Source organism: Miniopterus natalensis, chromosome 14, assembly GCF_054644295.1.
Source record: "Miniopterus natalensis isolate mMinNat1 chromosome 14, mMinNat1.hap1, whole genome shotgun sequence".
NCBI lineage: Eukaryota > Metazoa > Chordata > Mammalia > Chiroptera > Miniopteridae > Miniopterus > Miniopterus natalensis.
The window spans coordinates 28,184,081-28,256,169 of NC_142094.1; the positions used below are offsets into that span (position 1 = coordinate 28,184,081).

Here is a 72,089-nt window from a genome sequence, read left to right on the forward strand (position 1 = left end):
GTAAGACAGGAAGACAAATGCCAGGTGATTTCACTTAATATGTGGAAACTAAAAAACAAAATAAACAAACAAGCAGAAACAGATACAGCCTCATAAATACAGAGAACATTTTGATGATTGCCAGATGGGAGGGGTGTTGGGAAACTGGGTGAAAAAGATGAAGGGATTAAGAAGTACAAATAGGTAGTTATAGAGCAGTTATGGGGATGTAAAGTACAGCATAAGGAATATACTCAGTGATATTGTAATAACTACGTATGGTGTCAGATAAGTACTAGATTTATCTGGGTGATCACTTAGTTAGTTATATAATGTCTAATCACTGGGTTGTACACCTGAAACTAATATAATATTGGATGTCAACTGTAATTAAAAAATTAAAAAAGTATTTTAAGTCAAGAAAAATGCCAGGTGATTTTTTTTAAAAGGATAAAAACCATACTATCATCTCAAAAGATGCAGAAAAGCATTTGACAAAATTCAACACCCCTTTATGACAAAAACTCTAAAAGAAGTGGTTATAGAAAAAAACATGTCTCGACATAATAAAGGCTGTATATGATAAACCCACAGCAAATATCATAGCCAATGGTGAAAAGCTAAGCTAAAAGCCTTTCCTCTAGGATCAGAAACAAGACAAGGATGCCCACTGACTACTTTTATTCAACATACTCTTAGAATCCTAGCCATAGCAATCAGACAAGAAAAAGAAATAAAGGCATCCAAATCAAAAAGAAAGAGTAAAACTCTCATTATTTGCCAATGACATGATACTATTTATAGAAACCCTAGAGAGACCACCCCAAAAACTACTGAAACTAATAAATGAATTCAGTAAAGTTGCAGAATACAGAATCAAATACAAGAATCTGTTCCATTTCTATACACCAGTAACACATGATCAGAAGCATAAATTAGGAAAACAATTCCATTTACAATTGAATCTAAAAGCATAAAATACCTAGGAATAAATTTAACCAAAGAAGTGAAATATCTGTACTCTGAAAACTATAAGACATTAAAGATAAAAATATTAAAAGATACAATTAAATAGAGTATAAATATTATTAAAATGTACTTACTACCCAAAGAAATACTCAGATTCAATGCAATCCCTATTAAAATATCAATAGCATTCTTCTCATAATTAGAACTAATCCTAAAATTTATAAGGGACCACAAAAGACCCCAAATAGCCAAAGAAATTTTGAGAAAGAACAAAGTGGGAGGTATCACACTCTCTGATATCAAACTATACTGCAAAGCTACAATAATCAACGCAGTATGGTGCCAGCATACAAACAGATGTATAGATCAATGGAATAGAATGCAGAGCCCAGAAGTAAAACCTCCCTTATATGGTCAACTAATCTATGACAAAAGAGGCAAGGATATACAACGGAGTAAAGACAGTTTGTTTAATAAGTAGTGTTAGAAAAACTGACATACATGCAAAAAATAAAATTAGACAACTTTCTTACACCATGTACAAAAATAAACTCAAAATAAATTAAAGGCTTAAATATAAGACCTGAAACCATAAAACTCTTAAAAGAAAACAGTAAACTCTTTGACATCACCCTTAGCACTATCTTTTTGGATATGTCTCCAAGGGCAAGGGAAACTAAAGAAAAAATAAATAAATGAGACTACATCAAACTAAAAAGCTTTTGCACCACAAAGAAAGTCATTAACAAAACAAAAAGACAACCTACCAAATGGGAGAACATATTTGCAAATGATAGATCTGATACAGAGTTAATATCCAAAATATATAAAGAACTCACACAACTTAACATAGAAAACCCCAGACAATCCAATTAAAAAATGGGCAAAGGGCCTGAATAGACATTTCTCCCAAGAGAACATACAGATGGCTAACAGAGATATGAAAATATGGTCAGCATCACTAATCATCAGGCAAATGTCAATTAAAACCACACTGAGATATCACCTCATAACTGTCAGAATGCCTATCATTAATAAACCCACAAATGCCAAATGCCTGTGAAGATTTAAAGAAAAGGGAACTCTCATACATTGTTGGTGGGATTGTAAATTAGTGCAGTAACATGGAAATTGCTCAAAAAATTAAAATATAGAGCTGCTACACAATCTAGCAATTCCACTTGTGGGTATTTATCTGAAGAAAACAAAACACGAATTCAAAAAGATATGCGAACTCTATGTTCTTTGCAGCATTACTAGTAATAGCCAAGATATGGAAGCAATCCAGATGTTCTTCAGTAAATGAATATATATGTGTATATGTACATATATGTGTATATATACACACAATGGAATATTATTGGGTAATAAAAAGAATGAAATCTTGCCATTTGCAACAACGTGAATGGGCCTAAGTTTTATGCTAAGTGAAAGAAGACAGAGAAAGATAAGTGCTATATGATTTCACTTATATGAGGAATCTAAAAGAACAAATAAATAAACAATACAAAACAGAAACAGTGCGATATAGAGAGAGAACAAGTTGATGATTGCCAAAGGAGGTGAGTGGAGGAATAAGAATAAAAAGGGAAAAAATAAATTTAAATAAAGACTACAGGCTTGAAGGAGTGACAAAGTACTAGCTGGTCTGAAACGATCACAAGTGTTGCTTCAGCCATGAGTGAAAGAAGAGAGATTTAATGCAACCAACAAGAATAGAAGATCTGGAGTGGGGAGGGAGTGGAAGGGGGTGCTGGGGACCATGGGCAGATGAAAGATTGTTCCTCACTCTGTGAGCCAGGTGGGTTGGGCATGTGGCAGAGAGAAGCCATGATCGTGTGGAAGAAATCACTGCTTTCTGGAAAATCAGGCGACAGGAGCCTGAGAAACCACATCTTTGGACATGGGTGCACGCACACACACTAAAAACAAACAAACAAAAGCTAAAACCAACAATTGCCTACCTTAACTGAGCTGAATATGTTTCCTTAACACTCTATACAAAAATTCTACCAGACTAATAGTTGCACTAAAAAGACCATTGTATGCTTTTACATCTCAATTCTATTAAAAAAAGATTATATATAATGCATTATATAATTTACATTATGTGTGTATGTACATTCATACACACACATTCATATTTTGTCTAGTATTTTATGTGCAGTAAATATATATTTTGTTTCATATTCTTAACACTACCAAAAACTAAATAAGTTGTGACTTTGGACAAGTCACCTGTCCATTCTGGGCCTCAGGTTGCAAAGCAAGGAGGTAAACTTTGTGGACCCATCAGCACTGAAACAGTTTTATTAATGACAATAATAATAGGCTCCATTCATGGGATACAGCAAAAAGATAATTGGCTCTACTATTCTAAAAGTATTCTCAAAATATCACATAATATTCCTTTATCTGATATTTCTAAGTGAGTTTTTGAATTTAGGAGGTGCTTTCAGATAAAATAACCCAATACAATCATATTTTAATGTCAATTTTATTTTTAAATAATTTTTAAATTTTATAATAGTTTTCAATTTCCATAAAATTTGCAAAGGTAATGCAAAGAGTTCTGTATACCCCTCATTCAGTCTCCCACTTATTAACATCTTATGTCACCATGTTACATTGGTCACAACTGTAGAACCAACAATGGTATATTGCTATCAACCAAACTCTACCCCTAAGTTGGATTTCACTAGTTTTTCCATTAATGCCCTTTTTGTGTTCCTGGATCCCATCCAAGACACCACATTACATTTAGTCTTAGTGTCTCCTTCATTTCCTCTGGTCTGTGAAACTTTCTCAGTCTTTGCTTAGGTTTCCTGACTGACAATTTTGAGAAGTACTGGTAGGGCATTATGCACATGTTCCTCAATTTGAGTTTGTCTGATATTTTTCTCATGGTTGGCCTGTGGTTATTGGTTTTGGGGAGGAAGACCACAGAGATAAAGTGCCATTCTCATATATATCAAAGGTATGTACTATCAACATGATTTATCACTCAAATGTTAACCTTGATCTAAATGTAGTTTTACAGGGCATTTTCATATTCATTACCTCATGTTACTCTTTTATGGACCATGATATACAAGGCTGGCACTGCCAGCTCCATTTTATGAAGGCAGACCTGAGGCGGGGGCTGGAACTAAGGCATTAGGACTGCCACCCCATTAATCTTTTCCTGGTACCCTGACCAGCCGTTCTAAATCATACCTAAAAGTAGCATTTATAAGGAGCAACATCTCACAATATTTTCCAGTGCAATTCATTTTATTGTTCCTGTGGTTAAAAATAGTTCATGATTAAATGATAAATTATATTTTCATCTATAACTATAACCCTAGGCTTGTTTGAACAAATTCAGAATGGATTAAAATGTCCAATCAAGCAATCAAGGAACAACCAACATCTAGATACATCGAAATGATAAATATTCCAAGGATAACAAAAAATATTTAAAAATTACAGAGATTAAAAGACTTATCTACAAAGGAAAGACAATGGAATGAACTTCAGGCTTCTTATCAGTATTACTGGGTTCTAGAAAAGAATGGTTGTTTTAAAAGTTTAGAGGAAACATACATGATATCTAAAAATATATTGAATAATAATTACAGATCTTAGATATTGTTTGCTTTCAATTTTTTGGATTAAGCAATTGACAAGACAGTAGATTTAATTCCAGGTAGAGAACAGGATATTGTTGTTATGAATACAAATTGTGTAGTAGAGGTGGAGTGAGGAAGAAAGAAGGTATTATAGGAGCATTGGACACCCCAACTTTCAAACTGAGAATTTAACATTTTTGTAAGTTGGTTAATCAAGAAAGGGAGAAATATAGATTGTTTTTTAAGGATATAATTGTAACTACCAGAAAAAATAAAAATAGAAGGTACTGTGAATAATTCCTCTGGGGACTGGGATGTGCTCTATTATAGTGTATGATTTTCTTCCCATGAGTTACATTATGTACCTACACACACACATACATACATGTACATGTGTATGTATAAGAGTGATGTCTGAATAGGATCAAAATGGAGCTAAGGTAAGAGTGAACTTCAGTGAATTCAAAAGGCAGTGGCTTTTGAGACCAACTGGCAGCTTTAGTGGCCTCCGGATGCAGATGTGACTTTGGGTTGCATCACTTGGGAGCCATGGGTGGGCCATGGCGTCTCTGGCATTATAGGATGTGTGCATGTCACCCCAGGGCTAAATGCTACTAGATGTGTCAGTCAATGCGCCTGCCATAGCCCCTTCCTCCCCCTGCCCAACCTGCCCTGCCCAGAACCCCATGTTGAAGAATGAAGACAGTAACACTAAATTGGTCTTTACTTGGGAATGGCCAATGACCATTCTGCTGTCAGTGGTCCATGATGTCACCTGGTACCTAGAGTTGAAGAGATTCAATTGAATACCTTTCCTCGGGAATTTGAACTTGAGATTATGAAAAGGTTTGGCTGAAAGCTGACAGTGGCAGAGTTGCTGTGAAAGGTCCTCAAACTGCAACCAGGAGTCCCCAGCTGTCCTCTAGCTCCAGTTATCCACAGCCCCGCCCTGTTACACCTCCTGTGGTTGATTTCCACAGGATTCCACCTCCCTTGTTGGGCCAGGTGCACACTTTCAATAACCACTCCTTTCACTTGAGCTAGCTTGAGAAAGACTTTTTGTGCAACCAAAGTTGTTCTAATTGAAGAGAATCCTGAAAACTGTGTTCCGGTTGCATTCAGAATGGAAGAGGGGCCTGGTGATTGCTGTCCCCTTGGACAATGGGATGAGCTAGTTCTGCTTTAGTGTAATCCCAGCCTTTACCACAGGAACCTGGTGCATGAGGCTGAGATTGCTTCTTCGAATAAAAAAGTAAAAAATAATTCCTTAAATAATTCTTTATTTTTAAAGAGTAGATTTTTAAAAATTGCTTGATTCCTTTTCTCTTTACTTTTCTTATCTTTTTTCTTTTCTTTTTTAAAAAAAGATTATTGGCCTATTTGATTGGAGGTTCCAAGATATGTTTCAAAGCCTTCAATCTTCTAAAATGGGCTTAGAAGAAAATTAATAAATAACCTTAACGTTCTCTTTAATGACAGTTTTGTTTTTCAGATCCAGAGACAACAGAACCTATACTGAATCTAAACCTTCAAAATAAGGAAGAGCAAAGATGTGTGGAAGATGTCAGACTGACCCTTCTCCTGGAGGCCCCTCCTGAGACTGAGAAAGAGAAAAGCTACCCCTGACAGCAGGCAACTGGTCTGGTACCACCAACCTGGCATTGGTATCCTCCTGTTGAACAAAAAAATTTTCAGAACAGCAACAGCAAACAAGGCCACTCCGTGAGTGTGATGGGTCAAGACAAGAAGAGGACCACTCTCCAATATGTCTAAACACAGACAAAACATGACTATCATCTAAATCACAAACATGAAGAAACATTCCTCTACCTAATAAACTTTATTAAGACACCCAATCATAGAATTAGCAGTTTCTGATATCCAGTTAGAATAAAGCCCCACTTCTTTAAGCCCACCCCCAAACCACCTAACACCAGCCCAAATCCTTTCTAATAAGTCCTTGCTAAGCTTTCCAGCACCTTCTTACTGAGATGCCCCACGGTTCTCCAAGGAGTGTGTTCTTCAATGAAAGAGTAATAACCCAACTTGTTCAGCCACAGATGTGTTCCTAGTGGTGCTCAGCTGGAGGGTTTTGACTGGCTTTAGGAAAGCCATGTTTCTCTGCTCCATTCCTATTATTCTCTCACGTAATCAAAGAGCAGCTCCCCTGGGCTAGTTTTTTGGTCCAGGCAATCATCACCATTTACCAAGGACTTATCACCTGCCACATGCTTTATATGGACTAACTCATTTAATCCCCACAATGGCCCTATGAATCCAAAGGCTTAGTACCCCATTTACAGATGAGGAAATTGAGGCGCACAGGTTATAACACTACTAAGTGGCTGAGCCAAGAGTCCAAGGCAGCCAGTTGGCGGGGTGTTACGGCTCTGAAGTCCACACCATGAGGCCTCCTGCTGAGCTGGTGGTCTACAGCCTGTGGTCACAGGTCACTGTGCCGTCAGCCTACATTGAAGGGCAGTTTAATAAGCAGCCCCAGGAAATCACTGCTGGGTTTCCTGTAAGATATGAGAGAATGAAGATGCACAGAAAAAAAAATTTCTCCCTACTCACAATACCTGAAATAAATGGCTTCTTTTAGGCAGCTGGATTTTTTTCCCCATTAGAAGACATTAATCATCTAATTCAGAGTTTTCAAACTAATTCTAAGAAAGGTGTGGTATGACTTTAAGTTGCATAAGCCTAACCAAGAGAGGTTTTCCTTTGCATTTTTCTTTCAATTTTACCAATGTGGTCCAAAAAGCATTGGGACTTGGTAGTAATATGAGTAGCTTTCCTTTGTCTCTCCAGAAAGAGGGATACTGAGGCACAGAGCCTTGGAAAGCAATAATTAATAGCCAGGGAGATTTCACTAACTTAGTTTCACCTTATTTGTTTTTGTAATTACCTTCCATCTATAGCCTATACATTGATTTTCCATATACACGTGGTGCAAAGTTTCCTTTTAAAAAGGCTTCAGTAAAAATTCGAGTTTGTTTAAAGGAAAATGTTATATAAATAGTGGTACAGGTGGTAGGAGACCAAACAGAGACAAGGAAATCATTAAAGTATTTCAGGAAACCCTGACTTCAGTTTCCTCTTTGCCCTGGATGCTGGACAGACCAGAGTTTGATTTATAGGTCACTGACCTCAAGGTACAGCTCCCAGCTCCAGGGACTTCTCCTCCAGCTCTAACTCCCAGCTCTACCTTCTATCTCCTTCCTCAATTTCCCCTCTGCCTTCTTGTCTTGCTACTTCCATGTGCTTTCAGGAAAAAAAAGGTGGGGGTGGGGGTGGGGGTGACTATTTCGTTTCCCTTAGTAACACTGTGTCCAAAGAGCAGAAGTGGCCCGGGTTACCCATTTAGCAGCCACAAAGAGCTCTTGGAAAGCCTGGTGCATCCGGTTTCCTCTCGTCCTTGAAAGTTTCAGTTCTTCACACTGGGCAGAAACCGCGTTTCTAAAACTGCTGGGACAGCAGATTCTTCTGCTCTCTAGTCCCGGCTGAGAGTCACCGCGACAGCCTGTTCCTGTTGGGAGCCGCGAGTGAATTCAAGGCCATCGGCCAGAAAAGCAAGGAGGAGACGACCCAGATGCGCCCCCCTCCCCTTTCCTGGCTCTGCAGCACCTTGACCTCCAGCCCACCTCCTCCCTCTTTCCAATCGCTCGAAGTAAGGAAGCTCTTGGGGACCCCAAGGAGGCCTGAGGGGTTGGGGGGGCAGGGGAGGGGGTGGGGTAGAGGGCAGGGATGGAGACTAGCTCCCCGGGCCCGGAGGGGGATGGGCAGTTCTGGAGGCGAACGCCCACGAGCCAGGGCGTCGAGCCCCGGGCTTGCTGGAAAGCCCAGCGGTGCCGAGGAGCTGGGCTTGGAGTCGCCCCTCTTTGCAGAGTTCTCGGGAAGTTTGGGGGAGGGGCGAGCCGCTCTCCTGCGCAGCGCGCGCGGCGGGGTGAGCGGGGACCACAGTGGCAGCGGGTCTCGGAGCTGTCACGTTCCTGCCCACGGGCGGGGGCGGGGCGGGAGCTCGCGGCGGGGTCTGCGGGGCGCGGAGCCGGGCGAGGGCAGAGCGCGCCTCGGGCATGGAGGGGCTGGTCCTGTTCAACGCCCTGGTCACCCGGCTGCTGTTCTTCCTGCACTCGCTGGTTGGGGTCTGGCGGGTGGCCGAGGTCAAGAAGGAGCCGAGGTACTGGCTGCTCGCGCTGCTCAACCTCCTGCTCTTTCTGGAGACGGCGCTCACCCTCAAGTTCAAGCGCGGCAGAGGCTACAAATGGTGAGCGCGCCCCGGGGAAGGGAGGGAGCGGGGTCCCCCGGCGCTGTCCCCTGCGATAGCCGCAGGCAGCCCCAGAGCCCTTCCAACCGAAGCCCACCGACTCTCGGCGTCGGACCCCCTTTGTCCTCGCTGGGAGCTTCGAAGGAGCGCGAGATGCCTGCGCATCTCTTGGGCACGTCGGGGGACCTCAGGGTCCCAGGGCAACGCTGCCAAGGCTCGAGCCTCAGCCACGCGCCTCCTAGTCCCAGGTTTGCAACTTGGACCCTGAGGAAAAGGAAAGGAAGCGCTTGCTTTTGCTGCAGAAAGTGCTCCAAAGAGGAGAGTCTTGAAGCAAGGGGGTGTCGTGTGCCTGGATTCCTGAATTTGGGGCGCGCGGGGTTACTCTGCGCCCACGCTAGCATGGGAATGCCCTTCGCTGGGCGTCGGGGACTTGGGCAAGGGCTTGTGTGCATGGGGCAGCGATGACCTGGCCGCGCCGCAGCCCTGCTTTCAGCCGCTTCCTTTCCTCCAGCCCTGGATCCGGGCATGGCACCATCTTCAGGTGTCTGGGCTTGGTTGCTTTGGAGCTTGGTTAATGGTCAGCCCATCTTGCCCAAGACAGGTTGCCTGGCTGGTAGAGGGACCAGCAGGGGGTGGCTCAGACTTAACCTCAAAGTGCAAGAATTACAGGCTCAGCACGATGCTTTATTTCCTCCCCCAGACTTGAATGGCAATAGAAGAAATGAGGAAAAGATTCTCTTGCCATTTACAAAGAACCTCCACCTCCATCCCTCCACTCCCAGTAGATTTCCATCCCCAAACTTCTCCAAGGTTGGCCTCTTCCTGCATTAGTTTTGAAAAATAGTGAGGCTGTGTTTTCATACATATCAATACTTTTAAAACTACTTAATTCTATGAGAAAGAAAAAAAAGAGTATTAGCCATTTCAATTACACAGAGCATGGAATTATAGTTAGCTACCATATTAAGAGAGAAAATAAAAACCCTCCCTACAATTCTACATATCAAACTACAAAAGACTGTATTTCGTGATAGTGCGGGTGTGTGTGTGTGAATGTTTTGCCTCTTAAAATGATGCAGAACTTGCTTAAATTTTTCAGTGTTGAAAATGTTTTAAAATTACCAATGGAAAAAAATATTCAAGTAGAATCTTAATTTAATACAAGGATTGGAATGTTACTGCCCCCTCACCCTATGAGCAGTTTATAAGCAGGAGATAGTTAAGGTACTTTCCAGTGTGACTTTTGGATATCTCAAAGAAAAATGGTGTTAGCTTCTCGACGGTATTAGTGTTAAAGAAACAAAAGGGGAGAAAAGTGCACCCACCAAGCAGGTCATGTGAAATTGATTTAGTTTTACTGAGTAGCTCTAATATGCTAGTGTAGAAAATATCTTCAGTTATAGGAAGATGCAGTCTGAGGCCGAAAAATGTTCTACCATCAACCATCAGAGCTCTGGGAGAAATGTCAACCTCAGAAGAGGGATTAGTTTAGCAGGCCCTGAAATATCCCCCCCTCCCAGAGTAGACCAGAGTCCTTAGTTCACATTAAATCAAAATTCCCCTCCAGTTGTATAGAAATACTATATCCAAAGGAACTTTACCTTCATGTCTATATCATCATGGATGGCTGATTCAGACTAACATGTAACTTACAACCAAGAGAGGGAAAAAAAAGTTGAGGCAAAAATAAGTGACGGTCAATATGTCAAGTTAAATAAGGAACTGAGGACATATTCAGACAGATAATGGAGTAAAATCTGGGATTTCCTACTTGCTTGCTGTGAGGCATCAAGCAAGTTACTTAACCTCTCTGAGCCTCAGTTTTCTCATCTATAAATACTTATCTCATAAGTTGTTATGAATTAAATTAAGTAACATGTTGGTGATCAATGACTAAAAAAAGATTCTAGGGTTTCTCTTGTTTTTTTCTTATTAAAAAGCATTTTGTGTCAATATGACACATTTTCTGTCTGTACATCTTTATTTGAGGGACTGGTCAATAAACCATTGGTTCAGAGCAAAAAAGTAGAAAAAAAATTCTCACCTTTATTTTAGAATAGGCCTATGATGTATATTGTATATTATAGCAGTAATTCAAAAAATCTTGCTGGCTCAATATCTAGACTAATATTTCAAAATAAGAAAAAATTGATAGATTTGGTTTATTATAAAATTTCAGGGACAAATGAGTGTTTGTAAATGGTCCATATAGAAACGTGACTTAGTAATGCTTTGTTCTACTGATATTACTACTAAATCTGCATATAAGGTCATTTTTGTGGTGGACAAAGTGTTCAGGCTATTCCATCATAAATCTGAGAAAAGAAATCAGGAGACGGAATGATAAAATATATCAAAAATTGTCCCTGGTGTAACATGGTAATAATTAAAAGGGGTTTGTTTTGTGACATATTTAATTACCGGGCTGAAGTTTTCTAGGCATAACTTTTGGGGTTTTTTTCTGAGTGTTAAAAAAGTTTCCATCAGAAAATCATGGCTGATGGAATAAAAAAAATTAAGTAAATATTATGGCAATACCTATTCTTCTATATAGGAAAATGTTAATGGAGATCTATATTAATATATATATATATATATATATATATATATATATATATATATATATATATATATTTTTACCCATTTGTCTTATACTTTGCAATCTACCCTACAGAACCAAAAGTACTTATATGTGGATACATATGTACAAAAAATATTAATTTTCCATTTTGTTACAGGGAAATTAACCTGAAAACAACCCGATTATCCATCAATGGGCTGGTTGAAAATTGTAACATACCCATGCTATAGAATATTTTGCTAACATTAAAAAGAATGAGCTAAATTTTAGCTATTAACATAGAGAAATGTCCTTCATATGTTGCCAGGAAAATAAAGTTACAGAGTTATGTATATAAGGTCTCATTTCTTTTTTTAAAAAGGACTTGTCAAAGAACAACCCTGTGTATCAATTGAATACATTATCTATTTACAAGTCAAGGAGAGGAAGGAGAAACCCTCCCATCCTGAATATCAATCAGTCAGTCAAATCCTGCCTGAATGGTGGGCTAAAGGTCGTACACCCATAAAGTGAACATTTCTTTTCTAGAACATTGGATCCAGAAACCTCCTTTAGCTTACCCTGGGCTAGTCTGAACATTGTTCTTTTTACTATATTTGGCACCTGGCCCCAAATAAATCAAATCTACAGAAACCATGGAACAATAAACAGAGCTATAGAGGAAAATGTGAACGAAATTTCTTGAAATGTAGCAAACATATTACACTTGTCCAAAGAATGTTTCTTTAGCTATCCTTTGGAAAGGAAAATGGAACGAGAGCTGCTGAGCTCAGCTGTCCAGGGACAGGCTGCATTACATCAACACTGATAACTTGCCAGTTGGAGAAATTTAACTTGTTGGAATTCTATAGGAGAGGGTAAGCCAACAGCACGCCCCTTGTTCAGTGCAATAAATGTGTGCTAGTGGAGCCTGTTCCATTTCGACCAGTGTTTATTAATTTCACCTGCCAATTTACTTACGTTCCTATAAGATAGAAATTAGTATCACTTTGCTTTATTTTATTTTCTATTGTCTGGGCAACAGTCCAGTGGACCTGTGAATTACCATTTAGGCAAAATCAAACAGAAGACAGGCAGTATTTCACTTGTTTTCTAGCCAATAATGATAAAATGTTCTTTGGGGAATAGAAAAATCACCGAGACTGTGACACATCTGAAGCCTTTTCCCTTGAAATTAGACAGTATCTGAGAATAAGTAGAAATCTAAGCTGAAATTATTGGCAGAAGCACAGAATTTTAAGCACTGAGCTTTCTTCATTGGAATTTCAAAAATACAAGGTAAATATAATTCAGTTGATAAAATACTTCACCTATTTGGACACCTTTATCCAGGATCTTTCCCTCTTTCTTTATGAAGTGCAATCAACTACGTATTGAGCTGTCTAATTAGTAAGCATGATACTATGCTAGACACTGCATGAGCAGGCAGAGGAAACAGAAAACAAACACACTCGAGATTTTAAAATAAAAGGTAGCATTTTGATTAAGTGCTCAAATGTGTGGGAATAAGAATGATTATGAATATTTAGCATTTATTAATGTTCAGGCTCTTTCAAGGTTTTATACAAATTATCCCATTTGATACTGATAGAAACAGTTACTTTGTTTCTCTGTTTTCACCCATTTTTTAGATGAGAAAACAGAGGCATGGGGCTGTTAAGTTGTTACTTAGGATCACTTAGTTGGTAACTGGGAGAGGAAGGATATTAAGACTCCAACAATTTAGAAGAGAAAGGACATGATGGAGTGCTGTGGTGGAGAGGGGAGCAGGGGCAAGATCGGGCTTCACAGCATTTGATCTGTAGCAGGAAAAATGGACAAGAGAGAGGAATGCAAAGGCTGAGTAGGTAAAGGACACCCTGAGGTTGGTGAGTATCGGGGGACATGAGCAGATTTCTCTGGAACAAGTACTGAGCTGTATCATTCTTCATTCAACAAAAATATATGGAACATCTAATGTGTGTTGGACATTGCTTGAGTGCCAAGAACACACAGGTGAAATATACGGGTAAAATCCTGCCTTGAAGGAACTCACATCTTAGGGGGCCCAGGAAATACAGAAGTAAATAAACAAGTGGTTGAATGAGTAACAATCAGCAAGTAAACAAATGATTAGAACTGTGAAGGCCTAAGTGGTATGGCTTGTAGAGGGAAGGAGTGCCAGGGGGAAGGTTCCACTGGGTGGTCAGAGAGTCTTCTCTGGGGAGAAGACATTTGAGCCGAGTCTGTTAAAGAAGAGAAGGCGCTAGACATGGGGAGAGCCAAGGAGATGAAAACTCGAGAGAGGGAGGAGCTGTGTCCTGAGACACTTCTGACATGCTCCCAGAAGACCGATAAACACTGACCTTCTTTTCTACTGGCCCTTATCTCTTCTCCTCCCCATGTATCCTGCCTCCAAGTGCAAAATTTCTTCAAAATGTATCTTTACCATATCTCATTTGAAACATCATGTGTTAGAAAATGTCTGGGTATATCTCCCAACCAAAAACAAAAAAAAAAAAGAGAGATTAGGAATCAAAAGAGATTGTCCTAAACTGATTTCAAATTCTGACAAATTTTGTAAAAAATACTCAGTGAAATCTGTTTTGATTACTCCACTGTATGTAGATGGTACAACAGCAGAAATGAAAAAACTAGACTTTACAGAAAAACATATGAAGTTTGATCTTGAACAACTTCTGAGTAGTGTAGGAGAACCCTATGATGTAATTCTGTAGCATTTGACACATGTGTCTTCCTCCACCAACACGATTTATAAAAAAGGCAGAGAGGAAGTTGGGAAGTAAAAGCACCCTTCTCTTGATCTTTTTGGGTATCAGGGAGGGTGGGACGGAGGGATTGGGAAGAGAGATCTGTGATTTCCTTATGGCCACCTTGGGCAATGGAAATTCTCTCCTTGTTCACACTTGTTGTCCACACTTCCTGAAATCTCTCCTTAGCACTTCAGGTATTCTAGTAACACTCTCATTTTGCATTGGATTTACCCACACCACCTACACAGTGTATCCAGAGTTTTACAATACTCATGATCTTCACAGGTGTTTGTGTGTGTCCATTTTACCTCCTGAGCCTTGAGCTCAATGCAAGAGGGTGACTTAACTTCATATCCTTTTGGGAAATGGCTTTGAATGTTACCGGCAAATGGCTTTGTTTTCAGTGACCTCAGTGATGGTTTTAGGAAGAAGAGTCTTATGCTACCTTGCATGAGTACTATGCTTCACTCCCAAGAAAAAGTCATATTTGTCTTTATTTCACCATGGAGTTGGGATCAAAATAATAATTATGACTGCATAATGGGACCCCTAGGAAACTGAACCTTTGAATGGTGTCCTTGCTTTCTCCATGAGTATGTTCAACTGAGACAATTAGAAATGAAAATTAAGGTTACAATATTTTGTAACTTGTACTTGACTGGAAGAAAAACAAACTGGGTGTTAGTGTGGGCAACTCCCATGAGCCAGTGACAATCTACCCCTACTGCTAAATTTCAAGCACTTCTCTTTCTCATGGCAGAAGCACTATTATGCATACAGAATTGGGACAAATCCGAATAGTTTAACTCCTTTTCTGACGATGGAAAATTCATCTTTACATTAAGGATTATTCTCCCCCTGTGCATGTCCCTCACTACTCTGGAACTACTGGTATCAGGAGAGTTAAATCTGGATGTACAAGTCATTTTTGTTAAAGAAAGCCAGTTTTTAAAAAAAATAGTTTTTTACATACAGGTATCAAAAATGTACTTTCTTTGAAACTCACACTGAAATAATATTAAGTACATATAGGTTGTTAATATAAAAGGCCGGAGTGGAGACAAATTTTGTTTCTTTTCTGTGAATATAAGCCTCCTATCCATAGTTGTTTAGGAAAGGGGGGGACTTATATTTTATCTTCATTTTGTCTTACTGACCTCAAAGAGGTAGCTGGTGCACAGTTGCTTTAATGTTGTTTGCTTATTAGAATAAATATCAGTAATCCTAAGGGGGGGGGGGGAGTCCCCTCTGCCCTCAGCCCTGCTGTGAGCCCTGGCTGTGCTTTGCATTCCTTTGCTTTTTTATTTCCCTGATTGAGCCACCTGTCCCACACACTATTTGATCCACCTGGAATAGCTTATTAATAAATTGGCTGTGCCATTTTCTGACAGCCTGTTAATAGTAGATATGAGAGTGATGATGAAGATGATGGTGATAATGGAGGTGGTAACAGGTATCAATTATTAAGGACTGACAATGCTCCCAGCCTGCTTTTCATTTGTTTTCTCCCATAATCCTCACAGTGCCCCTTTGAGTTGGTTTGCACCTCTCATCATTTTGTGATGAGGACATTGTTGCACGGCAAGGCTAGATTATTTATCTAAGGTCACAACTAGTAAGAATAAATCACAAAAACAATTCCTGGCTTCCTGCGAGCACTCATATTTATTGAACCAGGCAATAAATAGTGCTTGGTGGTACTAGTCCTGCTCTTACTGACAAGTGAGAAAACCAAGGCATAGAGAAGGATTCCCCAATACAGAATTAAATTCCATCAGCCTATTTATTATGTTCTGCTTCATAGACAAATTAGGTTTTCCCCTGGACAGAAAGCGACATACATTTTTAGGGTCAAGAATTCCTATAGTGGAAAAAGGGTCATAATATTTTTTTTCTTTTTCAAAATGAGGTAGGTAAATCCCAGGTGACCTGTCAAGGAGCACTGGGATAATTTTTCTTAGAACAAAATGTAGAAAAGTTCAGACTATATAGGGAGATGACTCAAAGATACTCTTGCATAAGCAGACATCCTTTTAAACCAAAACAGAATGTAAAAGAAAACAGAAGGGGGGGAGCAATTCTGGATTGTCTTTATTCTTGGCCCTAAAGTGTAAAACCAATCTCTTCTACAGAACAGAAATAAATACCATTATCTTTTATAGAATGAAATAAATTAAATTCTTACATAAATTATACTCATAATGCATTTTGTGTCCTCTACAGACCATTAAAATTCCTGCAGTCATTAGTGCTTATGCTCACTTATTTATCAAACAATCATTTATTGTACTAGGTGCTATGATGGTGGTCTTGAAGGTATATAAAATTATGCAGTTATATGAGAACAGGACAATATATGCAGTTATATGAAGACAACACTTTGAGAACCAAATAATTTTCCACAAATTTAAAATTCAGGAGTGCAGAAAGGATGCAGAATAAAGATACCATCAGTACAGTAGGGCTTGTTAGACATGGAAAATTTCTTGTGATTCATTTACTGGTGGTTTTACAAGAGTGGAGAAGAGAGAGAAGGGCTTTTCCAGTTGAGGGAACATCATGATGACAGTACTTAGGGCTTCAGTTGGAACCAATTCATTTAGGAAGATGTCATGATTTGCTTTGCCTCAGAAATTTTATGAGAAAAATAGTACAGGCATCCTAAAATTTATGCATATTTTGTTCCTATAACTAGTTTAGTCATAGTGAAGCATACTGCTGAGGTTTGAATGTGGGCAACTACAACTTTAATAAAGCTTGTTCTTGTTTCAGATATCCTCTTGGGAAATTTTAAGTGAAGTGAAGTCTATAGTGCCACTGCTACCAGTTTATATCATAATTTGGGATTATTATTTTTTTTTTAAATGGGCAACAACAAACAATGCAATTTATAATTAACAGCCTTAATATTCACCTTCAGAAGTAGTTTCCCCTTAACAAACCCTAAATATCGTCATTCTTTAAGGGTTTTGGCAGTATAAAGAATGATTTCATTGCAATGAGTATTTCCAACCCATTTGAAATTCCTCCCTCTCTCTCTCTCTTTTTTTTTTTAATTTAAGATTTTTAAATTGATTTTTAGAGAGAGAAGAAGGGAGAGGGAGAGAGAGAAACATCGCTGTGAGAGTGAGACATCAGTCAGCTGCCTCTTGTATGTCCCACCCTGGGGATCGAGCCCACAACCCAGGCATGTGCCCTAACGGAATATCGAACCGGCAACCTTTCGGTGCACAGGTTGGCACTCATCCAACTGAGTCACCCCAGCCAGGGCTCTTCTGTTCTTATTAGTCTGCTCCCCCATAAGACCATGGACAAAACAACCCTATCATCTGATGTCAGCACCTGTTAAAACATACACACTCCATATTTAATTCTCCATTTGGGGGTGGTTCTCACGAGCTTGTGGGCATTTAGTTGTGGCCTCCCTCTTTTTTTAGTGGGCAGATACAGACAGGGCTCTGAGAGGGAGGTGGTTGTGAGGGGTGTTCTAATTAAGAAGACAAGTGGGCGGTGGCTAGAGTCAGATTTGTGACTTTACAGGTGTTCAAGGGTTGCGTGGTCTGCAAGAGCACGGAGTGTGTTTTGGGGGGCTGCAGAGAGATAGATGATGTGTTGAGGCTGTTACATTGGCCACTCTTTGCCCCTGTACTAATAGAAAGCTCTTGTTGAGCAGCCCATGGGGAGATCGTGGATGTTAAGGCCCACTTACAAAAAGCACTCTATAGTATATGTAAGGAGAACCGACCATTCTCAAATTGTTAGACAGTGTTTAGGGGCCCACGAAAGGGTATCTTGACCTACTTTTTTGATTTCCATGAAAGTAGGCCTATTATCATAAAGTGCTCCAGAAATTTTATTAAGGACACTCAAGGCAGTTTAATGTGAGATTTTGAAAGATAGGTCTAGTATTCTTACAAGTCCACTCCTATTTGTGGAGGAGGAAATACTGAGAAATTAAAATCGCAATTCACATCAAAATCATTTTGGAACATTATTTTTGCTTCACTTAAATCTTATCTATTTTCAGGTTTATGCATATGATTAGAAGACTAGAATCCTCATTGTTTGCAGAGAACAAAGCTAAACAGGCTAGTCAGTGATATGGTTAATTTTTCTCCTATTTGCTTTTTTACATTGTCATATGTTTCTAAAATGAACAAATGTTACTTTTTCAATGAGAAAACAATAATTGTCATTTTTAAAAGGATGAAAATGGAATCCTAATTCCAGACTAATTGTGAGTTGAAGTAAATATAATTCATTGCAGGGCTGAATTGCTAAATGTCATGACATAATCATTTTGTGAAAAACATTATAATTTGCTGAAATGACAACTTTGTAGGATAAAGAATATTTTATTTTTGCATGAAATGAACTGAAAATAAATACAATGAATATAGCTCTTTAAGAGCTCAGAGCAGTATCTAGCATGTAGAAAGACCTATAAATATATTTTATTAGTAAATTAGTCCATAAACCAATAAAGAAAAAAACCCTTTAAGATGGTGCTCCTGCTGGGTACTTTATAGAGAATTGGTATTCTTGCTAAGGGCTGTGAAATAAAAGACAAACAAGAATTTATGTGTAGAGAAAGAATATGTTAAGGAAGGTTTTAGTTTAGAAAAAATGTCTGAGCAGAGCAAAGTAATTGGTCATTAAAGTATTAATGTTGGGCACCGTCTGTATTCGGATAAGATACTGATAATTGGCATTGTAATAAATCTGAGTTTCTAAGGGCAGAAAGCTTATTAGTAATAGGGTACTCTCAATTTTGTAAATATTTTCCACTTGGTTGTGTCTTATTCATTCACACACACTTATCAGTTTTTGTTAGTCTATGAATAGTATGTCTTATTTTCATAAACTAGTATCCAGAAACCTAATTTATTTTCAAGTTAGCTAGATTCATCTGCGGTATTAGTCTCCATACAAAATGCGTGGCATCTATTTACTTCTGATGCCATTAAGACAGGGAGATTGAGTAAAATGACTTGATAGCTTCTGAGAAAGGGCTTCTGGTTTCATTAGTTACACAGAACAAGGTAGAATTGGGCCTAGTTTTTAATTTTTAGACCTCATATTTCTCTCTGGTTCCAGAAATGAATTGCACTGACAACGCACAATCAAAAATACAGCAAACCTTCAAAATAATAAGTAACGGCTAAAATGTCACTTTGAAATATTACATTTTTCAGAGCAGTGAAACAATATTAAATCCACACAAGAACAGAATAATTAGTTTCCTTCCATAACACTTCTGATAATATCGATTTATGATGATATTTCAAGAAGAGGCTTCTCGTGAAACCAGCAGCAGAGTGGTGAGAAAGTAGGACCTGTGAATCAGCATGGCCTTGTCAACCCCCCGCATGTCTGTGGGGAGCCACCATGTGCCACGCGTGGTGCTGGGGGGGGGAGCACAGACCCGGTCCTTGTGCTCGAGTTACGTGGAATTGCTGGGAGGCACATATAATTTTAAATTTTGAAAATATGTGGGGTAACAGTGAAGAGTGCGATGGGACAAGCATAACACGGAGGTCCAACTTAGGCTTCAGGGGCGAGGAAAGCTTTTCTGTAGAGTCCCATAGAGCTGACATGAACCATGAGACGGGGCATGGGGCTAATCAGGTTAAAGGGGGGGGAGGTATTTCAAGGGAGAGGGATTATGAGCGAAGGCCTGAGTTAGGAAGCACTTAGCTTTATCCAGAACTGAAAGAAAAGCACTGCTAGAGGAGCACCGTGAGGACGAGTGGCGAGCAACGGCCCAAGAGGCAGGCAGAGGATGGCACAGCCCTTTTAGGTCCTGGTGGGCAAACGGCCCGTGCAGACCGCGGCCACGGGGCAGGCTGTAATTGCCTTAACTGCGAGTGTGAATTAGGCATAATGATGTTCTCAGGAGTACACACAACTTCCCCTGATTCGAGGAGCCTTAAATAGGGTTAGTTTTGAAAATCATAGTTTAAAAATAGAATCGGTTATGTTATTGGAAGACAGCCGTCTTCTAAAGGGGTATCCTCCGGGTCCTCTTTTAGCCGCCCCGACGTGCAGAGCTGAGCCTGTATAAGGCAGCAGCCCCTGCGTCCTGAGCATGTACAATATCAGGCCCTAACTCACAGTCTCATTTAATCCGCACACACCCCGTGAGGCGGATGTTATTACCCCTATTTTATAGGCAAGGGCATTGAGTCTCCGGGAAGTTAGTGATTCTCCAAAGATGAATGAATGGAAGAGGCAAGGTTCAAATTTGGGCCTCTACCGCAGTGTGACAATTCCTCAAGGGACAAAGTAAGGAGCACACTTGGCACTGGACCTCCTGAGATGGGAATAAAAGGTCCTGGTAGGTTCCAGTAGCCTCCATTCACTTCATTCGTTCAGTCCTCCCTTATTCATAAATTCGGGCATTTAAGCAAATACGTATTTGCTTAATAAGCATTAATTAAAGATTTAGTAAGACACCTGATACCACTGAGGAGAGGAAAAGATGAAGGAAAGGGAAGAGGGAAGGGAAATAAAGATAAGAGATTCAGGATCTGCCTCCAAGGAACTTAGGAAAACTAAGTTTCATTTACCCATAACTATCAAACAGTGGAGCATGCGTTGGGTCCCAGGAGAGATACAAGTTAAGGCTAATTCCTGGTATGCCTTTGAAATACAGGTAGGATGTTGATGGGTTTAGATGTGAAAGGAGGGCATTCCGAAACAGGTAATTATAATTTGGAGGGCCACTTGCTCTAAAGCCATTTCAGAACTCAGATTTTCCAAGCTGAAGGAGCACAGAGCACTTCGTTCTTAACCCATGGTCAAACATTTATATATGGCTGAAATCTATCTTCATAGCCAAAATAAAATACTTTAATACTTCTCTAGATAATAGAGACTTTTATTTTCTCCATAAGTTTTTTTGAGAATTTGAGTGGTACAAGTGCCACAGCCCGTTACTGGGAAATTAGAGGGAGAGGAGGGAGAGAGGGGAGCTCCTGATTCTGATTTGCTATTGATCATTATGTGGCACTACTACGTATTTCATTAGTAACTCTACTTGGAAGCGTTTTGGAATTCCAGGAAATCCTCTAGGGTGTTGGGCTAAGAGGAAGGGAAATATGAGAAAGACTATGGACTCAGGCTCTCATGATTTGAATATGATTAATTCTCGGGCCCTCCATGTGATTCCTTCTTTCTACCCCCTTTTCACTTATGTCAGATAAGTCTAGTGAAGAGGAACTGAAGTAAGAGGAACTTTCCAAAACATTTTGTTTTGTTTTGCTTGAAATACACAGCAGGTTGGAACTACACAGCAGGTTTCAAGTAGCTCAGCTTGATAGGATGTGGCAAGGGAAGAGGAAGGGGCAGTGGAGACAAGGCGGGATAATGGAAGCTGGGAATATCAGATTATGGAATTTAGATTTTTGGGATCTTGACTTTTTTAATTTTTTTAATACAACTAGATTCCTAGTTAGGGGAAATACATTAAAACAGGATAGTATTTTTTCCAGTTGTAGAAAATCTGATGCATAGAAATGTTATTACTGTTTGTTTTATTTTTAACCTCTTTAGAGAGCTATTATATTTTCAGTCTATGGTTTCCCTAGACTATTATTGTAACACTATTGTTAGGGGAGTTAATCCTAAAATCAATCCTAAGGGAGTCAACAAAATTGCAGTCCAGCCAACATTTGAAGGATCCAAACAAACATTTACATATTCCACATCCCTCCAACTAGAATTAATTTCCTTTCTTAATCTCACATAGGAAATACTCTCTCCTGATGTTTCCCTTGATATGTAAGGTCAAAAAATTAATTGTTTCTTTTCTTTTTAAGAGTATGTTCAAATTGGGAGCTTTTGATATCTCTCTGTAGCTCAACCATCTTCCAAGTCACATTTTAATAATGTGATCCATAACCTTTTGTTTCAGAATTGGTTTTTGTAAGAAATCAAAGGTGGAGGAGTATCTATATTAACTATTGATTTTTTTTTTAAAAAGAGCTCTTTCTCTTACTTTTCTCCCTTCCTCTCCCCAGAAGTTAAAAGGAGATGTTAGTGAAAGGGTTGAAAGCCTTTAAAAAGTTCATTCTAAATTATCTCTTCCATTTAGGATTGTTCACTTTTCTCTCCTTAATTATAATAGTACAGTTTTGGTAGCACTAAATCTCAAATAATTCTGCTTGTTGAGCAATTAACATTTCTATCTTTCAGATCATTTTAACCATCACCTGTGCGAACTGCAAGTGTTTTAATAAAATTACATTTACTTACAATTTTGACTTTGAGATGGTCTATAAGAGTACAATCTAAAATAAAATGCAATTTGGTGGCTATCTACAAACTAGGAAGAGAGCTCTCACCAAACCTCAACCATACTGGAACCCTGATCTTGGACTACCAACGTCCAAAACTGAGAGACAGTGAATTCCTGTTGCTCAAGCAACCCAGTCTATGTGTTATGGCGGCACAAGCTGACTAATACAGTTACTATCCTCATTTGGGGGATTAGAGCGTAAACTGAGAGGTCACAGCAAAACTGGCATTTGAACCTGAGTGTGTCTGACTTGAGCCAGAAAATAATGAATATAGTCTTTGGAAAGAAAAACAACAAAAACCCAAACCCTTCCTCTGTTTTTGTTTGTGTGTATTTTCATTTTTAGTAGGTTTGGCAGACACAGATAAAGCCAGTTGATTTAGCTCATTCCTATTCATTATCATCTGATTTTTGTGTTCTAGCAGGATGTTATTATTTGAGCTCTCAGAATTACAGGTTAATGTTGAAAAATGTAGCCAATCTTCCTGAAATTGTAATGCTGAAAAATCCAAGAAGATTTACTATTTCTGTATTTGCTTTTTTAAAAACAAAATTAAATACAAAATAACCAGTTTTGTGCCTAAAATTAATTGGCAGTGCCTCATTAAACCATATTAAAATTAACATCTATTAATTGGATTAGAAATTCAGTGAGAATGACAGCTGCTAGTGCCTTTTACAGTTACTCTGTTTCTCTATAATCCATATGGCAGAAATCACATAGTGTTTTTTTTTCCCCCCATTGAAATAAACACTTGAGATAAAAAGATTTGACTCACTGTGGTCAGGGTATGTGCATTTATTTTTCTTTCTTTTTAATATATATATTTTTAAAAACAATCCTTTGTTCAGGAAAAGCTGAACTGTCCTTTCCCCCCGTCTTTCACAGGTTTTCACCAGCTATATTTGTATATCTGATTAACATCGTTCCATCACTATGGATCCTTGAAGTGCAACATGGCAACCAGGTACATCCTTTTGGGAAGCAGAAAAGTAGAATATTCAGCAATAAATTACCTTCATATTGTAATCCAATTTATGTCAGAAATACACTTTTCTAAGGAACTGGAGTTATCAAGAATTGAATAAATAAGAGGTCATCAGCAAAAGGAAGCAAATTCATGATCTGTCGAAACCAATTAAAATATTACATTCATTTAAGATTTAAGGTTATATAATTCAGTAACAATTTGTGTTAGAGATTTTGTTCCTAAGACCTCCCCCCAATATGCTAGAATTTACATGGGGGTGTAAAAAGTTGTTTTTAACCCTCGCAGCATCAATGAGTTTCTGTATGGGGCTAAGAATGGACAGGGCTCGATAATCTAGCACCCTACACAATGACATTTTTAGGATCAGCAAGAGCCAAACCAAACCCCTTCATCTGTACTGTGCTATGCAAATACAGTCAAGCTTGGAGGGACTATTTGAGATTGTCGCTCTTAAAATACAGGCTTTGCAGATTACAAGAGATTCACTTTCGAGGGTCCCATGAGCTGTTTTAGTGGAATAGGAATTCTACACTAGAGCCCCCAAATAAGGGCACAGGAGAGGAGTCATGAGATCCACCATCAGGAAATGTGGACTACTCTACATGTATTAGAGCCGCATTGGCTTGGAAAATAAACAATGGCTTTCAATAAGAGACCCCGATCTCTATATAGGGAGAGGTTTTGGTTTTTAAGTGAGTTGCTTCTTACCTGAGCAACCCGAGGTAGCAGGTTGTAGGCTGGATTCAGCCATTTCTTGTTGTTACTGCACCTGCACAGCAGCAGGGAGGTTGGTTCGTAACTTCCATCAGACACCAGCCTGGACTTCACACCTTCAGGGGTCAGGTTACAAGACTATGTCTTAAGGATAAACCATAGTTATGATATAATATTGTATTACCTTTACTGATAAAATATTTTGGTAAGATCTGTGAGAATCTGCCCCTATGCAGACTTCTTTGCTGCAGTTGGTCATTTTATAGCTAAGTCCCCTATATATGATTCAGATATTCAAACCTATAGATAAAATATTTGCTCCAAATTTTAGGCACACACATGGGAATGTAGCTCTGTGGATTGTTTGTGAAGAATTTCGCAAGCATGTCGCAATAATACAGGCATGAAGAAAACATTTATCTGCCCTAAATCTCCTATTTAAAAAATCTTGAAGTGATAGGATATCTCTGTCTCTGTAGCAAAACACATTTCTGTCACAGTAGATTGGTTGATTCAAGTTATCATGGCTTTTAAAAACTGTACCATAGGGAGTTAGAGGATTGTTTCAATTTCCTTACTGCTTACTACTTTTAGGGGTATGGAAATAGGCTCTAGTGATTTGAATCACTTTTTTCCCCCTTCACAGCCAATTCTATGACACAGCTGTCATCCACGATAACAATGTAGTTCCCCAAATGCTTTTATAACGTAAGTGTGTGGCACAGTTAATTGATATACAGGTCAAATTCCATTACAACAAATAGCCTGCAACCAAAAGCTCTCCTTTTAATAAAAAAATAATTTTTGAGCCATAGGCAGTACCTCTCTAATTTTCCTACTACAGAAGAAATTGGACCTTTATTAGTAATAAATTTGACTCGTTTTGACACAAAAGAATTAAAATGAATAACCAAAGATTGAATTGGGCAGGGTGGGGACAATTATCTTTATCCATTCATTTAGGAAATTTTGGTTTTAATAATAATGTTTCCTGTTTATTTCAAAGTATTTTCAGATATGTTTTCTCACTTATAAACCCAGCAACTACATGAGTTTGGCATGGTATATACATTTCTGTTTTACAGAAGAGGACCCCAGGACTCAAAATAATTAAGTAATTTTCTCAAGGCCACACAGTTAATCAACAACTTTTGGGGGCCTAGAACCTGTGACTTGACCCCCGACTCGGTTAACCAAGCTGCCTTTCTCACTTACGTGTTCTACGTTTTAGAGGAGTTAGCATCAAAATCATCTAAATTTTTCATGACGGGAAAGAGTAATTTAATTTCCTTTCACTTTTTCCATTTACTCTGAATCCTAAATGTTCTAACCTATGACTTGGCCTTAGGAAAACATCCTGACCTATTTCATGCAGACATTTCTCCTAGATGATCAATTATGTACTTTCATTCCCAAATCCGGCAAGGTCTGCATTCACGGAAACAAAGTAGTTATGACAACAATTACGACCTTAGCTCTTAGGTTTATTTATGAAGTGGTACAGTCAAAGCAATGGAAACCTGCTGGGCTCGATGGTGTCAGTCTGGGCTGACCCAAAGGAATATTTTTGAAGCTAATAAGAGTTTTTAAGACATAGCGCATAAAAAAGTGGCTTGTTGGCACCCAGGTCATCTACATGAACTCACCTACAGGATGTTGAATGCAAACAATATTACCATTAAACCATTGAGGTCAGATTAGGTTTAAAGAGTCAAAAACCAGTTGCTCTTTGCAGTCCTAAGGCAGCTGCCACTTAAGGGAAAGTATCATCGATGTATTATTGACAGAATTACAAGAGTGGAGAGGGTCACAGGTAGGTTGTGTCATCGTAATATGGGTGACAGAGCTATTTGCTACCAAGTTATACTGCAGTGCAGGTGAATTTTCTTTACAATAAGAGGAGGTCTATGGGTTTTTAATGATAAGGCTATAAGAAAACATATCAAAATCACAACTTTTAATACACAATCTGCTTTAGTGCCTACAAACAAAATGGTGAACATTTGTTCCCTTTTGACCATTTGCTTCTTAGCTAGAATCACAAAACTACTCTGCAATGAGAATTTGTTACTTGGTTCAGAGATTTGATTTTTTATCTTTATCTTTTCTAGGAGCCTCAGGTATACAAAAAAAGTGTGCAAGAATCTGTATTTTGCTCTTAGAGATATGGCACATGGCCATTTTTCTTAATTATTCTTGTCATTTCACCCATAACACTAGTAGTTTTGATGGAGGATGGGAAAAAAATAGCTACTTGACAGGGTTTCTTTTCTACTTTTTAAAATAGCTCATAGAATGATCAATGAAGTATCCAGAATAATTAAAAAAAATACACTTCTTATAGTTTTAGCATTAAAAAAAAAAAAGTTTCTCTCAGAATCCAAATGTATGATCATGGATGGATGGTGGTGGTGGTGGTATGTGTTTCAAAAGTATGTTAGCCCTGCAGCTGTTTAAAGAAATCTTAAACCTTATTATTATTTTTTTACCCATTTCTGAAATAATCATTGATACAATGATTTTTTGCACCAAGTTCCACCCCTTTCTTCTCTCACTTTCTTTCTGTACCTTGGATTCCCAGCGTTTGGCTCGATTAAAATCATACACCGCTCACTTGCAGAGATTTCCATGCAAAATGAAGTGAAAAATCATTTATTTTAGGTCTGTTATCAGATTTTCTATAAACCTAAACTGACTTCTAAACTGGCACTAATTATATATTTTTGTGGACAAACATGTTAAGTTTTTTGGTTGTTACAGTACTTAACAGGCAAGATTGAAAATAATTGAATCATCTATTTAAGCAAAATAGTATTTTAGATAAAGGGACATCTGGACAAGAAACAAGCTCTCAGAGCGAATGCTTTGACCTGGATCATACATATTTTAATGCCACAATTGGTTGTTGGCTTGTTTGACAATTGTCCCAGAGTTCAAGTACCGAACCCCAATGATCAATCTATATAAATTCTACAGCTCTCTACAGTGAACTCACTCAGCATCCTCATAGACTTGTGGAACAACATGTATGTAGTAGACTATTCTCAAATCAGTTAAAAAGTGGTATTCTATCTCAAGCATATAATCTGAGCTTTGGAAATGTTTATGTATATTGTACATTAAACTCCATATATGTTTATTACGGAGTTAACATCACATATCTGCTCATTTCTTAGATACATTGAAGCCATTTTCAATTCTACCTTTTGTGGTATTTTTTTGATGTATTTCCTTTTTACAAAATTCTTAGTATTGTAGTAGCCAATCTGAAGGCATGTCACAGAACACCAGCAGCAGCAAAGAAGACTTCAATCAAACTCTGATGTCAAGTGAACAAACCCGTGGAGGGGATAATCTCATTGAGACGGTGAGAGCTTTTCCCACAGGATCTAGCCAAGCTTTTCCCTCCGTGAGGAAAATGTGCTCCACACCTTTCAGCTCATTCTTTTTTAAGGAAATTGGCCCATTGTTTGTTTGACTTAGGAATTTGCAAAATAATTGTATTTTTATATTTACTAAACACAATTAACATGCATAATAAACATATATATATGGATGGATATATATATATATACACACACACATATATAATCTCAGTATATATATTTAACTTAGAGCATTAAGGAACCTTTAATACTTAGGTCAGACAATATATGTATAAAGAGAGATACGTATATTTGTTAAGGAATGTTGTAAGATTGGGATCTGCCTTATATAATTTTGTGTGTTCATATTAATAAAATAAGGAAGATTTACAGCCAAAATCAAATCACTTCTTTGTTCTTCATATGCCTAATATTTGGCAAACCATGGCCTATTAAAAAATAATATATGGGGGAAACTCAAGGCAAAGGCCCCTACCCTTAAAACATGTTTTCAACAATAGGATAGGCTATTGATTCTATGAGGTTTAATAGAACTAGCCTTGGGTTCTAATATAACCTCTAATCACAGTTTACCAATATCACTTTCAACAAATCACTTACGTCATGCAGCTCAGTTTTTCATCTGATAATTGAAAATAATATATCCCCTGCTAGTATTCTCTCTGTAAGAATTAAATAAGGTGCATGTGAATTCTCATAGAAGAAATATAAAAAAGCACGCAAATGAAAGATTGTTGATCTTCATGCTTGGCTTTGATCAGGTTAGCATATCAGCAAGTGATCTAAAGAGATAAGTGGATTTGCACAAATATAGTTACTTGCATAAATCAGTCGGAGTCACTACACAATCCACTTGAGACCTATGCCCTGTAGTCTCTAAAAGATCATAACCTATAAGGTCAATGATATACTTTAAAACTTATTTAGAAGTTAAGTGGGCAGGAAATGTCCTCCAGAATACATAAACGGGGTGTAAATTTTTCTTACAGCCCAACAATAAGGGCAGTATAAAATGCGGTTCCTAGCTTATGAACTTTTGAATACTATGGCAAATATTCAGAATAAAAATAACTTTACAGTTATTCTCTTTAGTTATATTTAGGTAACGAATAAACATTATTATATATTTTCTCACTTGATATAGTACTGTTTTAGAGCAATAAAATTAGGAGAAGATTTGTACAATGCTAAGATATTCCCAGATTTGTTAATTTAGACAAAATTGTTGAAAGAAAAATATAGGACTTTTTTATTTTATTTTAACATAGGATTTTAAAAACTTTGCTATGTGTTATACTTTGTTACAGAGAATAGTAAAATGAAGAATGAGCTTTAAAATGTTGTAAAATTGGCCCTTTAAATATCATACAGGAGAATCTCATTAGTGAGTGTAAGGTTTAAATTACTTCTAGTTATAAGACTGCTTGTTTTAAGGGCCTTTCTTATCTTTTCAGAGTATTCGGTTGAGAGGAGTTTACTTCCGTTAGTAAGTGAAGAATCATCCTCTGAAAATAACCATCCACAAAAGCTAACCCTTGACTGCAAACCCTGGTGAAGGTATCTCTCTCCAAGTTGGTAACCCATCATCTTTTTTCTGTCTGTGTGACATTTCTGTTAAACAGGCCAAAGTTTTTGTAAATAACTTATCTACAGTATGTGAGAAAAACTGGACTTTGGGACTCCATCAGACATTCTTGTTAATGCTGATAATTGGAAGATGGCTTCTACCTATTGGAGGCACGATCACTCGGGACCAACTCTCTGAACTTCTCCTTATGTTTGTGGGGACAGCTGCTGACATACTGGAATTCACAAGTGAGACCTTGGCAGAAAATAGTGTGAGGTAAGCAGTGAAAGGCTCTGCAATGAGAAAACCTCCTTTTCAAGGCCAGAACCCACACACCTGTCTATTTGTTCTATCATTTATATTCTGCATGAATAAGGATTTTTAGTATATTGTATGTCCAATGGTAGAATCATAGAATTTGTTGCTGTTCAGATACATATTGGGAACCAGCCCAGTGGAGATTATAGATATAGATATAAATATAGATTGAGATAGATAGATAGATAGATAGATAGATAGATAGATAGATAGATAGATAGATAGATGATAGATAGATAGATATAGATAATAGAGAGACTTAGATACAAAAAGGAGGTTTCTGCCAGAGAAAGGGAGCAAATAATATTACCTCTGGGTGAGAACAGAAAAGCTCTGCATATCTGCAGGCCCACAGGTAAGGCTGGGCCGTGGTTACCGAAAACCCTGGCGATGGATGGCCACCTAGCTCCTCCCTCACACCCTCAAGTGTCCAGGAATGTAGCCGGTAATAAGATTCTCTTCTAGAGCATGGCAGAGCTACAATTCTAAGAAGCGACTTAGAAAACTCTCTCCCCTACCCAGCTGGGAAATTTATATTTCTTGGTATGAATGGAGAATGGGGAATATTAGGTTTTATTTTACTAAATTTTATTTTTAGTCAGTTTTGTTCAAAGTGCCCAAGGCTTTCTGGAGTAGATGCCTATAAATTAGAACTTATTGAGTTGGTACTTTATTTTTGCCACAAGCAAACAAACTCAGAATCCATGATCACATCTGTTTATGGAACTCCTTTCTTACCATAAGGGATTTTAATCTCAGTGCCTGAATGTACTTTCAGCTTGGGTTGTTTTGCACTATGCTATAAAAATAAATTGCAATGAGGCTGGCTTTCAATGCTACAATTTACTTTATGCTGTGTTTCTCAAACAACAAAACATAAAGCCGAGCAAAATACACTAACTGAGTAAACTTAATATCCCAATTATAGCACAAAGTACATCTGTAGCCATAGGTTACCTTGACATGATCATTTCTTGTCTCACTTATACTTATTTTTCTTATACCTCATTAAGTGGACATAGAGTTTTAAAAAGAATCCAATCTTAGTTGTTTCGATATCCTCAAAATGTTGATTTTAGTTTTGTAGCTTTAATACCTTCCATTTGGTCAGTGACTTACATCGTATGACAAATTTTCAGATACTTTAGGACACTTATAATACAATGGAGTTACAAGAAAAACATAAAGAAATCCTTACCAAGCACATAAAAACAATAAATAACTACAGGTACAATGACAGGGACCAGCGAATGAGCATATAAAGACAATTAACTATATCTATATAGAAATAAACACATAAATGCTATATATTTAGGGATATGGGAGGAATATTAGGTAGTAAATGGGATATTCAGGAGGGATACGAATGTCACAGGACATTTATTTTCACGAGACATTGATTATCTAGTATGTGCCAGGCAATGTACTGGTCAGAGATTGGGGAGCAAATGGTGAGCAAGCGATGAGCGAAAGGACACACATAGTCCTATCCCAACAGAGGCTATTTCAATTCAACAATTTCTTCTGCCACCTACAAATTAATCTGAATGTTTCATAAATCTCTTTTTTTAAATTTTAAACTTGTATCATGTCCTGAGAATAAGATCAAATAAATTATGCTAGGGTTTTGGTTTTTAAATTTCTTTTCAGGTTTCATGGTCTCAGATCAAAGTCATTTTATTTTTAGTATAACTGCATTGTGTCCGTGACCTTCTATAGTCTCTACTCTTGCATGTTTCCATCACTACTCAAAGACTCCAAAATCAAGGCCCAGAAAGAACCTAGATCTTTTTCCCTCTCCTAAAACTCGTCTCTCAAATTCTGATTTTTGCCTCAGGGCCCATCCATATTACAGGAATTGACATTGCAAATATCCCTTTCTTCAAAGGAGAGATTTAACACCCACCCACTGTGGCATAGCTTTCCCCTTTGGTCTCAAAAAGACAATCACAAATAATAAATTTAATACATACAGAAATGATGTTTACATGTAATATTGAAGGAAGTGATTTCATTATAACCTACTTAGTGTTACCTAGATTAGTACAATATTTTAATTTCTATTTCATTTTATTCCATAGTTTGGACTGATTAGGAAAAAGCTTGCAATGATGTGTACATTCCAATAATATCTACTCTTTCCTGCATCCTGGCTAACACCTCAAGTCCATCTTTTTTTTTAACCTAAATCAATTTCTTTCATTATGCCCACATGAAGTTAATCTGCCTAATTCTTATAAATTTATATACTGCAAATGTTTCTTAATAATTTGACTTTATATACCATAAAATTCAACTGTTATAATTCTATGGTTCAATGATAGTTATTAAATTTGTAGATTATTATAAGCATCACCAGAATCTGTATTCTTTATGGCTGTTTGCAATCAATTCTCATTCCCACTACCAAACCCTAGGCAACCATTGATATGCTTTCTGTCTTTTTCTAAAAATTTCATGTAAAAGGAATCATGAAATATGTAGTGTTTTGTGTCTGGCTTTCTCACAGCATAACGTTTTAGGGTTCATTCACGTTGTTGCATCTATCTGTAGTTAGCTCCTTTGAAATCGCTGAATGGTACTACATGCATGTACCACATTTTATTTAGCCAGTTCATAGTTGATACACACATGTGTTGCTCTTTTCTTGCTAGGATATTTTCTTGCATTATATTGCTATGAATATTCACTTACAAGCCTTTGGATGGATCTGTTTTCACTTCTATTGGGTAGATAACTAGAAGTGGAGTGACTGGGTTTTATGTTAAGTACATGATTAATGTTTAAGAAACTGCCAGACTTTCCCAAAGTGGCTGTACCTTTCTATATTCCCACCAACAATGAGAGTTCCTTTTTTTTCCACATCCTAACCAACACTTTTTTGAGTCTTTGATGATCACCGTTCTAGTGGGTTCATAGTAGGATCATATTGTGGTTTTGATTTGCATTTTCCTAATGACTAATACTGTTGAGCATCTTTCCATGGACGGATTAGCTATTCACGTATTTTCCATTTTTCATTGGATTGATTTTTTTATTATTGAGTTGTAAGAGTTCTTTATATATTCTGGATATAAATCCTTGCATGTAGTACTTTGAGTATCATATCTAAGAAATATTTTCCTCAGCTAAAATTAGAAATATTCTCTTCTGTAATATTTAGACTTAATTTTTTTTGCATGTAGTGTGAGGTAAAGGTCTAAGTTGATTTTTGTCTTGTTTTGTTCTGAACATTGTTCTGGTACTATTTTTGTCCCAGCTGGGTCCAGTCGTCTTGGCACCATTTGTACCTATTAAATTGCTCTGGCATCTTTGTCAACTGACCACATATGTAAGAGTGTGTGTGTGTTCCGGACATTCTATTGGCTTCTATTGCTCTATATGTCTATTTTTATGCCATAGCACATTATTGTGATTACTGGAGTTTTATGGTAAATTTTGAAACTGGAAACTGTAAGTCCTCTAACAATGTTCTTTTTTAAAAAGAAGTTTGGCTATTCTAGGTCCTTTGTATTTCCATAAAAGTTTTATAATAAGTTTGTCAAATTCTACAAAAATATCTGTGGGAGTTTTGATAAGAATTGTATTAAATCTAGGCATCAATTTGTGAAGAAATGACATCTTAATATTGTCTTCCAATCTGTGAACATGAGCAATCTCATATTTTATTCAAATGACCCTCACTTCTTCTCAGCAGTGCTTTGTAATTTTTATGTATAGGTCTTACACTGCTTTTCCTTCTCTGATGTCCTTTAGAACTTTGCCACTAGCTCACCCAGTGCTTAAAAGCTCTCCTGCCTTTTGTTTCAGTAGGGGTGAGTTTGGTCTCTCTCCACTATTGCAATAGTCTTAAATATCAAGCCTTCCTTGCCTAATTAAGTCTGTCTGTGCAAATTTTCTTTCACACAGCCAAGCTGGAGGGACATGGGAACATCCCATGGGCAAGAGTGCCTTCGACTTTCACTGCTCTTAACTGAAGTTCTACCAGATTTTCACAAATAAATGTTACTCAATTTGTTATTTGCCTTTGGTTGATTTCCAGAGATGTGAAGTGGGGTGTTTTGTTTTGTGTGTATGTGTGTGTGTGTTTATGACAATTTGTCCAGTGTTAGATATGCTTGCTGGGGAGAGGATTTGCTGACTTTCTCATTCTGCTACAGCCAACTTCCAATATTTTAACAAGTCTGAATTTCAGTATCATTGCAGGGAAGAATTAAGTGGTTGTTTACATCTTTGGTGATCATTTTGCTCAGTCTCTTTTGAGCACGGATCATTTATTGAAAAGAAAAAAAAAATTTCCCATATGTTACTGTTACTTCACTGTGAGTACTTAACCATGCAAGGGAGGATTTTCTTACGTTTACACTGTGTTTTCTTTTTATTCAGCTCTTTTTCGCTTGGTGAAACGTTTCTTCCAGGCTAAATTAATATTTCATTTTCTTTTTTTAATCTTCACCTAAGGATATTTTTTCCATTGCTTTTCAGAGAGTGGAAGGGGGAGAGAGAGAAAGAGAGAGAGAGAGACAGAGAAATGTGGATGTGAGCGAGGTAGACACTCGATTGGTTGCCTCCTGCACGTGCCCTGACCAGGGCTGGGGACCGAGCCTGCAACTGAGGTGCGTGCCCTTGACAGGAATAGAACCCAAGACCCTTCAGTCCAGAGGCTGACCCTCTAACCACTGAGCCAAACCGGCCAGGCCTTTCATTCTCTATCTTTTTTCTCTCTCTCCTTCATTTCCCCCCTCTCTAAACAGGTTTGTTTGATGCTTTTGTAAAAGCAAGATGAATTCCATTCACTGATTATCTCTTATCTATAGGGATATTTCAACTTCCAGAAAGAAATAGTTAAGCAAATGAGCAATGCATGACTTCAGTTTTCTTTTTCACTTAATCGATTTGGCGCACTGACCTACCAAGTTCCAGTCTTTCATCGTCTCAGTGTTCCAAGTATGGAAGCGACACTCACGACTACAATTATACTTCTCCAAATCTTTTGTCTCTTTCTGAATAGAGTCCACTGTCTGCTTACATGCTTCCCAGTTGACATTTATGGAGACAAATTATACATGAGAAAATGAGGCAAGACAGTTGAGGGAGACAGTTACACAATGCAGACAATGTTGGACAAATTCACTCCAAAATTCCTTTACAATTTTTGAGTGTTTGCCATTTAAATTCAGTGATTTACTTACATTCCAACCTTTAACCTTCCTGAGTAACTTTTACTGTCTGACTTAATACAGATTCGTCTACTTCAAAAATTTTTCTGGCCATCGCATCCAAAGTTATTTTAATAACTCTACTAATAAGTTTCTCAATACACATTCTCCCATATTTTGTGTGTGTCAGATACTTGCATATGCAAAAGTTGTCCATTCATTATTGTAGGGTTAGAATTTGGCTTACTTAGGGCTAAGGTCAGTCTATTTTTTTATCCCTGTTTTGTATAATGATGAAACTAAAACACAACTCCTATGACTAGATAATATTTATTTATCACTTGCTGTGTTCTAAGCGCTGTTCTAAAGATTTTAGTTGTGATATATTATTTAGTCTTTATAATAACACTCTGAGGGAGATACTATAATTACCATAATTTTTTACGCTGAACAGTGACAGGCAAGAGATGTTGAGAAAGTCTCAAGCACAAATGGAAATAAAAGTAGTAACTAACTTGCAGTGATCTGCCATAGTCTGTACGGAGTGCCTTTCTAAGAGCTTCATATGTTTAATGTATTTAAACAACATACTTAATAAAATTACCATATGAAATACAATAGCTATTACTGTTATTGAAGATGGGTATACTAAAGTAGATAGATATTAAATTATCTGTTCAAATCCGTGTAGCTAGCTAATGATCAGGCTGGGACTGGAGGCCCAGATCTCTCTGGTGAGGATTGGAGCTAGCATTTGAACTTGAGCAACCTAGTGCCAAAGCTTGTGCTTTACCACCACTTTCTGCGGCCTTGAAGACAAATCGTACGCGAGTTTTGGGTAGAATTATTGAAGTTTCAGATGAGAAGAAACTTCAAAAGTGACCACCTATTGAAAAATCTATTTTACATCTATTGTAAAACCCTCTCCAAAATTTTCTCAATAAGTTTTTGTCCAGCCTTTCTTTGAAATTTTTCACTAATAGAGAAGATACTACCCCAGGGGCAGGTTATTCTATTTTAAGTTAATATTATTAGAAAGGATTTTCCTCTATTGTGATGAAATTTGGATTCTTATAGGTGCAACTAAAATCCTTTGAACCTGAATTGGCTCCCTGAAGTCACAAGAAATAAGTTTAATTCCTTTTCCACACGATAACCTTTTAAATGTATGAAATAAAGTTTTAAAGGAACCTTCTCTAGTCTTCAGTTCCTTGAACTGCTCCTCATATAACACGGCTCTGAGTTCTCTTACCACACTACTGTCTCTCCTTTGAACCAAAAAACTTTTAAAATGTTCCTCCTAAAACAAAGCACAACACATAGTATTTCAGATATATTCTGAACACTGTAGAATTGAGCAGGGCTGAAACTTTCCCTTTCTTTCAGGGAAATAGTATAGAAAAATGATTAAAAGGGTGGGTGCTGACATCAGCTATTTAGTTTCAATTTCTGCTCCCAACACTTTATAACCACATGATGTTGAACAAGTCTCTATGTCTTTTCTTCAATTCTCTATGCCTCAGTTTCCCCACTGGTCAAGTAAGGATAATAAGGGTACGTACGATGTAGAGTTGGTATGAGGATGAAGTGTGACCATAGAGTTAAACACTTAGAAAACTGCCTGAACATGGTTCAGACACTCGAAGTAAAATTATTTAAAAATTCAGGCACTTGTTGAAGGTCTACTATATAGATAGACACTGACATTGCAAAGAGGGAAACATTATAGGCTGTGCTCCGTAGGCATTTCCACCTGAAATGCTAGACTTTATACTTCCTGTGAAGTGACTTATGATTGCATTTGATTTTGGAAAATCATAAATCATGTAGCACCGTAGACTCATAATTAGGTAATAGTAAGGAAATATCTTTGAGTCTTTTTATAACTGTTGCTATGAAATTCTACCTCTTCTATCCTATTCTAGATCATCCAGTTACAGCCTGTCAAAATCTTTTGGGATCCTGATTGTGTCTTCTGGGGTTTGGGTTTCCCATCCAGCCTCCATGTCATATGTGCATGTGAGAAGCCTCCCATCAATGCCGGCAACCAAGTCACTGATGAAATACGAAGTGGAGCAGGATCAAAGGCAGAGCCTGCAGCAGCCCATTAGAGAGCTCCCTTTGGGGAGTCATTGCCACAGTTAGGAATCCACCTCAGTGTACTCACACCCAGAACATTCTTAACCTTGTGAACAAAACACTATGAGAGGCTTTTTCATAAGCTTTGTTAAAAATCCCAATGTCTATTATTAATTTATATATCATTACCTGCCTGGTAATCCTACTGCTATTTAAAAGAGGGAGAGAGAGAAAATAATCATAGTTGAGTGCAATTGTTTTCAGGGAACCTGGGCTGATTCCTAGTAATTACTCTTGTCCGTGAGGGCTCTCAGACATCTTTTAAGTAGTCACATATAATCTAACTAGGGATTAATAGTAAATGTGCCTTTCGTAGTTTAAGATATACTTCTGTTTCATTTTGAAAATTAGGACTTCATTCCCCCCCCCCCCCATCACCAACCTTGTCTCCACCATTAACTGCCAAGACGGAGAATGCAGGCTTAGAAATCTCATTTACAAACTCTCTCAGAGTTTTGAGATCTAATTTTTGGGCCCCTCAATACTTGAAGCGTTTAAAGATATTCCTTACAATCACCTCATGCAGTTTGGTTTCAATTACTCTTCCCTAATGCTTTTCTATCTCTCTCCAATCTGAAAATCCCTCTTGACAGGGGAGTTGGCAGCAAAATCTGTTATTACACCCACTAACCTGAAATTGATGACTTCATTTGTATTTTTGCTAAAAAAAAAAGTGACTTTGATATTTTTGAAATATGTTTTGTACTTTTGTAACCTCTGTACTTTATGAGTTTAGTCTTCATGACCGTTCTTCTAGGTCTAGGATATTTGTATATTTGCCAAGTATGGGTCCTTCTTTTGTACATTCAACAATTCCTTCCACAGATACTTGGTGAGTGTCTGTTATTGGCCAGGCACTGTTCTAGGCACCAGGGATACAGAGGTGAATAAAACAGTCACGTTCCTTGACTTACATCTTAAAATCTGGCATAAATCTTCGATGACTGGATTTGTGTTCCCACTTGTTTTTCAACCATAGCTTTCTTTTACAGGTTGAGCTTTTAATTGTATTTAATTGTATTTAATTGAGCCCTTTTGAGATGTATTTTCAAGTTAGAATCTTGGGATCTTAGAAGAATTTTCCCTTTTTCTCCTTGAAATTTCTTGAAATCAGCCCTCTGAATTTCCAGGTCAATGCCTAACATTTTTCCTAGTATTTCTCTCCTTTAATGTTGGCATGCTTTTGCAAAACTAAAGACAGCAATATGGGAGCAAGAGTCTTTGCCATAATTCACATAGACGTTGGCACATGTGGTTGGTTGAACTCAGCTTCTCTGATTTTTTGTTGTTTCCCACCCACCCCCTGTTTTATCATTATTCCATTATAATTATGCATGGATTTCTCATGGATTTCTTATATCACCACTGTGGCTCAGTAATTGAATGTCGGCCCAGGAAACAAGAGGTCACCGGTTCAATTCCTGATTGGGGCACATGCCTGGGTTGCAGGTTTGATCCCCAGTAGGGGGCATGCAGGAGGCAGTTTCTTATTGATGTTTCTATCTCTCTATCCCTCTCCCTTCCTCTTTCTCTAAATTTCAATAAAAATATATTTTTTAAAAAAGACGTAAATATATATCTTTCTTATATAATAAGACATAACATATAATAAGATAAATTGGGGTAGACTCAAATATGAGAGGAAAGAGAAGAGAGTTCTCTTTTCTTCATGGGATCATATTTTTATTGCTAATTTAAAATTTTGTCTGCTTTCTAGGAATAACCCTTCCCTAGTCTATGCCATCCTTTGTATATGGACCTGGAGCATGCTGCAGTTTCCACTTGACCTAGCAGGTAAGTGTCTTAATGTTTTTTCAAAGAAACAGAAAACGACAACTTTTGATTATAAATTATAATAAAGCTAAGGAGGCATTTGAGAGAAAGATCATATTTGTCTTTTGATAGTTCAATGTTAGTTCCAGTTCTGTTTAGATGAAAAGCAGATTAAAACTTAGGAAAGCCATCTGCAAATTTACTCTGGTACATGGTGAGTCTGAGAAAGTTGAGTGGATGAGGGCACAGCTTTACATTCACTTCACAGAGTGGTTCCATCATTTAAGATTTGTAAAAGCTCCTGTAAATTAGTTAACACGTCTGTGTGTCAGTTCTTCCTCCATGAAATGGAAATGAAAATCATAGTAGGTAGGGTTGAGGGTTCTTGTGATGACTCAATAAAATATAGTTCATAAAGTGCTTTGCGCAGTTGCTGGAATATAAATATTACCTCTTGGTATTTTAAGCGGTTATTTTCATGCCTCTGTCAGACCTATCCACTGGAACATCACAGAGAGTAAGAGCAGTTTCAGGGCCATATGCAAAATTAAAATTTTCCTCAGTGGTGGCTCTAGAAATCCCATTGGTCTTCTTTTAATAAAGACATAAACCCCTAAGACTTTGCAAGAAGTAAATTGTTTTCAAGGTACTTCATACCAGTGATCATCAAGAGCTACATTGTCTAATATGGTATCCACTAGTCGCATGTGGCTACTTAAAAATTGAAATTCATTAAAATTAAATAAAATTAAACATGCAGTTCCTCAGTCACATCAGCCACATTTCAGGTGCTCGATTGCCACACGTGCCTATTGTATTAGACGCAGACACAGAACGTTTTTACCATCACAAAGGTTTTAGGAAAGCATTGATCTGGAGTTTTCCCATAATTCCTAGGACCCTAAAATCTCAATTTGGGAATTCCCCTGGATGCCACTTTACTTTGAAAAAATTCTAGGATTTAATAATTACATTTTCCTTAAGTCTGACTTCTTTTTTTACGGCACCCTACCTGATGGCCTCAGATTAGAAGTAACAGTAGCCAAGATTTGGAAGCACCCAACTGCCGATCAGTAGATCAGTGGATAAAAAAGCTGTGGGGCATTTACACCATGGAGTACTACTCAGCCGTAAAAAAGAAGGAAATCTTACCTTTTGTGACAGCATGGATGGACCTGGAGAGCATTCTACTAAGTGAAATAGACCAGTCAGAGAAAGACAAGTACCATACGATCTCACTTATATATGGAATCTGATGAACAAAATAAACTGACAAAATAGAAACAGACTCAGATACAGAGAACAGACTGACAGCTGTCAGCGGGGAGGAGGTTGGGGGGCTGGGGAGAAAAGGTGAAGGGATTAAACGAAGAAAACAATTCCTAGGCACAGATAACAGTATGGTGACTGCCAGAGGGAGAGGGGGTGGGGAAGGGAGAAGAGGGTAAAGGGGGTAAATGGGGATGGAAGGAGGCTTGACTTGGGGTGGAGAACACAATACAATTTACAGGTGATGTGTTATAGAATTGTATACCCGAAACCTATATAATTTTATTAGCCAATGTCACACCCCCTGCAAATTCAATTAAATAAAAATAAAAAATAAAAATAAATAAAATTTTCTGCCTCTAATTTTTGACTCACTTTGATAGGCCTGGAGGTTTCAGAGGCCATTTTAGACCTTAGCATCTACTTTTCTGAAACAAAATTGTCACCAGAATAGATGCAGTGGCTGTAGCTTTTTAGAAATACCAGAAACTTATTTACTAGTTAATAATTACAAATAAATGTATACCAATACCACACACACACACACACACACACACACACAGAGGTTTTGTCATAATGTGCCCTAGAAGGTGTCCTGTACCCACTGATCGGATGGTGTCTTCTCACTGAATATTAGGCACTATCACTCTACATGGGAAACAATACTCTTAGGAGGCCCCATGGGAGCCTGGGAGCCTTTTCCAGACCCTGACTTCTTTGGAAAGGCTATGAGTGATCTTAGGTTATTTTTTCTTTTGTCATTCATTCCGCTGGTCCTCACCCTCCCATATCTTGTGGTTTATAGCCTTGCTAAGAAAATTTTTATTTAAGAAAGAAATTGTGTAAACTTTCAGGGGGTGATAATGTTATGCAGCTGTTTGAAAAACAAAGACCAAATGTTACTTCTGACTAAATTACTATTGTATTTCCAGCAAACAGTGCATTATGTTCATATCAAAGCAGCTTCATAATATTTGCAGGCTTTAGCAGACAAGGCATTCTTTGTTTGAAAACTCCAAATGGAAGCCTTCTTCATTATTAAAGGATTATTTTCTGCCCTTGACCCTGAATTAAATTCACGTTTTAGAAATTAAGACAAAAAGGTTCATTTGTTGATTAGACCTCCTCTTGTTCAACTGGAAAATCAGTAATTATATCCAGTTTTCTTGTAAACTGTGAAACAAAATCGTAAGGAATTAGACAAAATGGAATAATAATGGCATTTATTTGTGTTTTTTTCCACCACCGTAAGAAAAATATGTTGACCACAAGTTAGGTTTGAATTTGAATATAAGTGCTTGAATTTTCACAACACAATGTACACATAAGATCAAGTGAGTCAACTGGTAAATAGGTAGATCTCAAAGAGAGGGTCCAGAAGGATCTGGGTCATGTATATGCTCTGTCCCATCTCTAGACGTGGCAGTCAGGTAAGTCTTTCAGTATCCCAAGGGAGAGAGAAAGTGAGAAAAGCGAAAGGAGCCAGGTGTATTGTTCCAATGGAAACAAGAAGCATCCGTGAATAGGGCTCCCTCTCCTCACAGGTATTGTTATCCCATTTTTCAAAAAAGGAAACAGATCCAGGCATGTTAAGTAACTTGCTCAGCATCTTCTTGCTAGAAAAGGAGGAAGCCAGGTGGAAGCAGCAGGCCCCTGACCTGAGGCCCAGAGCGCCTGCTGCGCTGCCTCCCGCGAGGCTGACCCCAGGGACAGTTTCCCCTGTTCCTCATTCTCTCCACCCTGGCTAGTGTGCTTTTCCCGGTGAGAGGGCTAGCAGGTGATCTGAAATTTTTTCCATTGGTATAAACTAGAGGCCTGCCTTTCATTGGTGTGTTTTATTGGGACTATAACACATCATCTTTGAATATAAAATGACCAAGGATGTTTCACCTGTCCCGACAGAATAAAATTCGAGAATCCCTCCCAACCATGAGCTAGCAGAGCACGCACTGTTGAAAACTTGTTCCCATTTCCTTCTGTCTTACTTTTTGACATTTCAGAGAAATGCATTAATCGGCCTGTCTTGTATTTTCAGTACAGCATTTCGTGTGCCCCATGCCTGTGACAGCGAGGGGGTTCCCCAGACTGTTTTTCTGCCAGTACAGCGCCGACCTGTGGAACATTGGAATCAGTGTCTTCATACAAGACGGTCCCTTCCTCCTTGTGCGTCTCGTACTGATGACCTATTTCAAGGTTATCAACCAGATGCTGGTGTTCTTTGCTGTGAAGAATTTCCTTGTGGTGATATTACACCTGTACCGCCTGGCTGTCCTGGCGCTGGGCGTCCGTGCCTCCTTGCGAAGGCAGCCAGAGGTCCCGAAAGGAGAGCGCGGTGGCCCAGCTGAGCCTGCTGAGAGTGAGGTCTCAGCTGGGGACTGGGAGAGTGGCTCTAAGGAGGGCTTGGCTATACCTTTGCGAACCTCACCAGGCACCTCGGATGACTCTCACCCCACCCCGTAGTTATTTATTGACAGCCGCGTGCAACTGAAATATTTAACTTTCCAGTTCTTCTTACAAACAGAATTTCCCCCTCTCTTGCATATAATAATTTCCAAAAGAACAACAAAAAAGTGGCCTTAAACCTGTCAAAATAATATAAATGGAGCCACTTTAAATGGAGCCGGGGAAACTGCCTCGCATGTCTTATGCCTCACACTTCGGGACGTTAAAACGGCAGAACAGCCTTTGGACTGGGCCTAAAGCAACCAGGTGTCCCAAGGAAGTAGTTTGCCAGGATAACAAAGTAGGTATTGTGACGACCGACTGATGGTACCTGAGCAAAAATCAACAACATTGTTTAGAATTAGCGTCACTATATTATGTTATCTGCCCCAATAGAAATGCCTTCCTTTTATTTATGTAGTTGTTCCCCTTTCCTTTCTCGTAAATGCCCTTTGCCTTTGTCTCCTAATCAGAGCACCCTTTGGGTCTCTGCCTGAGTCAGCGCATTCTGAATACCTGTTTTTATTGATCTCAAATACATGCTTGTTGCCTTTCACTTTGAAAGGCCTTTTACTTTTAGGTTATCAAACCAAAGCTGAGACTTTTTTTTAAACTGGATGGATGGAAAGAACTTTGATTAGTGGCTATTGTTACAACTTCTGTGTGATGGTATCAGATGTTACAGTTGTTCAACAACTAAGTGATTTGTTTGTCTTGAACTGTTTGACAAGCTATGGACAGGGTTACAATGACATTCCCGGGAGAGAGATTTAGTGCAGACAAACCATCCGGGCTGTTACCTGAAAACAGAGAAGCTTTGAACTTTGGCTCCATTGTCAGACTATCTCATCTGATCTCTTCTGCAATGTCCCTCTGACATTTAAAAAAAAAAAAAAAAGTACATTCAGTGAATGCAGAATAAAGGGAAATGTGCCTTTAAAATTACCTCACTGGGGGCTAGAGACAGCGCAAATCTCTGCGGCGCTTCCATCGCATTGAGAGCCCTCTTCACTGCTGCACAGGCCTTCCCGGGAAAATCATTTTTCTGGGCTGATGTGGACTTCTGTCATGGCACATATGCTCTTACAGAAGTTTTATGGCTTTTGGCTTGGGCGCTGCAAAATTCACAGCAAGCCATTTCAGCTCCACATCCACCGGTGGCAAGGCAGGAAATACCGGTAACGCTGGCGAAGTCACAGTTTCCACTCGGAACGTGATTTGCGGTATTTGTCAGCGTTTCCGTTAAGTGCACTTCGCCGTTTTCTGCCCGGCCAAGTCGCATTCTGGGGGTCGATGCGAGGAAGTGCTGAAGCAGTGAGCAAGGGGGTTTCGGGCCCTTTAAGGGTTCCCGGTGTCTGCCAGCTGTCGCCGGAGCTCTTCTGCACTGTCACCACTGGAGATGGCCTTGGTCTCAGGAAGGATATTGGTGACAGAGGCTTGCACCAGCCTGAGCATGGCCAGTGGCCCTGGATGAGTGACAGGGATCAGAAGACGCATGGCACAGCATTGTGGAAACAGGGACGCTCGCCTTTCTTCCCCGCGTTAAGAGCTCACTTTCCCAGGATCCAGAGTCACACTTTTCTTTTATTCACCCCTGTGCTTTCCAGGTGGAGGTGACTCAGGACCTTTTGAAACAAATTTTACTTTTAAAAATATAGTGTGCAATTTTACCTGGCTATCTCACAGTAATTATATGAGGCAAACAGTTCCAAAGACGTTCTTTCGGGGTTAAAAGCAGGAACACTCAGGAACGTTATTACGCTCAGGAACTCACAGACATTTAAATAAGGTAGGGTATGACCTTAAATTGGGTGTGACTGATTGACAGTTAATTGGGACAATTTGATCTATGAATTCGTGTGACATGATATCTGTTCAAAACATTTGATGAAAAGTTTCATAGGCAAATTCTGTTTTTACACAGAGAAATTAATAATTTCCAATTAATGGCTTCTCCAGTGCCCGATATCATTTTCTATTTCTTTCTTTTCTGCCATGTGTTTCTAATTTTAACAATATGATAGTAATATTACACATGGAGCTAATGGAACCCATTTATAATTTTACATAATAATTTTATGAAAGATCAGGAAATCGTATCTATCTAAAGGAAGAAACTTGACAACTTTTAAGGGTATGTTATTTAAAATGCTTCGCAACTGAAAGCAAAATAATAGCTACTATTTATAAAAGTGCCTCGGCAGAATCTGTTTTTATGTTGACTGTTTTATGGTGAATGTTTTCCTCCACGACATGTATGTGCTACTTATTACTGCAGATTTGCTCATGGCATACTTTTCATGTTTTAATTTTTTTCTTCCAGCAAAACAAACATTGGGCCTCTAAAAATAGATGAGTATAAAGTAATACGGGCTGTTGCAAGGATATTTTTAAATGCTTTCAAATCTGAGACTTGGCTTAGCTTTGTGAATGAGTTTCTAGCTTTTAAGTAAAGTATTTTGTAATTAACACTCCTCAGAAGGCCTGGGAAATAGAAAATACAGAGTCTAGCTTCATTTAGGGTTCCAAGAAGGCAAATAGCACCCAGGGCCATCTCAGCAATTAATGGTGAAAAAATAGGAACATACCCTGGCAACATTTTCCAGGAAAATCTGCTAAGGGCATCATTTGTTCACCTACCTGCCAGTCCTCTCTCTCACTCTTTTGAACTTGCTGTTTTTGTTGCAGAAAGAAAATCTATATTCATTTAGTTTATTTATAAATAAAATGTAAGTCCAGGTTGTATCCCTAGGACCCTCATGAAAAGTTGAAAATGTATTGTTACTGTACTTTTTTATTGTAGGTTGCTAAACATGGTAATGTTTGAAACATTAAACTATTTGCTATAAAGTGGTTAGGATAACAGTTACCTCCCATATGTTGACATCCTAGGACTTGTGTCTATTTAATTTGCAATAAGATAAGTGACTCAGATCATCTGTATACTGTGATCCAGGCCAAAACTCTGTGCCACCCTTATAGACACATGCCACTCCTCGACCATGGAAGAACGTGGCTTATTTGTTATTATTGTTGTATTTTGATTGCTTGATTAAAGCTCAATCAGATGTCCTCCCTGAAAACATAGTTTACTTTTGAGAAAACACAGTGTGCATGTTTGAATGATGCTGTGCAAAAACTCACCTTGTAACCACCTTGTGAGTGGCCCTTCCCCTCCCTAGATGAGTCTCAGGGGACCTGACTTGGCATTACAGGATTAGTAACCTGCCTTTGTCTTTGATGATATTGTTAATTTTTAGTTACTCTGGTACAGATAACATATGAAAATAAAAACCTGTGTTGGCAATAACATTCTTTTAAATCTTCCAAATTGAACCTTATTATACAAGGGTATCAATTGGCTCTGCTGCCGTTCCACTAACATGTAACTGCACTTCAGTACTTATAGACCAGAAAGACAGGCCCAAGAAATATCAGGATTCACTATTATAATGTTAATTGTTAGTGTAATAGCAACTTTTCAAAGCCCTGGGAAGGCTTGCATTGTAGTTTGCATGTTTTAGGATTTCCGCAGAGGTTTCAGAGCTCAGCTCTGACCTGTATTATCTTTGGCACTTAATCTCGATGACTCTCAGTCAACTCTCCTGTTAAAAAAAAGAAATGCAAGAGGCCAAGTCTCCATCCACTTTCACTCTACTCTACTGCCAGGAAAGTGAGATACTGAAATATCGCAGAGCCTCAGAGAAGTAAGTGAAAACCAAACAACCTTGAGTTACTGGAAGAGATTGTTACTCTTTTCCTAATTTCAGACTTTGCTTTTTCACTTAGAGGACATTCTGATCCACTCTCAGAAACATCTGATTTGGGGTTAAACTGGGCAGCTGGAGGATGTTTATAGCTCTGAGGCTTCGAATAACGTTCCATATGATGGGAGTAACTAAACAATGTTTGAATAATCAACCGCCACGGCCTTGTATTTTATGGGTGTCCAGCCTCTGAATATTTTATATGAATATTTTCTCTGAATTACTCATATTTATACTATTTTGCTATGAATGACATTTGTATTTTATTATGTATACATTAAAAAGTTTGTTTACAACTTTATCTCAATGTCTATTTTTTGCTTGAATGTCTTGTCTTTGTTCTCTACTGTAATTCATTTCATTTAGTTTCTAAGCTCTGGCTTAAAAAAAAACAACACTGATCTATTTAGAGTATGACTAAAGTGGCATTTCAAACTAGTGAGGAAAGACTGACCAATTTTATAAATGATGTTGGGAAATTTTGCGAACCATCTGGAAAAAATAAAGTTAGATTTTTATCTCACGCAATATATAGAAATAAATTCCAGATGGATTAAAGATCTAAATGTAAAACTGAAAACTATAAAATATTAGAAGAAAACATGGAATGTGTCTTTAGCATTTGCGGAGTGGGAAAGATCTTTCAAAGCAAGACATGGAACTCAGAAGCTATGGAAGTAAGGCTTGACAGCTTTTCCTATGTAAAGGCTTAAAATTTCTGAGTAGAAAAAGGTATCATGAATACATCACTATTTTTTTTTCTTTTCTGTGCACTCATACAAGAGAAATGGGAGGTATAGAAATTATAAAGGAGGAGCCAATTTTATCATTTCTTTGTAGAAGATTGAGTCCTGAACAACCAAGAAAAGCACATAAAAACCAAAGAAACTATCAAAAATAATCTTAAATCTTGAAGAAAGTCAATGGATTTTCTATATATAGACAAACATCACACAGAATACATATTCGAAGGAGAGATTTTCATAAAACATGACACAGAACTGAAAAATACATAGAAATAAACTGAAATGTACACAATCCATGTGAACAAAACTTTTAAATGGTTTTGAGTACCGTTCAGTGAATAATTTAGCAAACGGAAAGATATATTCTTTTGGGGAGCGGTAGGAAGGCAGTATTTAAAAATGTATCCATTTCTCCTAAATTGATGTATAAATTTAAAACAACCTCTATAATGATATCAATAAGACTTCACTTTTCAATTACTACCCAAGCTGATTCTAAACACTTTATGATAAAATAAGTGTGAAAGAATACCTTGAAAACACTAAAAAGAAAAAGAAACGTAAGAGACAGCGTTCAGTATGTTTAAATATATGACAGAGCTACAATAACCAAGGGAATTTGATTCTGTCAGGCAGAAAAATAGAACAGAATAAGGCCAAGAAATAGACTAAATTACATTAGGGTTTTGATATGTAATAAGTCATGAGGGCTGATAGAGTATTATAAGTGGTTTAAGGCTTTTAAAGTATCAAACTGGACCTTTATCTCAGTCCTTATGTCCAAAACATTTTCAGATGGATCAGTAGTTAAACATTAGAATTAAAAAACATAGAAAACCTTGCTTTTACATTTGCCATGTTGGGAATGTTTCCTAAGCAAAATACAAAACTAGAAACCACAAGTCATAAATCTCAAATTGTAAAATTAGACTTTTAACGTCACAAAGATACCATAAGTAAATTCAGAGGTTGAACAAACTGGGTAAGTATTTTTGCAATAAATGTAACAAAGCATTAGTTTTCTTAATGAGCAAACAGTTCTTACAGATTAGAAAAACAAAAATAAAGTGCACCCACTGGAATAATGGGCAAAATATATACGATTCACTGAAAAAGGAACAGTTAAGGAAATGCAAATCAAACCACAATGAAATGCCATTTCTCAAATGCAAACTAAACCACAAGATACCATTTTTGAATCATGGGCTTGGCAAAGATTCAAGAGCCTTTGAGAATGCTGCATTAGAGGGGGTCAAGGGAAGCGGCTTTCTTACTCATCGCTGGTGAAGATGCAGATTGTTACAACTTCTTTGGAAGACATTTTGGCACTATCAGTCAGAATTAGGAATTCATTTATCATCTGAGCCAGCAACTCAACTTCTAAGAATGTATTCTGCAGATAAATGTATGGGAAAATGTGTGGATACGGCTGTTCAGAGCAGTAGAATATCCACCAATAGTAGTTTCTATAGCAGCTCCAGGAGGGTTATTATTAAATTGGGGAACATTTATACTACATATTACCATCTAGCTTTTAAAAGGAATAAAGTAGATCCATAAGTGCTGATGAGGAAAAATCACCAATTTTTTTTTTTTTTTAGCTAAAGGTAAGAGCACAAACCATGAGGTTAGCACGTCACTTTTTATAAATGTTACCCAGGCCTTTACAGATGGCTATTAAGTGCAGGAAATGACGCCCATGTTCCCAATGACCATGGACATTCCCCCCTTTTCCTTTTATTTATTTTTTAACCTTTATGCTTTTTTATAGTTTAAAACTTCTAACTACGCATTCCTTTTATAATTTTAAAAACATTAATAAAAAGAGACCTCACCAACTTACAGAGCCTACTGCCATGTATAGATACTATATCATTTTACCAATAAAGCGAAAACACATTACTTTCACCAAAGAAAATTACTTTGCCATTATAACTAAGGATGATTTTTAGACACTTTCCATAAATAAAAGGTTTAACTCATGTCAAGCACTGCTTGCCTTATGAAGCATCAAACCTAGGGAAATGAAATAATGACTAGACCTTTAAGACCACAGAAAAATCAAACTGACCAAAACACATCATTGGGTATTGATGAGTGCCATGGAGATACTTTGCAATGACCGCTCTGACACTTTCACCCTCTCTGACTTTTATGGAGCCACCAAAACAAACCATAGAAGAATTCCAGATTGAATTACACACTCGAGCTGATTTCCCCAAGAGAGAGAAGGAACTGAAGGAATCCTGAAAGAGGAAACTTCAGGAAGAATCATCTGTTCATCTGTTTCCAAGTTCATATTCGTGGCCCATCTAACTTGTGTGTATGTAAGCTTTTTAGATTTTTGTTAAATATTTACTAAATTTACAATCGATTGTGGTAAGTGATCAAATGGATCGTATGCAAATCTGATCAAATTATTGAGGAAAACAAAACTTCCTAAACCAACCATATGTCAGATATCATATAGTTTTTATATCCAAACTAAGAATTTTGGGCAAGGAAAATTGGATCTACAAGACAAAATATGTTTTCTCTGTGGATGCTGTTGTTCAGCTTCTGCCAAGTGCATAGCTGGAGAATTCAGATGGCTCTGGTTCTGGGATCTTGGGGGTTGTTTCTACCTTCTGGCAAAGAATGTTCTTCTCTATTATTCAAAGGTTCCCATATGACCTGAGTGACAGCTAACAGCTGGGTCAAAAGCTATAATTATATTATCAGCTCTCTTGGTTTCAACAAACTTATAACTGGTGGTTTTTATTGGTATCTAACTGCAGACTTTCCTGGACTCTATGCCTGAATTTGCATCCCCCTTCCTGGATATTCTGCAAGCATCACACACTCAATATATATATAGAATGCATGTCTTAACACACCCAACTCCCAATATACTCCAGTTCCCATGCTCCACACAATGATTAGCAGCATCTCCGGCCACTCAGGCCCCCATGCTAAAACAGACCCTTGGCTTTTTTATCTTATCCCTCCTACCTAAGCAATCCCTAAGCTCGCTCAGTTATGTTGCTTGTAATTTCTTTCAGCCTTGGAGCTCCCCTCTCTACGTCAACTGCTACCCTCCCAATTCAGTGTCATCCTTTCTTGCCTCAGTGACTGCAGTCATTTCCCAACTGGTCATCCAACTTCCTAGTTTAATACCCCATAATAATATTTCCAACTGCATTCAGAGCTGCTCTAAAATGCACAGTTGATCCTATGTCTCTTTTATTTAAAACACTTTGATGCCTCGGTGCCAACAAGATCAAGCATGAAGTCCCAAGGAAATCCTTTAACACCTTTCACAAGCTGGCCCTAACCCGACTTTTCAACCTTGTTTCCCGTCACTGCTCACACACGTACCCACAGCTGCCCATGACGCTCTACTCGTGCTCCCCTAAACTTGTCTTTATTCTGTGCGTTGCTATGTGTTTGTGTACATTGCTATTTCTTTTTTCAGTGATTTCCTCCATTGCCACCCCTCTGTTACTGATTCCTTGTCTAGTCACCCCTCACCTTTCATGGGAGGCCCAGTTCCCCATCCAGAGTTGATGGTTAGGGGAGGTGGAGGTTGTTCTGTGCCCTGTGGGGACCTCAGGAGAGTGAGCATGGACATCCTCTGAGAGCAAAGACATTCTCTAGTCCTGGGGCCCTGATTTCTAGGGTTTCTTTTGAAGAAGCAATGCTGATGAGGACAACTAGGTAAGGCAATGCGGATATACAGTATGAGATTTGTCACTTATTGTGGCCTTGGACTAGGGTCTGCAGGAAAAGCAACCACTGCAGGATCAGATTTCCCCTCTTCTTCTCAGGCCTGGCTGAATTATGCAGTTTCTCTTGCGTTTAGTGATGCCTTCCCCTGCTCCTTACAAAGATTCTTCCTTCTAGCAATATTTCCCACTCAGTGGTCACCAACATGGGCAAACCCCCCCAAAAAAGCTTCAGTAGGCTTAGCTCAAAGACCACATCTGCCTGCTTCCAGAACTGACTCTTCTCCTTTACTATGTACTCATAGCACTTTGTACTTTTCTCTGTCTCAGTATTTATCATAATATATGTAACAATTTGTTTATGTGTCTGTCTCTGCCAAGCCTGTCATCTGTCTGAGGGCATGAGCCATATCTTATAATAACCACACAGCTCCAGACACACTGAAATGTTGTCTGTGCCCAGAATTCACCAAACTTCTTTCTGTCTTGGGGCTTTGTTCTTGCTGGTGCTTCTTACTGGGATAGCCCCCTGCCCCAACTCCCATTTTCTGAGAGCTGGGTTCTTCTTTTCATGTGGATTCCAGCTTAAATGCAAGGTCCTCATTCCCCCCAAATCTCCATCACATCAATCTTTATTTTATTCCTAGCATATATCACTAGTCAACATTATCTTAACTTTATATGTTTATTTATTTACTGTCTATCCTATCTATAATGTAGAGGTCAAGGGTATCTGTCTTGTTCCTCTGTGTCCCCAGTGGCTAGCTGCTCCAAAACTACTGTTGATTGCGTTATTTTTCTGTGCATATTTACATCTATAACTCTTTTACAAAACTAAATTCATAATATATATATTCTGCTTAATTCATTTATTATCATTTATTAAGCTTTTCCCAATGTTAACTATTCTTGAGAACATAATGCCTACCCACTCTTCTGTGTGAACGTAGAAATAGACCTAATTACAACATACCACAGGCTTTCCCAGCCATTTTCCACTTGACATTCTGCCTCCGGTGCTGTGAAATGCCTTGTCCTTGTGGCTTCCTCCACTCCCATGGTGATGGGTTCCTTCTATATCTACGGGTCTATTTAATTCCTTCACTCTTTAAATGTACAAGTTCTATTTTGTTCATTTGGACTAATCTCTCCCTTGGCAATGTCACTCCCCTCCATGGCCCCTAAGTCTGTATCACCAGCATGTTCCCTAATCCTCTCTTCCACATTTCCAGTGCTCTCCTCGCACTTCCAGTTCAACATGTTCACAGTTGGATTCGAAATATGTCCTCTCCCAATTCAGTTCCTCTTCTTGAGCCCTCGATTTCTGTTCTGTTAATAGAACCACCATCCTTCCAATCATTTTGGCTCAAACATTTTGATTGACTCTCTTCATTCACACATTTGCTGAATCCTATTTCTTGTTTTGCATAATGAATATAATTTGGTGCCGTTCTCTGATTGTATGTCACATGTGTTCAGTGTAAGATTTCAAACATACAGAACAGTAAAAAGAAGAAGGTAAAGATCACAGGAAAGTTCACCTTCTTGCAATGCTCATCATTAATACTTTGGAGGCTGTTCTTTTAAGGATCTTTTATTTTATACCAAAATATAGATAGACAATGATAGATCAGTAGATAGATAGATAATAGATAGATGATAAATAGATAACGTTTACATAAATGGGATAATGTGCTAATTAAATGTTTAAAAATAAAAAATATCAAAAGAGTTACAAAAATTGTGGCTTAATTTAAATTTGTTTAATGAACTTCAGCTCCCAATCTTGTTCGTATTACCTCTGTGAAGGCATATATAACTTCATGTGGAGAAATGGAAAAACGTCTATGTCCCAGGCCTCTTGTGAATTTGAAATCTAGACTCCATGGTGCTGTGATAAGCTCTGGAACTGGGACCTTGTTTTATTCATCTCTCTGTGTCACACAGAGACTCTCATGGTACATGTGGAATAACTTTTTGTTCTATGGATGATCAATGGCGTAAACAAATACCCTTTAATGCCTTCTATATACAAGTCACTGCTAGCTATGTGATACACAAATGGATAAGACATTGACTTTGCTTTTGAGAAAATTTATATCCGTGGTCTTTCAAAAAAAGATGCTGCTATAACCTCCACAAATTTTGGTCCCTACCACCCATCTTCATGCCAGTGAAGGGCTCGTTTTAGTTCTCTATGGGTTTTGTATAGAACCTGAAGTCCCCAGCCTTGCACCCAACATGAACTTTGAAATATGAGAGGGATGCAAAAAAAAAAAGGAGAACTGAGAGGGCTTATTTGAAAGAAATGAAAAGTTGTTTGTTTTTTGAAAACATGATTTGTAGGTTGATGGCTCTTGATCACTGTGGGCTGGCCACTGTAGGATCCCTCCAACATTGCAAGAGCTCATCTCGCACTTATAATGATTTTGGTTATCATCTGCTGTCTTCTTTTCAAAGGATGTAGCTATTTTGGAGAGGCTTCTGTTTGAACTCAGCCATACCTCTATGCTTACCCTGGTGGGACATCATTCATGTGAAAGCACCATGAAAGACTTAAAAGCACTGTATGGACCTTCAGAATAGTCTAAAGTGTATTCCTAGTAGATGTCCCGGGTAGAAGATGCTCGTTTTTCACATGTGAGGGGGCAATGAGCTTTATTTTTACAAATTCACTGGGCTGAAGGGAAGAATACTTGGGGTCATCACATTCTAAAAAATCTCAATTATAGCAAAACAACCTTAGAAGAAAGACATATTTGGTCTACACTTGAAGATTAAAATCTCTTTCACTAACTCTTTGCAAGTACTTTTCAAAAAGTTTAAAATTATACTTAAGTGATATGTGGTATAAAAACCTTAGAGAAAATGCTAGTTTGGGGAACATGTCAGTCATTTTTAAGAGCAGATGTCCACCATTTCTCTCTTTGGGGAAACAACCCATTAAGCTGCATGCTGCTGAATCAGACGTGACAAAAAATTCATCTAGCCCAGTTTATTCTGGCTGGAGAGTCAGAGGCATGAGTGGCAACAGTGGATATTTCTGGATCTGCTGTTGCTTCTACTTTAGAGACTGTTGAGTCAGACCTGACTGAACTCACAGACATCTCTGGTTCTCCTGCACATGTATGTCTCTTTGCAGACTGAGCACTGCATTCTGGTAATCTGTGTTTTAAAATTGCGCACCTACCAGCACTGATGTAAAATCAGCACCAAGCAAAATAAACTTACCTCCAAATCTTTGTTTTCCGTGTTCTTCCTCAGAAGACTAAGCATCCAGGCACTGATCCATATATTAGACAGAACATGGCATCTCTGAGGATGACAGCCACATTCATCAACACTCCAGTCCCTCGAAAGGGATAATGTTGAGGAAATATCTGAGCAGCTATCACAGAATTCATCCTTGCCTTATGGCTTCTCTAAAATTTAATAAAAATCCTATTTTCAATCAGAATCTTCCAAAGAATATAGACCTCGTTTCTCTAACTTCCTGGAGAAGCCAGAGCAAATGATTATAATTTCTATTTTTTAGCTTCAAGTGCCTCAAAAAATGCTCTTTCACTTAGTATCATGCTGTTGACTTCCTTTCAAATGTTGCCCACACAGGATTTTACTCAAGATAGATTCTGCTCTTTATTCCTACTTTGAGTCATATACCTTTGGAGCGTTTGAGCTTGAAGGGATGTTAGATCTTGCCTCTTTGAAAGCCGAGGAATGAAAGCTGGGAGAAGAGAAGGGTCAGGTCATCCTAGTTGTACTCCAGTGGATGGCAAATTCAAGACCAAAATGACCTGTCATAAGAGCAAAACACAAACAAAATCATATAATAAAACAAAATATTAAACATGTTTAGTTTTCTGTTAATAATATTTAATATCTATAATACTCTTAAAATAATTTTACCCATCCAACATTTTAGAGTTTATATACTTTCACATCAGTTGTTTCCATTTTCACCACCACTCTGAAGGCAAAGTTGTTGTTTCTTTGGTTTTTGTTGTTTTGTTTTAGTCCAGTGAGGAAATGAGACTCGGAGGAACCAAAGGATTTGCAAAGGTCATGTCTTTGGGGCTGATCAGGGGCTCAAGTCTAAAGGTTAAGATCCCCAGGCAGGAATTCATTATGAAATGATTCTGTTCCATCAGCGAGCAGCAGTGAGCACAAACCAACTTAAAAACCTGAATAGATTTGCCTTTTCCATTGGTCTGAAATTTTCCAAACTTAGCTTGGACTGGCAAAATGGTTCTGCTGTCCCTGAAAGTGGGTCCAAAGTCACTTTCAGATGACAACATCTATTGGCATAATCAAAATGGAATTAAATTGCCACTCTAGTATGGCCCGTGTGGCTCAGTGGTTGAGCATTGACCCATGAACCAAGAGATCACCGTTCAATTCCCAGTCAGGGCACATGCCCAGGTTTTAGGCTCAATCCCTGGTAGGGGGCGTGCAGGAGGCAGCTGATCAGTGACTCTCTCATTGATGTTTCTATCTCTCTTCTTTCCTCTCTCTGAAATCAATAAAAACATATTTTTAAAAAAATTGCCACTCTATTTCATTGGGCCTAAACTACTTCGCTCCCAAGAGCTTCCATCTTTAAGAATGTTAGAGTAATCTTAATGCTTCTCCTCAAAGAGAGATGTCTGTTGTGCACATGTGTTCAAAGAAAACTGTTGCTGTTGTGTCTCTGGTAACGGGATTCATTATGTCAGTGTTTTCTTTTGATTCTCTTCTTTACTGTATTTAATGGAGCTGGGAAAAGTATAACTCATTTTTCATCTTTCCCACACTGAAACCCTTACCATATTTTTGAAGACAATTAAGATAATAAAAGAAAGACACTGGGACAGGAAATACGTGGGGTCCTTATCAGAAGACATTGTGAGTTTCCCTGACTCAGACTTTCCCTTCCCTTCCCTTCCCTTCCCTTCCCTTCCCTTCCCTTCCCTTCCCTTCCCTTCCCTTCCCTTCCCTTCCCTTCCCTTCCCTTCCCTTCCCTTCCCTTCCCTTCCCTTCCCTTCCCTTCCCTTCCCTTCCCTTCCCTTCCCTTCCCTTCCCTTCCCTTCCCTTCCCTTCCCTTCCCTTCTTCCCTCCCCTCCCCTCCCCTCCCCTCCCCTCCCCTCCCCTCCCCTCCCCTCCCCTCCCCTCCCCTCCCCTCCCCTCCCCGGCTCTTCCTCTTGCATACAAACACTTTAGGTCACAGGGACAAGAGTCTGCAGCAAGTAAAAGTGAAACTGAAACAGTAAGTCTTCCTTTCTCTCCTTTCCCTGACTTCTTCATTTGCATAAATTAAAACCTATTCTAAACTGGCTTCTTTCTTTGGCATGAAAATAAGTTCTTCAAGTGCTCATTAAATGCCCAGTCGCCGCATCCTGTCTTCTGCCCCCTTAAATTTTTGTCCCTCCACTTCCCATGGATAGCTCTTGTCAGACTGATAGAATTTTTTTCTGTAAAGCCTGAATTGGTAACCTTGGAAAGTCTGAATCACATCCAAAAGGAATTCATTACTGAGTGGGGTGACTTTGACTCTCATGAAAATGAATGCTCTGAAACCATCAGCTTTGGGAAATAATTCATTACACTTTTTTTTTTTTTTTGGTGGTGGGGTGAACAAAGTGCCTTTCATGAAAGCACCTCTTGTATGAGTATCCTGCGTGACCTATCTCTTATGAAAGAAAACGTTAGGACAGTCAGTTATTTGGAAACATTGTACGTGCAAGCTTTCATGCTGACTTTCAGTGAGAACAAGATGAATCATGAATACTTAAAACTTTTCCCCCATGGTTCTGCTTAAATCCTAGCTTAATTGTTTCAGAGTATGCACCTGGGAGACACTGTGTGCAATATGAGTTTGGGAGCTGGAGCTTCCAAGAATTGTCCGGTTTAGTGGCCAGTGGGAATAGAGCTCCATGAATTTTCATCTCAGCTTCTCCTCGTGTTATTTGGGCAAGTACTTTCATGTCTCTCTTTCTCTCAAGGCAAAAAATGTTTACCACTAGCCTCAGTATTTTGAAGGTTAACAAAGGTTGTAAGATTTTCTTTAATTTTAAAAAATTATAGAAAAGGACAGAGTATAAGATCATTCATGCATATAACACCCAGATTTTAAATAAACTGTACTATTTTGTCCCATTTGCTTTGGATTTTTTATATTAAATATATGAATGAAACAGGGATTAAGTGAAAATCTTCTTTGTGCTCCTACTCAGTTGTGTTCTTTCTCCCTTCCTAGAGGCACACACTCATAAATTTGGGACATACTCTTCCAGTTTTTATATCTTAGTACTTACCTTCCAACATTATGTCATATTTGAGGCGAAGCATTCCGATGGCCCACTTACTCATCATTTTTGCGTTCTGTCTGAACACTGGTCTTGCACAGGGAGCAGGGGCCCAGGAAGGCCATTCATCGCCACTCGGGGCTCTGTTGCAGCTAAAAAGTGGAGGGGCGGGCAGGAAGGACATGACCTCGGTTTGGTCAAGGGGCGATAAAAAGAAGACTAAAAGGTGGGGCTGCTAGGAAAACCATTGTTTACTTGGTAAGGGAATATATTCAGATTCATCTTTTTAAGTCCCTCTCTATGGATCTGAAGCATGGACACAATGTGTGATGCCAAAGCTATTGTTTGTAATTTTGAGAGTGAAAGAGAAGATAAAATAACCCCTGAGCCTTGAGCAAGGGACCCTGATTTGCAGGTTTTACTCTGTCCGGAAATAATTTTTAGGGTCCCCAGCAGATGTAGTATTTAGGGCCAATGTAAATAAAGAATCCAATAAAGGCAATGGTGGGCCATGCTTTTTTTTTTTTTAAAAAAAATGACCATTTTAAGTCCATTTAAGAAGGCCACTGTAGTACTTGGTTTGAGTAAACCTGTATTTCCAACTCTTAAGTTGAAAAAAATTAATTTAGGATATTTATAACACCTTTGTAAAATAAAAATATAAGAAACAATAATAATTGTATTTATTCTGTGCTGGAGATCATTCCAAATATAATATGTATATCTACTTGTTTAATTCTCACAACCTATTTGTGATATAGGTACTACTTTATACCCATTTTACAGGTTAGAAACCTGAGACACAAGAAGGTTAAGACTTACTTTTCATATAAGTTCTCTTTTATTCTCACAACAAGCCTTCACGGTAATGTGATTATCATCATTTTATAGATGAATAAATTGAAACTGATATTAAGAAACCTAGCAAGAATCCCATAGTATTAAACTGCGAGGTAATAGTCAATGTGGATTGATATGCTTATATCCACAAACATGATACAAATTAGAACTGATATCTACTATCAAAGCTATTTAACATTAGAGATATGGATCCCTCAAGAGGAATTTAGTAATCTTTTTGTAAATATAAAAAAATTAGATTTTATTATTTATCATAGAAGATTGATATTATGTCTGAGTTAAAAATTTTCACCTTTCTTCCTTATTTTCTTTCATCTTCAGCCCCCGCAGTCTTACCGGTAGGGGTTTAGGGAAGGCAGGTAAGTAGATGTATAAAGCTAACTAAACATAATGACATGTGGTATAGGAACATGACGTGAGAAAACAGTATAAGGACTTACACATGGCTATGGGAAGGCTATAAGTGAAAATTTTTCCATCTCATAACCAGTATGAAGAGAGATACCTCGTCAATTATACAGTTCCCAGAGGGGCATTGGGAAAAATAATAAAAACAAAAAACAAAACCAAATTTCATTACTCTGAAGAAGCACCACTGTTCCTGATACTAAGATCAGACAGGAATTTCTCTCGTGCCCAACAGAGTTACACTACACACATGTAGTGAACAGCATCCTCAATAGCTTTCAAACAATAAATCTAGTGATGATGAGACTGGGTGGTTGTATGTCCAGTTCAGGGAAAGTATGATTACCAAGTGTGAACTGTCCTTTTTATGGTATTTGTAATTTTATTCTCTCTTAAATACTTCTAAAGTCATCAAAATATCAAATTAAACAAGAATTTCACACATTCTCTTGACCTCATGGGAATTTTTTTATGATTCTTTGGGATCACCATCAATCTTCACTTGATACTCCCTTTATAAGACTTTATATAAATTTACTTATTTTCAATATACTCTCTTTTTAAGGTTTTGAAAATTCCCGATTGTGCCTGTTCTCCTGAAATTACTGTATTGAGTCATTGTAGGGTCACTGTGGTTTGTGCTACTAACTTAATAGCAATTTACATAACTTTATTTCCCCAGCCTGCTCAGTTGCTTATATTCTGTAAGGCTCAGGGCACTTTATAAATTAATAATTTTTAAAAAGCCTACAATAAGAGTTGCAAAACCAGCAAAACCCACAGTGGGCAGATTTTACTTTCTGTTCCAAATTGCTATCACAGGTCTATTAGCAAGCAGAACAATGGTGAGGATTATAGTGGTTTTTCTTGCATTAAATCTTGAAAAGAAGATTCAGCAGGGTGGGCTGAGGTGCAAATAGCTGAACCTTCCAGTTCCTGTTGTAATTCAGAAAGTACTGATATTTATTATTATTATCATTAATACTATTATTATCATTACAAATAGTGAAAGTGGGGATGCATAAATAAAGTCTGCCCCAGGGGCAGCCTGAAGCTATATTCCAGCAAGTTCCTGTGCTTCAGTATTATGAGAATTTTTATCCATCATCAATAAAAAATGAGCAGAGCAGTTATTATGGCAGTTGCCACAGTCGAGACAGTTTCTGCTATTACATCTCTTAGTAAAAGGGTGATAGACTCTCCATTAAACGGTGTCAACTCATCCACCTTTCTGACATTAAAGTATAATGTGCAATCTTTACATGGATTCTTCCCTAGCGAAGTCACATTTCCATGAACTTGGGGCAAGGACACAATGGGGCTAAATTAACTGTGGGCAAAAAGTAAAGTAAATTACCTTTTTTTTTTTTAAATAAACCAATAGCAATATGGAACTACCTTTTTTTTTTTTGTCTTTGTTTTGCAGAGAAATGAAGTTGAAATAAAGTTGATAACATAAATATTTTACAGAATAGGTTGATGCTCACCAGTGGTGGAATTATGCCAGACCAATGCCCTTGATGCTCCACTGGGTGGGCACACTCTCTGGAACCACAAAAGGAGAAAATACTTCTCTCCCCCAAGTTATCCAGTACCACGGATATAAATAAGCAGCTGAACAAACTGTCTGGCAGCTTCAGCCATCTTCCCAGAAGCATGGGAATTGGGAGGGGGGTTCTCAGAATATCAAATGCCCCATCCTTATACGTTGATTTTTTTCTTCCCCTAAATCCATTTTATTTTGACTTTTTTTTTTTCTGTTTTTAAGAAAAAACCTAACTACTCTTGCTTATGGTCATTAAAGGGATCTAGAAGCTTCACGGGTAACTCACTAAAGAGTATGGGTGGAGAAGTTCAAAAAGCCCAAGATTTGGAAAGGAAGACCCCAACTCAAGTCCAGCCTCTGCCGCTACTTAGATGTGTTACTTTGGGAAAATGTCTTTCTCACTTTTTAATAGATAGTTTTAAGGGTTTTGATCAGTTCAAAATGTCTACAAACTTGTAACTCATAGCTAATTGGACCTTACCCATCATCAGGTTTTCTCCCCCCAGCAGGGTTGATAAAAGGTAAATGTGGAAAACTTCATTCTGCCATGGGGGCAAAGAAGCATTAAAGAGTAATCTGCAGGGAGAAACTAATGTGGCAGAGAGGAAGAGAAGAGCAAATACAGGAAAGGGAGACTGAGCCTTAGTGCATTCTTGAGCCATCCTAGGCAAGGAGGGAGAGTCGTCTTGGCAGTGTTCCCATCCTGCCTGAGATGTGAGATCCCACCTAGGATTTGGCTGCACGTCTACGCTCTGGTTTGTGAGACGCCCTATGTGATAATGCTGGAGTTCTTTCTATTGTTTGTCTAGATTCTGTGGGCCTTTGTTAGCTGCAACCACAGGAGTACTAAGACACTCTCTGAAGTCTTGGTTTTTCTTTTTTGACCACAGATTTCCTGACCCACTATCATCATAGGCTGCTCATTGTGAGGGGAAATTAAGTTGATAGACAATGACATTCTTTGCTTTTAATCATTGACAAGCTCATTCATTTGGTCAACAAATGTTTAATGGGCATCCACTATGTGCAGCCTCAATTATGCAGTAATACCTGAGACACGAAGGAAATTAAGGAGTGAGATAGGGAGACACCTGGAGAACAGCATTCCAGCAGAGAGAAAGGAAATGCAGAAGCCCCGAGGAAGGCGTGGACACGCTGTCTGAGGAGCAGAAAGACCAGAGTGACAGTAGAAAACGAGATTCTGTAGTGGCTGCTATGCTATGTACGGTAAAGACTTTAATTCTCCTCTGGATGACATGGGAAGCTATGGGAGGCTTCTGAGCAGAGGCACGATGTGATTTGATTTCCATTGTAAATAAATTATTGAGATGCTGAGTTAAGATTAGCCATGAGAGGGGAAAGGTGAAGCAAGGAAACCTAACCTGAAGCCAGGTGAGAAATGTTAGTGGTTTGGATAAGAATGGTGGCTATAGAGGGATAGGAAGTGCCAGGTTCTCATTTCATTTGAAGACAGCTTGTCAATGAGCTTGTCAATGATTAAAGAAGTGCCAGATTCTCATTTCATTTGAAAGTAGAAGTTTTAGGGCTTCCTGATGGCTTAGAGATGGATTTGAGAGAAGACAGTGGTAAAAAAAAAAAGAAGAAAAAAAAAAAGAGTAACTATTTTGGCCAAATAAAAAGAGCTGTTGTTGATAAGATGGGGGAAGATTAGAGGATCAGAAGTTATTTAAGTGGAGAAAAATAAAGTTTCATTTTGGATATGGTAAATTTCAAACAACGATTAGACATTTGTGTAGAAAAGTCAAGTAAGAATTTGGATGTGTGAGTTTGGAGGCTGGGAGAGAGCTCTAGACTGGAGATCTGGTTTATGTTCCTGCCTTCTTCCCCACAACTCCCTTTCAGAACCAAAGGAGCATCCCACATGGGCTTGCTAGAAGATTAATACTCTCAGTCAGTGGGATTAAGAATTAAGGAGATTACAGATGGCGTGATACTTTAAGATCAAAGTGTTTAGAAGGGAAGCAAGAGAATTATTTAAAGCCCCGATTGACTTTTTTGGCTTTCTGTAATTAATTTGGTTCAGCAATCTTTTATCTTTGAACAAAATACTATCAGCAGCAAAGCATCTTATATCTATAAATATATTTATTGGAAACACTTGGGACTTCTGAGTCAAAAAACAAATAGAGAGATCATCTTTGGTAATAATTAACAAATTATTCTTGATGCATGAATTATTGGATGAGCAAAGCAGTCATTGAACATTTATCAAGCACTGATTTTTGTGCTGCTGAATACAGTCTAACAGGGCTAACACTAATAAAACTCAGTCCCTGCCTTCTTTTTCCACCACCATATTCAGAATTTAACTGACAGCATATCCACTTTCCAACCCAATCTAAACCAGAGAGATTGGGCAGTGGGGCATACCTCAAAAATACATGAAAATAAAAATAACTTATATTTGAGAACCATAAGGCAATGAAGTTTGGTGTAAAGAGCACTAGAACAGAGCCAACTTATCTTACTTAGCATTGTCATTTATCAGTTATGTCATAAATTATAAGTACTGTTATTTATATGGAAACCATTCAATGCCTCATTGACATGAGAGCAATTATTCTGCACCAAAGTCTTTAGAAATATCTATCTCCAACTTTTAAAATCTCTATTGCTTTACAAAGCTTAGTTTTTTAAATCCCTATTTTAGTGGAATTTACCTACCCAGCTCCAAAATATTTTCATGTTATCACACATGATACTATCACACATGGCCCTGGTGAACTCAGGAAATATTAATTGGACACCTACAGTGCTCCACAATGGTGACAGAAAGAATGAGAAGCAGCCCTTTTTTTTTTTTTTTTCAAGAAAGGAGTAGAAACCACATAAACATAACACATTACAGAAATTGCAAAGGTGGATATTTGCATGAGATATTATGAAAGTCCAGAAAAGACACTTATCAACCCAAGGGGGTTGGTGAATTCTCATTTAGGGAGCCTGAGAGGACAAGTGGGAGTTCACCAGGCCAAGAGACAAGAAGCAATGGTAGGAAGAAAGATCATTCCTGTGAGAGGGAGCAATAAGTCAACTTAAATCTTCCTTTATTTGAAGGGGGGTGGATATAGGAGAAGGGTTGAGGGAGTTGACAGAGCATATTAAAGAATCAAGAACCAAATAAATGACTTTATACACCTAGAGAGGTTTCTTCTTTTATGTTTTACTGATGCCTGGAGAGAAACCATGCAAAGGGCAGGAAAATTAATCACAAGATAGTGCTTGTTGTATTTAAAAGTGATCAGAAAGAGTGATACACGCTACAAGCATCTTTTAAATGACTATTACAGGTTACAATAAAAAAGTGTAAATATTTAGTCAATGGCCTCTGGGGTCCCTTATAGCAGCTGTAAAATTCTGTAATTATGACCTTACTTTTGTCTCCTGTCTGTGGAGTTACCAGAGGGGAAGTATCTCTAAAGAAGGAATTAAGAACTCAGACTCAGCTTGGGTTGCAGTATCTCTCTGTTCTTAGAGATCATTTCAGAGCAAATAGTGAGGCTATTTACCAAAGATTTCTCAGAAATGATTTCAAATTTCAAGAAAGTGCATTATAGGAACTCATGAGATTAGCCAGACAGAAGCTTATAAAAAAGGTTCACATGATATCAAAATATTAATTTAATACAACAAAGTAAGTTTACTATAGGTATATGAGCATATATACATATATACATATGTATATATAAACATAAAATACATATAGTGTAACTATTTAAGCCATACCTCATTAGTGCTTTTTATGATCTGTGTCTGATTCTATGACTAAAAATGTATCCATTAAAACACATATTTTTGATCTGGTACATTTTCATTTTTAAAATTATTCTCCAAATCTTGTAATTACTGAGAATGCTGACCAGAGCTCTCTGAAAACTCTTTGTAGTCCAGGCTACTTATCATCATGTTGGATAAAAATAGGCAAATGACATCTGCTCCCTTTTAAGAAATAAGAGTTTCTGGCTTCATCTAGCCTAATTAACTGGTTAGAGTAGCCATCCATAAAAACAGAAGCTAGCACTTCAGGGCTTATTAGCACTGCCCCATGAAGCTATTCTCCTTAGCTGGCTGATATCTCTCTTCTAAACTTAAGGATCCTGCCCCTGAATATGTGATAGTCCCCATTCAAGTTTCCTTTTGCTTTTAATTATGTATGTGGTCATATTAGGTTGCTAATGAGGTTAAATAATGAGTTGATCTCCTAGGCAGGTTTTTTTGTTATTGCTGTTGTGTTCTTTCAGCAGTCCATCAAAATTAAGATGACAGTCACTCATAGTTACTACTTCTTTGTTGTCTTCTAGAAAGTACATCCTAACTTTTTTTTTAATTAAGCACTAATTTTTTGAACAATACAGAGGTCTTTCATCTTTTTAATGCTTATCATGCCATGAACGTATAGGGAATGGGTTCCAGCAGCTCAGGCGCCTTTCCATGGGTTCTCACACAGTGAGCTTCCCTGGGTGGAGCAGGCTGGCGCTTCAGTTGAACCCAGGTACCCTTCTCTTTGGCTTCCTTCTTTTTCTGATCATTTCCCTTCACACATTTCAGGAAACTATCTCAGCTCTTAGAGTAGTTAATATGCTCAATATGTACATTAATTCTCTTGGCAAGAATCTTGCCCTAAAGTTGTTTGTTCAAAACAGTGCCCACCACATGCTGGGTGACATTATAGACTCTTCGAGTTTTGCCATGGGAACACTTGTGGGGCATTCCATTTTGAACAGTGCCCTTTCCCCTGATGTCTACAGTGTCACCTTTCTTGTAGGTTTGCATGCATGTGGCCAAAGGAACAACTTCATGATGTTATTTATCGGTGGAAGTGGTTGAAGTGGGGGGCCCCTTTCTCCACTGGGTGCTGGGGGTCAGGTTCTTACAATATCTTGAGAAAAATAATTTTCTAAGACTCACGGGCGAGAATGAGTCATTTTTATTTGCGTGGAGTTATACCTCTTGGCTTCTAGAGTCCCATTTCCCTTAATCTAATTCTGGAAAAGGTGAAGCTGGGGATTCAGCAGAGTTAAAAACAAAGCCAGTGTCCAGAGTTCCCATTCCATGGTGGAGTTAAGTCCAACAGAGCCTCAGGCTAGTTACAGTCCATTAGTCCATTGTGTGGAATCCACATGGCTGTGGGCCAGGTGGGCAAGTGCAGAGCATGAGAACCCTGCAAGCCAGGAGTCAGGGTGGAGCAGCAAGAGAGCAAGAGAAGAACCTCTTTGTTTAGGAGTTTAAATATGAAATCTCCCCGCACTTGCAGTGGCCATGCCTACACACCTATTCTGGCCAGTGCCCTGTCCCCAGATATGACTGACAGACAAGCACCCTCTCTACATCATTTAGACTTTACTGGGCATGCCTGTAATATTCTGTCTTCCCTCTGTTCCTTTCTAGTTAATTAATAGCTGGGTTATTACAATTGCATCAATGTTTTCCGAAAGGCCTAGAGAACATATAACAGGTACCTCTTTTGTGTGAGTCCTTTTGTGATTACTGGAAGATGGAGGTTCCAGCAGAAAAGAAATCAAACACTGAATTTTAAATATTTGTTTTATAGATTGCGAGTTCTCAAAAAATATATGTTGCTGGAAAAGAAAAAGAAGGGAGATTCCAAGATTAACGTTTGCATGTTGCATGAATGGCTCGCTCAAGAAGGCCATTAGCACATTAAAGATTCTGAGATTTCTAACAATAAACAAATTGTTTCCCTTCATTTGACCAGAATTATCAAGCTTATCTGATCAAGGAAGGTTTGTTTTTTTTCCTATAAAATATTAAAACTCCATGGAATTCACAATTTTGAAGATGAGTGATATTAAATCAGAATTTTGGAGTCCACAATGTTCAAAATTTATTCATTTTATATATCTACAACAAATCCCATTTCACAGATAATTTGAGGGTCATAGATATTATTCCAAGGTCGGCTTGCTGCAGTTGCAAAACTGTAAGTGGTAATAAGTTTTCCTTATTTCCATTCCAAATCATCTCATTGTTATCCAAAGAATTTTTGGCTAGCTGCTCAATGATTTTTCCAATGCTTTATCTGAAGGCATAACATACTTTATACCAGATTTGGAGTGAGAGCGTATGTACAATTTTATATCTAGTAACAACTTTCCAAGCACCCGTAAAATGGAGTAGAGCACAGTTTCAAAATCATAGCAGTAAGAAGTAAAATATAGTATTAGGCATTGCTAATGTCATAATGGGGCTCACCAAAGTAAATCCCTGCAGAGATGAGAAATAGAATAGGAAAGGAAAGTGGTAAGAAAGACTGACTCCATGAGTCTAGATTCAGTTGTTGTAGTTGCTGATAGAAAATTGAAAGAATTCTAGATGATATTAGGACCAAAACTAGAATCATTACCGACAATAGGAGCCAGAGTGAAGTTCTCCTGCTCATGGAAAAATAAAGCTGGGGGAATTAAAACAAAAACAAAAAACAACTGCCAACTTGCTACGTGGAACTATGGCATTATAGAAATGAGGCAAGGCAGTGACACAATCTCAAATGAAAGAACAGGTCCTATTTACTACAGCAAAAATCTATAAAACAAAAGCATACATAAATTAATCAGGGCCAAGGAGAGATGAAACAAACCAAAGCACAGACCCTGGAAATGAAAAACATAGTCATTGAAATTTAAAAAAGAACAGCACCGAGTAGGTGAAACAATTCTACAGATATTTTCTAAACCATTTGAACAATTCTAAACACTGTTAAAAAAAAAGAGAGAAATGAATTAGATGATTATACTGAAGAATTCATAAAAAGAAAAATAAATTTCTAAAGGATAAATAAAAGGAGCTAAGAAATATGAGAATTTCCAGAATAAGAGAATAGAAGAAATGGTAAAGAAACAATATCTGAGCAGATATAACTGAATTATCCAAAAGTGAAGCGGGATCAAATATTATAACAAATTATTGAATTCTGAGAAATGTGTGAAAGAGACATAAAACTAGAACTAAAACTATGAAGATATCACAAGCAATTCTAAAAGCTGGAGGCAAAACATTATCTGCAGAAAAATGACACTTGAACGGTCAGGAGAGTTGTCTTTAGCAACAAAACAAAAGAGAAAAGCCAGAAGACAACGCGGTTATATATTTAAGATGCTGCGCACAATACCTGTTGCTTAAATTTTATACCCAGTTAAATTATGTGAATGAAAGCAAAATGAAGAAATTTTCCAAAATACAAACACTAAAATTGTTAACTATCACAGATACTCAGCTTTAAAAAAATTAAAAATTGTCGTCAAGCAGAGGAGTGAACTCAGAAACTGATCAGATATGTCACTCGGTTTAATTATTCGTTGACTGCGTAACAACTTACTGTTCTATATATTCTTAGAAATGTAAGATATAACTTTAATTGAAAATAGTGAAGCGTGGAACAGACTGAGGGGTCTCAGAGGGAAGGTGGGGAGGGGGAGGGGGTGGGGAGAGATGAATCAAAGAACTTACATGTTTATAAGCATAACCCATGGACACAGACATTGGTGTGGGGAAGGCCTGGGGGTGGGATGGATGCGGGGTGGAGGGGATCAGTGGGGGTAAAAAGGGGACGTCTGTAATATCCTCAACAATAAAGATAAAGAAACTTAAAAAAAAAATTTGCAACATAAAAAAAGACAATAGTGAGATGGTAGGTTAAAATGATTAATGCATAGTTGCACTGTAATACGTTCTGTGGTATGTATGAGAGAAGGGAATAAAAGTTGCATAGCTATAGAATTTGTTAGAAAATAAAATTAACTATGTATGTTCCTTTTAAATTCCAGAATACCTAGTAAAATAATAATACGAATTAGAGTTTCTAAGCCTGTAGACAAAAATAAAATGGACTTTTTATTAATTCAAAAGAAAGCAGGAGGAAACCGGAGCAAAGGAACAGGATGTAAACAGAACACACAAAGTAACAGGATAGAAATAAAACTAAACAGGTCAATAAATATAGTAAATGTAATAGATTTAACATTTAACAAAGCTAACAAGCAACAAAAGACTGTGATTTATGAAATTAGGTTTGGAAAACAAAATCCATCTAAGACAGAACTGCCCTTAGAAATTAAAAATATTATAAATCATATACTATAATATAATCCATATCTGTAACAGAAGTATTGCAAATTGTAAGTATTAAAATTAAGAACTTCTGTTTATCGAATTGAAAATTATATGAGTGAAAAGGCAAGTGGGGCTCACATACACAACATATAAAGATTCCTACAAGTCCATAAGCTAAAAAACAGACAACCCAGTTAAGAAGCACCTCGAAGGCAAGATACTTGAAAGACACTTCAGCAAAATGAGCCAGTAACATAAGAAAAGTCCTCAGCTACATCATCAATGAACTGTAAGTAAAAATCCCATAACATTTTATACTCATCAAAATGGCTAAAATTTAAAAACTGGTAATACCAACTATTGGCAAGAATGCGGAGAAAAGGCAGCTCTCAGACGCTGCTAGTAGAAGTGGAATTGGTAAAATCAGCTTGGAACCTGTTTGGCATTACCCATTAATTCCACAATTTCCTTCTTGGATGTGTACCCAACAAAAATCTAAGGAGAACAGTACTCACAGAAGCACTGTGGATATTCGGAAACTGGGTACAATACCAAGGGCATCAGCCAGAGGATGACTAAACCAATCCCAGCATATTGATACAATTGAATATTATACAGCAATGAACATGAACAATTACAGCCAAATGCCACGTGTGATGAATCTCACAAACATCGTTCTGGGTAAACGAAAGCAAACACAATTTGACTCCAAATATATCAAGTTCAAAAACAGGCAAAACTAATCTATGGTGGTAGAAGACAGAATTTTGGTCAGTTTTCAAGGAGAAGGGTAGGGGACAGTGGTTGTTAACAGGTACAAGTTTGGGTGAGAGGGGCTTCTTAGGAGCTAATAATGTTCTATTTTCTAAATTGGATAGTGTTTGCATGAGCCTCTGCATTTGGTGAAAATTTATTGAGCTATACACTGAACATTTATACACTTCTTAACGTGTTTAAAATTCAACACATGAATACATTTCTTTAAAAATTTTAAATCATAACTTTAGTGGTTACTTCTAGAGAAAGAGGGTGGACACAGATTTGGGAGGGACCTAAGGTGGGTGGCGAGAGATTAACTATATAAAAAATGTCTTTTGCAATTTAAAATAATATAATGCACATATAGCAAAATATTAAGAAGTAACTAAGCTGAGAGTGTGTTACACAGATGTTTGTTATACTACTATCAATCTGTATACATTTCTGCGAATTCAAAATTCTTTCCACACACACGAAAACCACTCGGTGAGGTCATCGTAAGTTGTATGTTCACAAATGCAAGAGACTTTTCCAGGGTCATGCCATATCAAATTGCCCTCAGAGACCAGAATTGTAGCACGTGAAGGTGTTACTGAAGACTGTGTTTATTACAGTTCACAGAATGCACTTCATTAAGCCTTGGGAGAAACTTCTCCCTGGCCTGAGTACTGAGGCTATTTGGGCCTTCCTTCCCCAAGGGAAAAATTTTGAATTGTCATTGGCCTAATTTTTACTTTGCATTATTAATTAGAAACCTCAGAGTCAAATCTGTGGTCTCCCTATAGTATGTGTTTTGAGTATGAATCTAAATTTTAGCTTAATTTTATTTATTTTAATTACTTATTTTAACATGAATTATTGTTTGCTTCTATGTACTTTTAAATTTTATTTAACACTGAATCAACTTCTTAAGGCCTTCCTGGAATATAACTAGGTAAAAATGATTAAGTACATGATGAATTTGTCCCAGCAATTTCTGTTTAAAATGTTTTTTCAATCATTTATTTTTTTGTTTGTATACAAGAAGAGTGTTCATGACAAGTGACAATATGTTCCTTTTCCAGGCATAAGTGACATACCACTCTGTGGCCTGATGTGCTATTCTGTTCTCTGTAGGGAAATGTGAAATCTTGGTGGCTCACTAAGATAAGCAACTTTATGAACCTTCATAGGACCCGAAAACCCTTCTGCATGGGAAAAACTCACACATCTAGATGGAGGTGATCTGGAAGGCAGAACAAGTTTCCTGACTCTCTTTTCTGAGCATCTTGTATTGATGTGATGATGTTTTAGTGCTTTATTGCATTTGTGTCATTATAGTTTATTTTATTAGGATTATTTTGATTCATTACCTTTTATTACACTGACTTATTGCAATTAAGTTATAATTTATAGATACTCTTGTTTGTCCTGTTCCCCTATAGTCCTTTCACCTGTGTACACACACACTCACACACACACACACACACCCCCCTTTAAAATAACCGTGGATGATTTGTAAACTACTTCTCAGCCGTTTTCCATTTCAGTCTCATTAAAATTTCCAAAGTCTGCTCTAGAGTTCAAGCTTTCTCCAAGACGGGCGCAGGCTTCGCTCCGCTTGGGTTTGTTGGTGCGGCCTTCCAGAAGCTAATTCAGTTCCTCCCGCTCGGCGACATGGCAAGTCACCGCCCTCTGTCAATATTGGCTCTGACTTCATTTCCACTTGACGGGTTTGGGAAACGTGTGAAGCATTTTCCTCGTCTTCAAGAGCGGGTTAGATACGTATGTAAAAACAAAAAGGGACATGAGTGTAAGCTTTTCCAAAGGCCTTCCTGAAATGAATGATCATTTTATTTTTTTCTCAGATAAAATTAACTCAGTCACTTGAAAGAAATACAACACTCATATTTAATGCAGAGTATTGAGATGAGAGAATGAAATATATCTGTATTTATAATTCATCAAAACATTTTATATTCAATTTTCACTTTGCCAAAATGCATCCATCACTGTATTTTAGAAAACTAGGGGAATTTCTTAATACCTCATGAATAAAAATCTGAGGGGGAGGAATTCCCTCTGGTAGCAGTTTTATTTCAATACAAGTTGTATCTTCAATTATTTGATGCAAGCAAAACTCCCAATGAAAAGGTTTAAATGTGGCAGCGTCCTCTTGCTATGTAAAGTATAAGAGCAGTAACTCCCTAGACTTGGAAACATATCTACAATAGTAACCTCCCACCTCAGAGCCCATCAACTTTAGGGACTGCCGAATGGGTGACAGGAGTTGGCCAGGGAAAGAATAACATTTCTGAGAGTTCATTTTACTCTTGAGTCACTTTTGCATGAAATGATAGCATCCCTTTTGGGGACTGGCCTCAATGCATCTTCTGTAAATTACCATATATCAGTCCTGATTCAATAGACTATGAAATATAGGTGCTTGTTATTGGCAAGAACTTAGGGCATTTTCACAAAGGAAAATAATGCTCCTCAGCAGGAAAACTTAAAAGAATTAAGAGTTATGGGGCTATGAGGAGAAACTGGCCACTTCTTCCCTTGAAAACCCCTTCCTTTATGGTCTTTTCCAGATCTCCCATGTACGGCCTTCTAATTCTGTTAAAGAATAAAGGACTGGAGCTGTAAAAATAATTTCAACTCACACTTCTTTGGTTCAACTCACATAATTAATTTAACATAGCTCAAGGTTTCTTTTTCCTTAAACCACATTTTTTCCCTAATTGCCTGACTTTCTAATAAGAATTGGAATCTGCCATAGAGTCCTCTAGGAGCCTGATTTTGTCTATATCATAATATTAGAGACTAGAAAACTGGCTTGCATATTAAATTTGTTCTATGTTAAAGTTTCTTGAACATGTTTCCTACTTGATATTACATTCCTTTAGTAGCTAAAAAAACATGGAGACAATGGCACAGAATACTTTGATATAATCAAGAAGAATTTATCTCCATCCTTAACCATAATAAGCCATCTCTCTCTGAAATGAAACTGTATATCTAAAACCCTTTTTAAAAAATTTTTATTGCTGTGTTTACCTTAATGTTGTTTAAGAGGTTCCAAATGGAAAGTGGGCTCACCCTTTAAGGGAACTGTGGCATAAATCCAGCCATAAATTCACACATACACACAGGCAAATACAAATAGAGTTTTAACAAAGAGCGATTTAGTGCAAATGAGCTCTTAATAAGGTATAAACAGGAATTTAGTTTGGAAATAAAAAATGGTAGTGTCCTTCCCAGAGGAAAATATTCCCTACTGGAAAAAGATCACCAGGAGAGCGTCATACTGCTGACCAAAGTTTTTTCTATTTTCCTTTTTATTTTTTTCTCCTGCCATGAAGGGAAAAAAAGCAAGTGGAAACCAACTAAAAAATAAATAAGTCTGGAGACCTAAAATGGAGACAGAAATGAAAAAAGTTAGAATCCCCAGAACCAGATAAAATGAGACAAAAAGTTAAGGTAAATATGATAGGTACTCACATCTTCACTCCAGCAAGCTAAACTTCAGGCAATAAATTGCCCACAGCTGTGAATAAAATGTGTGGCTATAAAGAAAATAAACAAAACTTTTCATCATAAATGAAAAACAAGGTGGAATTAGGTGAAAAGTCGCCAATAATGGAAAGATCTCCAGCGAATCCAATCATCTCATTAGAAGAGAGAACTGAGGCTCACAGGAACTCAGGGGCATGTCCAAGTTTACCC

The 72,089-nt window shown here is 37.9% G+C and overlaps 1 protein-coding gene across 1 annotated transcript; it reads left to right on the top strand.

Moving 5' to 3' along the window:
• Nucleotides 1–8,620: 8,620 nt before the first annotated feature.
• On the top strand, nt 8,621–46,286 carry TMEM26 (transmembrane protein 26). Its single transcript, XM_016220806.2, has 6 exons — nt 8,621–8,826; nt 23,349–23,427; nt 27,416–27,532; nt 29,174–29,394; nt 38,452–38,528; nt 41,812–46,286. The coding sequence occupies exons 1-6, from the start codon at nt 8,636–8,638 to the stop codon at nt 42,234–42,236; spliced, it is 1,110 nt and encodes a 369-aa protein (XP_016076292.2). The 5' UTR covers nt 8,621–8,635; the 3' UTR covers nt 42,237–46,286.
• Nucleotides 46,287–72,089: the final 25,803 nt, after the last annotated feature.

Excerpts from the sequence above, each read along its gene's own strand:
- TMEM26 (XM_016220806.2), top strand. The coding sequence starts at position 8,636 with ATGGAGGGGCTGGTCCTGTTCAACGCCCTGGTCACCCGGCTGCTGTTC. Across the intron at positions 27,533-29,173 it reads GGGATAATCTCATTGAGACG|GCCAAAGTTTTTGTAAATAA; the intron begins GTGAGAGCTTTT and ends TCTGTTAAACAG. Across the intron at positions 29,395-38,451 it reads TTGGCAGAAAATAGTGTGAG|GAATAACCCTTCCCTAGTCT; the intron begins GTAAGCAGTGAA and ends TCTGCTTTCTAG.